The 60,948-nt window shown below is 44.2% G+C and overlaps 1 long non-coding RNA gene and 1 other non-coding gene across 2 annotated transcripts; one reads left to right on the top strand and one right to left on the bottom strand.

Annotated features, from left to right (window-relative positions):
• Positions 1–860: 860 nt before the first annotated feature.
• On the top strand, positions 861–47,738 carry LOC132020578 (uncharacterized). Its single transcript, XR_009405034.1, has 3 exons — positions 861–1,148; positions 26,154–26,278; positions 46,244–47,738. It is a non-coding gene; the product is annotated as an uncharacterized LOC132020578 (long non-coding RNA).
• TRNAK-CUU (transfer RNA lysine (anticodon CUU)) lies at positions 44,625–44,697 on the bottom strand. The gene has a single exon. It is a non-coding gene; the product is annotated as a tRNA-Lys (tRNA).
• Positions 47,739–60,948: the final 13,210 nt, after the last annotated feature.

Genomic DNA, 60,948 nt, shown 5'->3' with positions numbered 1-60,948 from the left:
TACACTGTTGTTTTATTTGGACTTCCTCCCCAATTGTCACTTACAGGAAGACTCAAAGTCCAAATCCTAAGGAATACCAAAAATGGAATAGAAAACAAAGACAGCGGTGTGGAAATAAAAACTGGTAATAATACAGTTTGTGTTTTTTAGCATACAAATCAGCATCAAAGATTTAGTGTGGTGTATAAACACACAACTCAGATACTACATCAGGATGTTGAGGGACTAAGCAAGCTATCCTAAGTTTCTTTTGGCAAAAAGCACAAGGACTAGTGGTTAAACATAGCTTCAGGTGGGATGATCAGAACCTCAGCCGCAGTTGTTTAGTAGAGAGCTAAACATTGGTGTCTGCTGAAATAGTACACAATAATGTTAAAGGTCTAGAAAAATATTCAGCTAAGGGTCAAATTCCAAAACGGAATCTTAGCAAGAATCTTTGTTCTTTTACACATTTCTTGGCTTCTAAGAATCAAAATTTTTTTCCAGGATAAATTCTTGACAGTTTAAAACACATATGATGTTTTCACTGGAAAAGTTTTCAGTTTGTACAATATAAAACATTTTAAATTTGTACAAAACAACTGCACTCAAGGCTATGGCTTTGGGAGGCAGCTTGTTAATCACCAAGTCCTACAAATTGCATTGAAATTCTGCTGGATGCTGAACTTTAGTGGACACTGGTAACTTTGCTCCTCCATTGAAAGTAACTGTGTTTTTTTTGAAAGGGGGAGGGGCGGTCTAGCTTAAAAATTATCAAGTGTTATAATAGGTTAGAGTTTCTGAAGCTTAAAACGCTTTCTTTAGAAAGAACATCTATTAATACAGTTTCTAAGTTATGAGGGCTAAGGTCTAAAGGACAAACCAAAGGAATGACAGGGGAAGGGGATTTAGGGCTAACAGGTGGTCCCCAGACATATTGGCTGGAAGAGAGTTCACAGCTAAAGTGTCATATGTGGGTGTTACTGTGCTTTCCTCATCCATATTTTCTGTAGGGAGTCATTCTGGAACATTCATAGTTTTAGCTATGGCCATTAGAAGTGACTTCAACAGGACCTTCAGAAGAATAGCCCATCTCTTTTACTGGTTCCCCAAATCACTGACCTGCTCAAAGAATCGGAAATCCAAGTTTGTGTGGAGCCAAGGTAGAGGTAAGTTATCTCAAGCTAATTCTTCATTTCAGATACTTTTTTTTTCCTCCCTCAAGTATAGAGAAAAAATAAAGCTCGTAAGGCATTATTTAAAATGACTGAGGAGGGGCGCCTGGGTGGCTCAGTGGGTTAAAGCCTCTGCCTTCGGCTCCAGTCATGATCCCAGAGTCCTGGGATCGAGCCCTGCATCAGGCTCCCTGCTCAGCGGGGAGCCTGCTTCCTTCTCCCTCTCTGCCTGCCTCTCTGCCTACTTGTGATCTCTGTCAAATGAATAAATAAAATCTTAAAAAAATAATAAAATAAAATGACTGAGGAAAAACTGAGAAAATGAAAGCAATTTGAAGGTGAGATATTAAAAGCCATGAGCATTTCTGTAATTCAAATTTTATGCTTCGTAGTCATTTAGGTTCAAAGTTTTCTAGAGAAAGATGGAGAATCTTTAGCTTTAAAAAAATAGCTTTTATTTTCAGTGAGCCTTAATTTGCTTATACAATAAAATACCTCAGAACACATGGAAAAGAACTAATGACAGTAAGTTTCTCCTCCTAGAAAACTAAAAAGGTCAATGGACCTTATATATCTTTGGTTGGGGTCAGTTTATGCAGCATATTTTAGTTGGGATTTTTGTTTTGTTTTGGGGGCGGTTCAGTCAGGTATTGATGTGGGATTTTTAAACACTTTAAATACACTACCACATAAAGCTGTGCATTTTCTACCTACTCCTGCCTGATGGGAGTGTAGAAGAGTCAGAGGAGGGGCGAATGGATGGAGTAAATGCAAGGCAGGTGTCTGGAGCGCCTCCTGCAGGAGGAGGTTGGGTATAGCACCTCGAGCAAGGTGAGCAAATTCTCTTTATAATCCCGCTTGAAGCGGGATTAAAATTATAGTCGTGTGTTTTTGACACCCATACAGGTATGCGTTTTATGTAAGTGCTTAATGTTTTACCCTTGTCTGGTAGATTATCAAACATCATCTGATGATATGATAGATGATCCAAAACCAGATCCTCTCCTGCCCCCCTGCAAAGTAAGCTCTAGGGCCAGTGTGAGGCTTGAACTCACATCCCCTAAATCAAGAGTCACATGCTCTACCAACTGAGCCAGCCAGGTGCCCCCAGATCCTCTTTTATTTATGGGACTCCTGGGTGGCTCAATTGGTTGGACAACTGCCTTTGGCTCAGGTCATAATCCCAGAGTCTTAGAATGGAGTCCCGCATCAGGCTCCCAGCTCCATGGGGAGTCTTCTCCTCCCTCATGCTCTCTCTCACTGTCTCTCTCTCAAATAAATAAAATCTTTTTAAAAAAACATTCTAAAACAGAAATGACTGTGATCTATAAACACTAAGGAAGATATCTGATAAAGAAATCTACAAAATGTGAGGCCTAGTATAATTCAAGCATCTATTCCTTTAATATTTTATTTTATGCTTTTTTCACTGTCAAAATATGGGGAATCTAGGTTTCAAAGTTCCTCTGTTCATATATATCATCTTTCAGATATGGAATAGCATAATTCGGATGTCAGAAGCCCCAAGAGAATGTAGAAAAACCATCTTCTCTAATCCCTTTCATTTTATTTTTTAAATTTTCTTTATTGTAAGTGATCTCTACACCAAACATGAGACTCAAACTCAAAACCCTGAGATCAAAAATCACATGCTCTTCTTTTTTTTTTTTTTTAAGATTTTATTTATTTATTTATTTTTTTAAAGATTTTATTTATTTATTTGACAGACAGAGATCACAAGTAGGCAGAGAGGCAGGCAGAGAGAGAGAAAGAGAGGGAAGCAGGCTTCCTGCGGAGCAGGGAGCCCGATGCGGGGCTCGATCCCAGGACCCTGAGATCATGACCCGAGCCGAAGGCAGCAGCCCAAACCACTGAGCCACCCAGGCGCCCCATCACATGCTCTTCTGACCAAGCCAACCACACACCCCTCCAGTGGTTTCATTTTAAAGATGAGTAAATTGCCTCCAAACGGTTAAATAATGTAGCCTTCCAAAACAATTACATGGAAGGAAACAGAAGTTTATCCTACACTGTGATTGTTGATCCAGTGCCTTTGTTACGGCACCACAGTGCTAAGTGTGGTGCGTGCACATTGGAGAATGTGAACATATAAACCCTCACAGAATATTTCACACAGAGCCTTCATCAGTGGGGAATCTATCCTTAGAAAGTGTGGTGATTTATTCTTCCAAAGCAGAGCTTGCTAGCATTATTAGTTTGGAGATTAATAGCCTGTTTCCAGAAATCTTTTTACTCACAGTATGATAAAATAAAATCTTTTAATAAGATACTACCCCAATTCTAAGGAGATTATTTAAATATTTGCCTCACAGGGGCTCCTGGCTGGCTCAGTCGGTTGAGGGTCTACTCTTGATTTTGGGCTCAGGTCATGATCTCAGTGTTCTCGGATAGAGCCCCATATCAGGCTCTGCACTCAGTGGGAAGTCTCCTTGAGGATTCTCTCCCTCTCTCTCAGCCCCTCCCCCTGCTCATTGCTTGCAGGCTGGCTCTCTCTTTCTCTTTTTTTTTTTTCAAAGATTCCATTTATTTATTTGACAGAGAGAGAGATCACAAGTAGGCAGAGAGGCAGGCAGAGAGAGAGGAAGGGAAGCAGGCTCCCTGCTAAGCAGAGAGCCTGACGCACGGCCCAATTCCAGGACCCCAGGACCATAACCTGAGCCGAAGGCAGAGGCCCCAACCCACTGAGCCGCCCAGGCGCCCCTCTCTTTCTCTTTAAAATAAATAAATGTGTGCTTTACAGAATCCTATCCCCTCAAAAACAAAAACTCTCATCTTGTCTCCAATGTTTAACACAATATTTTGTATAGTAGGCAGTTAACAGCTACTTTTCTCACTGAACTGACTTACAAAGACAGCCATATGGGAACTGAATTGGATGAAATAAGAATGGATTGACTTTTAGAAATCAGCTGATCCCTTGCTCCAGCCTTTCATGTAGATCAAAGCATTGTGGCCACCTACAGAAGAAAGCTCAACATCAGGTCACCTCTTCAGGATTAAACTCCCTCTGTCACTCATCAATATCTTATGGTGTAAAGGTGCCTCAGAAATTTGTCATGGGTTCCTTACATACCTCTATCCCAACCAACCCCACATGAAAACTTAAATGGTCTCAAGGCAGGACCTGTGGTTGATATTTTAATGCTAAGTAAGTACGGGTAACTTTAGCTCTTCTCTATTTCTTCTCTATTTCCCCACCTTAGAAAGTAGTAAGTTGTACCAAAGCATAAGCTAGGAAGACATATACAAAGACAGTCACAAATATGAATTCAGTACAAATTTTAAGCACCTCATTAATCTCTGGTCTTGAAGGGAAAGAATGGGGAGATGTGTATGAGAAAGTCCACATTCAGTGGCCTGGAGCCCTTTCTGATCAAGTCGAGAAGCCTAAGCAATGTGTGAAAACCACAGAGCTCAGAAGCCTGGGCATCTGAAGGGGAGAGCACAGAACTGTGGTGACAGACTTTGCTTCTGCGGCTGAGAGTTCCATGGCTCTGAGCAAGCCGCTGGGATTTCTCATCTGTAAAGTGGAAGGATTGGACTTGATCTGAAAGATTCCTTCCAGCTTTGTAAATGCCAAGACCCTGAGATACAGGAATATAGATAAAGCAGCTGCAGAGTTGCTGAAGAGAGCAGAAAAAGGAGAAGTTTTCTGGAAGTCAAACAGCATGTCCCCATGTCACTCATCCACAGAAACAGGGCTGCATCAGGAATCGTCCATATATCTGAGAACTTACGTGAAATCCTAAGGAGCTTACATATCAAATGCATACAAGCTCTTTTTTGAAACAAACATGAGATCTAGACTCTCCATACGTAAAGATGAGCCTCAGCCTTTAGGCTCCTACATGTTGAAATTGGCCTTGTTTTGAGATGAGTCTCAGGGAAGGAAGGGTACCAGGGGGCTCTTTCATACCAAAGATCTCCTCTGGTCCTCCCTCTCACCTTTTTGCCCCAGGTTGTAGCAGGCAGCTCAGTGAAATTTGGTGGCTGAATGAAAATCTCTTGCTTCCTATGGGGAGGCAGATGTGAGCACATCTGGAATACCCAGAAAACCACCAGCCTCCCATGGCAAAGAAGACAAAGGGGAGAGCTGCTCACCAGACAGCACCCCATTTGTGCCCAGTGTTCCCTAACGTCCTCATGGGCAGCCCTAGAGGAGGAGCCCTAATGAGGACACCGCTCCCGGCTCGCAGGTGAAGAATAGAGAGTAGGCTGTGATCTCCAGGTAGCATTTACCTTCTGCCATCAGTGAGGGAACAGGCGGGCTGACGGACAAGATGACATCACAAAATCTATAAGGCCTATCCTGTACTCGGTGATCTACGAGAATCAAACTCTCTCTGATTCTAAGCGAGGGGAGCAAGCTCAGGACCCGTCTGACACTACTATCACTGTCAAAGGCTGCTCGTCTTCCCTCTGCCTGCCACACCCCCTGCTCACGCGTGCACACACTCTCTCTCTCGCTCTCTCTGTCTCTCTGACAAATAAAATCTAAAAGAAAGAAAAATATACTGGACAAGGAGACAGAAGACAGGAAAGGGTGTTTCACTGATGGTACCAAAGTCTGATTAGAATTCTCAGACTCAAGAGATAAATAATAAACCCAGCTCTGAAGGGCCTGAGATCATCAGAGTCCAGATGGAGTACAAAATTGATGCCGTCAGAGACAGAGAGGCCTTGAGCAGGTTAAGGCTCCGGGGTCTTAGATATGCATGTTATTACTGAGGCAGGGGGCCCAGGAGACGCAGCCAGGGTCTTGGGCAAATTTCAAAGACCTCCAAATTGTCCTTGTTCATTCACCCTCAGCCTCGTGTAGACAGACCTGTAGACCATACAATAAGGGATTCCTCACACCAGAGCGATCGTGGGATGTCTCCCCAAAGAAATGGTAGGTCGTACAGGACTGGAGCAGGAGAAGGTTGGTGATTAGGGCAAATGGAGATGAAGCAACATTCTGATAGGCACAAAGCAGGGCTATGTGTAGAGGGATCAGTGCTGGGTCTGGAATGTGAAGTGGTCCCAGGCTCCTATGTCCCTGGAAACCACAAAGTGAAGGTGACTGTGGAATATCATGGCAGGAACATCCTTATCTCAAGTTGTGCACCTGGACTGGAAGTTAAAGTTCCCTTGTTGTGTCAAAGTGACTTAGACCTTCTAGGCAGAATTGTGATGTTTCGTTCTTACCGGTCTTATTTCTTATCAGCAAAATTTCCCACGCTGCCTAGCTTGAGGGATTTTTCTGGGGGCATTATGACACGTTATTAATGGCAGTGTGGGAGAAACATTAGCAATTATCTGTTTATCTTCCCAGACTGATGAATCATAGGAGAGAGTTTAACTTTCCCAGTCCAAGCGACTTTGTACTATCTCGTTAGAAATTCTTCCTCTATTTTTCAGTAGTCTCCCAATACAATTTTACATATAATGGAACATTTCAGATAACCTGTCACTTCCACTTTCCACACTTCCCCCAACCCCAGAGCCACTCCCGTTCCCATTTGGATATGTTGCTCAACTCTGGTTGACCCTTTATCACGGGAATTCCCTTGCCGTAGTTCAGGAGTCCTATTTATTGTTTATTTTGTTCACTCCTTCCCTATAGTGGACAACATCTAGTAGCTTTCTGTAACAAGGGCTCATGAAAGGCATTTCATGTTTCATCTTCAGAAATTCCCCAAGGAAGGGCTTTGAAATTGGTCTTTTTAAGATTATTTACTTGGGGGTGCCCGGGTGGCTCATTGAGTTAAGCGTCTCCCTTCAGATCATGTCATGATCCCAAGGTTTTGGGATCGAGTCCCACATCAAGCTCCCTGCTTAGCGAGGGGTCTGCTTGTCCCTCTGCCTGCTGCCCCTGTTCTCTCTCTTTCTCTCTCTCACAAATAGATAAAATCTTTAAAAATAATAGTAGTATTATTTATTTGGGGCGCCTGTGTGGCGCAGTCAGATTTTGGCCGGGATTGTGGTCTCAGGGTGGTGGTCTCAGGGTCGTGAGATCAGGCCCAAGCCTGGCCTTGAACTCAGTGCAGTCTGCTTGGGACTCTCTCTCCCACTCCCGCTACCCTTCACCCCTCCCTTTCACCCCTTCCCCTCCTGGTGCACACAAGTGTTCTCTCTCTCTCTCTCTCTCTCTCTCTCAAATAAATAAATATTTAAGATTATTTATTTAACTAGACACTCACTGGGCCCTTTCAAACTGGAAACACATGTCTTTCAGTTCTGGGAAGATTTCTTGCATTATTTCTTTGAGAATTCCCTACCCTCTGAGTTTTCTATTCTCTTTAAGGTTATCAGCCTCTTAGATTGATCCTCTAGCAGTTTCTCTCCTGGACCACCTCTTTGACTTTTCGTCCTGCATTATCCTAGCAGCTGGTTGTGGGCTCCATGGGGATAGAAACATGTTTTACTCGTTACCCCCAGTCCCTTTCCCAGGACCAAACAAGTTCTGGGAAATTACCTATAAACCTAAGAAACTTTAGAGGGACCAAAATTGCTTATTTTCAGTTTTGGAAGCCTTAGTTATGTAATTACTTAAGAAAAACAGAAATATCAGGAAATAAAGAGACTGAAAAGTAATGAACAATTTATTGTAGCCTCTTCTGACTCATAGCACCTGGGTTGGACTGCTGTTTGCTTTTCATTTATTTTTATTTATTTATTCTTTTCTATTTGAAAGAGATAGAAAACAAGCAGGGGGAGTAGCAGAAGGAGAGGGAGAAGCAGGCTCCCTACTGAGCAGGGACCCCAATGCAGGACTCGATCTGAGGACCCTGAGATCGACACCTGAGCCGAAGACAGACACTTAACCAACTGAGCCACCCAGGCATCCCTGCTGTTTGTTTTTGTGCATGCTGTGAAGAAAGACCTGGTGAAACATTATTTGAGAGGTAGTGGGATGTTAAGCTGGTTAAGAGAGCAGATTTTTTTGTAAGTATGTTACTGAATTATTTTTAACAAAGACCATTGCTGATTATAAAATTAAGTGTTCATCAATTTCATTAAAAGGAACTGAGGGGCATCTGGCTGGCTCAGTCAGTGGAGCATGTGATTCTTTTTTTTTTTTTTTTTTAAGATTTTATTATTTGACAGAGAGAGAAATCACAAGTATGCAGAGAGGCAGGCGGAGAGAGAGGAGGAAGAAGGCTCCCTGCTGAGCAAGAAACCAGATGCGGGGCTCGATCCCAGCACCCTGGGATCATGACCTGAGCTGAAGGCAGAGGCTTAACCCACTGAGCCACCCAGGTGCCCCTGGAGCATGTGATTCTTAATCTTGGGGGTTATAAAATCAAGCTCCACACTGGGTGTAGAGATTACTTAAAAAAAAATTTTTTTTTAGGGGCGCCTGGGTGGCTCAGTGGGTTAAGCCGCTGCCTTCGGCTCAGGTCATGATCTCAGGGTCCTGGGATCGAGTCCCGCATCGGGCTCTCTGCCCGGCAGGGAGCCTGCTTCCCTCTCTCTCTCTCTCTCTCTGCCTGCCTCTCCATCTACTTGTGATTTCTCTCTGTCAAATAAATAAATAAAATCTTTAAAAAAAAAAAATTTTTTTTTAAAGAGTGTATCCATTCATTTGACAGAGAGAGACACAGCAACAGAGGGAACACAAGCAGGGGGAGTGAGAGAGGGAGAGGCAGGCTCCCCTCCGAGCAAGGAGCCCGATGCGGGATTTGATTTCAGGATCCTGGGATCATGACCAGAGCCAAAGGCAGATGCCCAACAACTGAGCCTCCCAGGCATGCCGTCAAAAATAAAATCTTTAGGGGACACCTGGGTGGCTCTGTTGGTTAGGTGGCTGCCTTTGGCTCAGGTCATGGTCCCAGGGTCCTGGGATCGAGCCCCGCATCCGGCCCCTTGCTTGGCGGGAGCCAGCTTCTCTCTCACCCTCTGCCTGCTTGTGCTCTCTCTCTCTGTCGAATAAATAAATAAAATCTTTAAAAAAGAAAATAAATAAAATAAAATATTAAAAAAAAAAAAAAGAAAGAAAGAAAGGAACTCTCAGGATCGTGAGATCGGGCCCAGTGTCAGATTCCCTGCTCAGCACAAAGTCTGCTTGAGTTTCTCTCTCCTCTCCCTCAACCCCACAGCCTCCTCCCCGCACTTTCTCTCTCTCCAAAACAATCAATAAATCTTTTTTAAAAAAAAGGAACTGAAGTCTTACCTATTTTGTAAAGTTGGTCACCAGAAAATTAGTTCTTTTTTCTTTTCTTTCTCTTTTTTCCAGGAAATTAGTTTTAATTTTGTTTGTAGAATGTAGACAAATGTATGTAAAAGTAAGAAACCAAATTTATTAAACAATCTGAAATTCAGACTTATTAATTCAAACTGACTTTGTATAATGCACACAAAAAAAGTGTGAATATACATACGAACACACACACACACACACATCCACACATATATAATTATAGGTAGAAAGCTTATATCAGACTTCTAAATATTGCTACTCCTGGGGAGTGAGATTGGAAGTTGAAACAGGGAAAAATGAGGAACTTTTCTTTTTACTCCATATAGGTTTTTTTTTAAATAAGGAGGGAGTTTTTTTAAAGATTAATTGATTTATTTGAGAGAGAGTGCACATGCATATGATGGTGGGGGTGGAGAGAGAGATAAGCAGAGTCCTCCCTGAATGGGGAGGGCTACTCGGGGCTCCATCCCACAGCTCCGAAATCATGACCTGAGCCAACATCAAGAGTTGGATGCTTAACCAACTGAGTCACCCAGGCAACCCTAAAAAAGATTAATTATCCAAAGCTAATGAGAACAAAAAACTAATTAGGAAGTCAAAATCTTTTGCAGGATGGATTTCAATTCAGCACATTCTATGGTTGGCAGCACACTCACTAGTCATTGATGTAGTCCACCATGAAAGATTCTGTGGTCAGTGAGTTTAGAAGCACTACATACCATGATCTCCTTGGGGACACCCAACATAAATTAGCATGTTCAAGTTCTGCAGTAAACTACTTAACTTTATTGAACCACTTTTTCATTTCATTTTGGCTTCAGTGTATTTACTTTGTCTTTCTCTCTCCCCTCCCTCCCTGCCTCCCTTCCTTTTTTCTTATGTTTTATTTTTTTTTAATATTTTATTTATTTATTTATTTGACAGAGAGAGAGAGATCACAAGTAGGCAGAGAGGCAGAGAGAGAGAGGAGGAAGCAGGCTCCCTGCTGAGCAGAGAGCCCGATGCGGGACTCGATCCCAGGACCCTGAGATCATGACCTGAGCCGAAGGCAGCAGCTTAACCCACGGAGCCACCCAGGCACCCTCTTCAGTTTTATTTTTATTTAAGTAATCTCTACACCCAACTTGAACTCTTGACTCTGGGATGAAGAGTTGCATGCTCTTCTGACTGAACCAGCCAGGTACCCCTAATGTCTTTTTCTTTCTTTCTTTTTTTTTTTTTTTTTTTTAAGATTTTATTTACCTGACTGAGAGAGAGAGATCACAAGCAAGCAGAAAGGCAGGCAGAGAGAAGAGGGGGAAGCAGGCTCCCCGCTGAGCAGAGAGCCCGATGCGGGGCTCGATCCCAGGACCCTGGGATCATGACCTGAGCTTAAGGCAGAGGCTTAACCCACTGAGCCACCCAGGCACCCTCCCATTGTCTTTTTCTTAATAGAATAGACACCAGTAGACACCAAGAACATAGTCAGACTAAAAGGAGATGTGGTGCAGGGTGTGGGTCCTGAAAGATAACAGAAATGGCATAGTGTGACCCAGACACTTCTATCGCCAAACATCATCTAGAGGGAACACATGTTGGAAAATGCTTGCAGATTCTGACTTTTCTTCTGTAACTAGAAGCTTGAAACTCCTACAAGTCACAAGATTGATTCTAAGTGGGTACATGATTTGAAGACCTCTCTCCTGTGTTCTTCACATTATCTTTAAAAATATGTTAGTTCTGGGGCACCTGGGTGGCTCAGTGGGTTAAAGCCTCTGCCTTTGGCTCAGGTCATGATCTCAGGGTCCTGGGATCGAGGCCCGCATCGGGCTCTCTGCTCAGCAGGGAGCCTGCTTCCTCCTCTCTCTCTGCCTACTTGTGATCTCTGTCTGTCAAATAAATAAATAAAATCTTTAAAAAAAATATATGTTAGTTCTTAGGCCAGTAGTAATCCGACCAGCATTCACCCGGCAAGAGGGGAGGAAGATTGACTGGAAAGGACCAGGAGAGTTGACGGAAATGTGTTAGAACTTCACTGGGGTAGTGGTTACACAGGTGTGTACCTCAGAACGTGGCCAACTGAACACCTGTGCATTTCCTTGTATGTAAACTCCAGCACAAGAATGTTAACTCAGAAGAGATTTTAGATCAGAGCAGCATTGTGATGAAGAGCGCCGGTGTTAGAACCAAACCGGCTGGGTTCATAATCCCACCCCACCATCTTCCACATGTGACCTTGGTCAAGTTCCTCAGTCTGTCTCTAAAATGGGTAGCGTCATAGTACCTCCCTTGGAGGATTATTTGTGAGGACTGAGTGAGTTAATAGAAATAATATATTTATATCAGAAACTGGCAGAAAAGTACTCAATAGATGTTAGTTTCTACTTCTTGTTATAAGTATATATGGTGCATTTAGAAAAGCTGCTAATTTTTGATCCCTTAAAGAAAAAAAGAAAGTGTGTTGTAGGTTTCCAGACTGGAAGCCTAGATACATGTGTTAAATATGAATGTGGTGTTTCAGTTCTCTGGTGTTCTGTTACTATTCCTGCCAGCTAAAAGAATATTGAGGTCATTACTGAAAAGGGGACACTGGAAAAAAAAAAAAAAGAGAGAGAGAGAGAGAGAAACGAAATAACTGATTGCAATAGGGGTGTTATATAGTTTCTGGAGAGTTTACATTAAAGTCTTAAAATAGATGGATTTCAAACGTCTGTGAGCCCAGCAACAAACGCCAAAATAGACAAGTGGGACTACATCAAAGTAAAAGTTTCTGCACAGCAAACTATTGGTAGAGTAAAAAGGCAGTCTATGGAATGGGAGAAAACGTTTGCACACCATATACTCCATAAGTAGAAAATTTCCAAAATATATAAGGAACTCCTACAACACAATAGCAAAAAAAACCTAATAACCTAGTTTGGGGATGGCCAAAGGATTTGAATAAACATTTCTCCAAAGAAGACATACAGATGGCCAACAGGTACATGTAAAGGAACTTGATATCATTCATCCTCAGGGAAAAGCAAATCAAAACCACAATGAGAGGGGCGCCTGGGTGGCTCAGTGGGTTAAAGCCTCTGCCTACTTGTGATCTCTATCTGTCAAATAAATAAATAAAATATTAAAAAAAAAAACACAATGAGATACCACCTCCCATATGTTAGGATAGGCATTATCAAAGAGATTAAAAAAAAAAAAAAAGTGTTGGGGCGCCTGAGTGGCTCAGTGGGTTGTTAAGCCTTCGGCTCTGGTCATGATCTCAGGGTCCTGGGATCGAGTCCCACATCGGGCTCTCTGCTCAGCGGGGAGCCTGCTTCCCCCACTTCTCTGGCTGCCTCTCTGCCTACCTGTGATCTATCAAATAAATAAAATCTTTAATTAAAAAAAAAAAACAAGTGTCGGTGAGGGTGTGGAGAAATTGGAATCCTTATACTCGATTGGGGACACAACAAGACCACATAGAAAACAGTAGGAATGGGTGCCTGGGTGGCTCAGGCAACTGAGCCTCCATCTGACTCTTGGTTTGAGTTCAGGTCATGATCTCAGGGTCGAGTGCCACATCAGGCTCCACAGTCAGTGGGGAGTCTGCTGGAGATTCTCTCCTTCTGTGCTTCCTCCCCACCCCTGCACTCACACACACTCTCTCTCTTTCTGTCTCAAATAAATAAATCCTTACCCCCCCCAAAAAAATAGGAAAATAGTATGGAGGTTTCTCAGAAAGTTAAAATAGAACTAACATATGTTGTAGCATCCCAAGTCTCAGTATTTATCCCCTCCAAAAGTGAAATCAGGATCTCAAAGAGATTTTGACACTCCCCCAGTCATTACAGAACTATTCACAACAGCCAAGATATGGAAACAACTCAAATGTCCACTGACAGATGAATGGGTAAAACACACATGTGGTATATACATAGGATGGAATATTATCTAGCCTTTAAAAAGAAGGAATGGCAATATGTAACAATGTGGATGAATCTTAAGTATATTGTACTAAGTGAAATAAACCAGTCACAGAAGGATAACTAATTCATGATTCCATTTCTGTGAGGTATCTAAAATAGTCAAACTCATAGAAGCAAAGAACAGAATGATGGTTGCCAGGAGCTTGGAAGAGAGAAAAGGAGGAATTGCTAGTCGATGAGCATAAAATTTCAGTTATGCAAGATGAATAAATTCTAGACATCTGCTGTACATTGTCCCTATAGAAAATAATCCTGTACACTTAAAATCTATTAAGAGGATAGATCTCATGTTAAATGTTTTTACTTACCACAATAAGCAAAAAATTTTTAGGTTTACTTATTAAGTAATTGACCCCAACATGGGGCTTGAACTCACAAGCCCAATATCAAGAGTCACATGCTTTCCTGACTGAGCCAGCCAAGCACACCTAAACAAAAATTTTTAATGTATTATTTAAGGTTTTATTTATTTATCTGAGAGAAAGAGAGAACACACAGGCAATGGGAGGAACAGACAGAGAGGGAGAGGGATAAGCAGCCTCGACAGGGATCATGGAGCCTGACACAGGGCTCAGTGCCAGGACTCGGAGATCATGACTGGAGCTGAAACCCAAAGTCAGATGCTCAACTGACTGATTCACCTGGGAACCCTCCAAAAAAGTTTTTAAGATTTATTTACTGGGATGCCTGGGTGGCAGTTAAGAATCTGCCTTCAGCTCAGGTCATGATCCCAGGGTCCTGGGATTGAGAGCCCTGGGTCAGGCTCCCTGCTCAGTGGGGAGCCTGCTTCTCCCTCTTCCTCTGCCTCTCCCCCCACTGGTGCTCTCCCTTGCTCCCTCTGGAGGGGCAGAGGGAGAGAGAAAGAAAGTAAATCTTCAAGCACAGTCCATGCTGAGCCGGGAGCCCAACTAGGGGCCCTGAGATCATGACCTGAGTCGAAACCAAGAGCTGGTGCCCAACTGACTATACCACCCAGGCACCCTATAAAAATGTTTTTAATGTTTTAAGAGCCCAAAGGAGCTAGAGTCAGCCATTCTTTAGAATAAGTGGAGGTGCTGTAAACTGACTAAATTTAGGGCTCCCAGTTGTAGCTTGCTGATGAAAGAAGTCCATCCACAAATAGGGAGCAGGTGAGTGGCCTGAGCCACATTTATGGCATTCAGCTAGAAATGGCTTTCAGGGTCATCGGTGGAAGTGTGTGGATCTCCCCAGTTATGGCTCGAAATGGTGCAGAGACTTAGCCTCCCACCTCACCCAAGAACTGGACCCAGTAGCACATCCTTGTTGTCTCCAATGTTCGGGACCAGCCCCCACCTTCCATTCTCCGCCGTCATGCTCAACCACACCCTGTGCCGGCTGTGCCACTCAGACAGGCAGGAGATGACAGACAGGGAGTTGAGGAATGCTCTTTGAGAGAGAAATCCGTCCCCCACTGCTTGGACAGAGTCAGGAAACCAACATCCCTCCTGTGCGGCTAAGAGTGGGATCCTGATCAGATGATAACATTTCTGGCTTTTTCCCACCTCCCCACTGGCCCACAACTGCCCTTGATCTGTCCTCAGTGTCAGAGGGCTGTACTGAGAAGACAAAGACTCTGAAACTACGTACATCTTCCTAGGCCAAAATTAAAGTCAGAGAAGTCTTAATTTTGAAAGTCCTCACCTGGTAAAGTCATGCAGGCAAATTACATGTGGGTCCTAGAACATGCACAAAGGAAGAAAGGATCATGTCCATGGGCATTGGGATGGTAGGTAATAGTTTTCTTCCCTCCATGTGCCTTATATGGTTCTGTTTTCCAAAGTTTCATCATGGTCATTGCCATTTTTGGCATGATGACTCTGTGCCCTTGGCCTCTGCTGCAACACTGCTGGTCTCCTCACTCCCCTCCCCATTTTATTTTGACCAAAGAAGGAATCAGAGAAGCTCAAAGCCTCAAAAGTCTCACCCAGATCCCACAGCTGAAAAGAGTTAGAGGCCAGGGCAAGGATTGGTAGTCTCAGCCTCGCCTGACTTGGGAGCACTCCCCCCACTTCCGTGAGTCCCTTGCCCCAAATATTGGAAACACAGCCCTTCTCCTTGCTGGCTTGATTCATCTCCAGGAGAGAAGAGGAGTCTGTGAAATTATACAAAGTTCAACTTGGGAAGCTTCAAAATTTTAATTTCACACTTGGAAGTTCTTTGGAAACAGCAAGCTTTTTTGGAACACCAGGAGGCATGAAAGCAAATGCCTTTGGCCATGTACCGTGTTTCTGGTGACACGATTTTCCAGACGCCTCTGGGAGGTGCAGTCAAAGTAGAACACCTTTGAAAATACCAAAACCCTAAGTGACAGGATGGAGCTTTCCCAGGCCCCAAACTATTCTTTCTTTCTCTGTTTCTTTTCTTTTCTTTTCATTTTTTGAGAGCATATAAAATGAAAACAGAAATTGTAACAGAACTTCTGTTCTCCAGATGTCAAGTCTATTATTTTCATCTCAGCCCCTGCAGGGGGGAGCGCAGGGAGAAACTGGCAGTGACCCGTCTTCAGCTTCTTTTAGTCCCCGTGTAGGCCCGCGGTACGATGTGCTCAGTGCTGTAGGTGAAATACGCAGTTAGCATTCTTTTTTAATAGATAAATCTATTTATTTTACCTATTTATCTTTTTAACTTTTATTTATCTATTTGAGAGAGAGAGGGAGGAAGAGGGAGCAGGAGTGGGGGTAGGGGCAGAGGAGAGGGAGAAGCAGGCTCCCCACTGAGCAGGGAGTGTGAAGCTGGACCCTATCCCAGGACCCTGAGATCATGACGCTTAACCGACTGAGCCACCCAGGTACCCCTGCAGTTAACATTTTTTCTTCCCTTGCCCTACCTCATCTTCCTCCCACTGAGCCCAGCTTGCACACATACAGCATTTAATTAAGTCTCTTGACAAAAGCACTTTTAGGATTGGCCACCCTCCGATGGTTGGTTGAACTGCCCTCTTAGACTTTGTGCCGAGAGAACTTCGATCTCGCTGTCGAGAAGGCAGTGCAAACTGGGCCCCAGGAGTGCCAACCCAAGGCATTCTGCAAGTCTCCCCCATCCCACCCTCAGAGTTATATACTCTTGGCTGGGATCTCAAGAGCCATCCACCTACTCCGTTTCAGCTGAAGAGGCCAAGGATACAGAAGTTTCTCTGTCCTGGCAGGGGTGTAAGATGTAACAAAGTGTGCCACCTGAAAAATCTGGTTCCCTGGTAAAGGGGGTGGAGATATATCCCCCCCATTCCCTCCCTCCCACTACTCCAGCTGCTGATCTCCTCTGGGAATCCAGAAATAGATTGTTGCTTCTAGACCCTAGAAGGGTAGACTCTACAATCCCCAAATCCAGGGTAATGAGATTGGGGAGGGGAGTGCAGTGCTAATTGATTTCTGGGCAAAGGAGGATGCCCACATTTTTAAAACTGCCACTCTGTTCTTTTTCTGAAATTCCATTTTCTTTGTATTTGCTCTAAAGAAAGGGCTTCCTTTACAGGCATTGCCTCACGGATAAAGAGGTTCCCTAAGGTTCCGAAGACCTCCCTCCTTGCCCCACAAACCCACCAGCCTGTGGCAGGAGCTTTCTGTGAGGACCAGCTCCCCAAATTTACGAATGATCAGAGTCACTTGTAGACTTGACTTGTAGACTAAGACCAAAGCCTCTGAACTCTGGGATGGCTTCAGGAAGGAGAAGCCAAACCAGCTGCAACAGGGACAAGGGTTCTGTCCCGCACCACACCCCAGTTCCTGAAGGGGACCTGTCCAGGGAGGACTGGAGGGCTGGTGGTGGGGAAGGAGCTCCCAAGTCCCACCAGATGTTGACAGAGACACGACGCTGTCCTTTGCTAGCTGGTCTTCTTGCTCTAAATCATCCTTCTTTCCTTCCTTCAGGCGCCAAGCTTCCCCCAGAGTGATGTTCCTAAAATACAGAGCTACACTCCATTCTCTGGTTCCCTATTCCCTACAGCTTGGGTTCCAACTGTTGTTCTACTTCCAGGCCATTCTTTCAGCACGTCTGACTAGCAAAGCTATGCCTGGAGCATGAGAAACTCTTTCCCTCATTGCCTCTTTGGGAAAAAAAACCCACACAGAGTCTTTCCCTTCGTTTTCAGCCTTTGTAAGCCCCTTACCCTTAGCCCACTTGGGCTACTAATGAGCCTGGCTGCGGCAGGGGTTGTTGGGGAGGGCGGGCAGAAGCGGGGAGAAGGGGCTGGCAGCTGGCGGCAGGGAGCTCGGGTGAGATCCTGCTACTCCTTCATATGCTGGCTCCACACTGAAGTTTTTCAAAGTCACCTTTCCTCCGGTTCTCCGCGTTGGAGTTTCTTTTACTACTGGTAACCAGAGACAACAGATCTGCTGTCAGAACAGCCTTCAGAATAAAGATCAGCTGGTCCCTCGTGACTGCTGTGATGGCGTGATAGGAGCAGCTGAAGGAGACATGAGGTCCAGGCATTACTTTTGTCCCTCAGGCTGAGAAAAGCCTCAAGTGTGAGGAGAGAGCCAAGTGAGCTCACATCCCAACGGTGACTAATTCTTGTAATTATTCCTCGGGCTGCTGCGTCTCCCAACCTGAGACTGTAGGTTCACCTGCTCCAGAACTACCTGGGCTGAGCGGTAAAGCCCAGCATTCCCACACCCCACCAATCTGATGTCCAGGACTTCTGAAGGAAGGGCTGAGAACCTGCAGTTTTAACACGCTTCCCAGATACTGCTCTTGCTAGCCTTGGCGGAGACCGGTCGAGCCCCTGATTCCCGTCTTTGTGTCTCGGTGAGTTCTCTGCAGTCCATCCAGACTGCCAGTGGAGCACAAGGACTAGGAACATGGCTTGAGACCCTGGCTCTGCCACATACTGGCAAGTGACAGTAAGAAAGCTGTGCAAGTAGGCAGAGAGGCAGGCAGAGAGAGAGGGAAGCGGGCTCCCCGCTGAGCAGAGAGCCCAATGTGGGGCTTGATCCCAAGACCCTGGGATCATGACCTGAGCAAAAGGCAGAGGCTTTAACCCACTGAGCCACCCAGGTGCCCAGGATTACTTTTTAAAAACAAGGAGGGGAAGCTGGCTGACTCATTCAGGGGAACATGTGACTCTTTTTCTTAGGGTTGTGAGTTTGAGCCCCACGCTGGATGTAGAGATTACTTAAAAAATAAAAGAATTAAAAAATTAATGCAGGGGTGCCTGGCTGGTTTGGTCTGTAGACCATGCAACTCTCTCTGTTTTGGGCGGGGCGGGGTTTGGTTTGTTTTTTGTTTTTTTGTTTTTTGAGCTCTTAATCTCAGGGTCAAGAGTTCAAGCCCCACGTTGCTCCTGGAGGCTACTTAAAAAAGAAAAAATAAGGGACACCTGGGACACCTAGGTGGCTGTCAGTTAAGGGTCTGCCTTTGGCTCAGGTCATTCCTGGATGATGAAGTCCCACATCAGGCCCCTTGCTCTAAGGGAGGCCTGCTGCTCCCCCTGCTTGTGTTCTCTCTCTCTCTCTCAAATAAATAAATGAAATCTTTTTTTAAAAAAGAAAGAGAAAAAAATGAGTGCATATTAAGTGCAAGTTTCCTGGCACATAGTAAATGTTCAATAAATGGCAGCTCTCGTTTTCCAGTCCAGTGCTTCCCAAACATCAGGCATTCACAGGCCATTGTCACAATTTTTGTGATTTATGCCTGTGTAATCCTCTACTAGACTTTGCAAAATATTTGTTACTAAATAACTTGCCCTTCTTCTTTAGCACCATCCTAAAAAGCGATACCTGGGAAATAATTGATTTGATGCACTATTATATTCTTTACACATTAAAATTAATACATAATTAAATCTAACTCATTTGTTTTAGGGACTGCCACGGTATGTCTACCACCAGTGGGAAACTTTGGTCTAATCCAACTTCAGGAAACCGAGACTCAGAGAGGCTAAGTGGATTTTCCAGGGTCACACAGGGAATTGTTGGAAAAGCCAGAAGTAGAGGAATTCAGGTCTCCCAACTAGGGCAGTACCCTTTACCCCACATCAAAACTGCTGGTTTTACAGTGTTCTTAAAAGACACACTGAGGGGTGCCAGACTGGCTCAGACAGTAGAGCGTGCAACTTTTGATCTCAGGGTTGTGAGATCAAGCGCCATGTCAGGTGTAGGGCTTACTGAAATTTAAAAAAAAAAAAAAAAAAAAACCCTGAAACGTGCTGAAAAGGGAACATTCTTTTGTTAGTCTGATGTTAACAAATTGGAAATAACTTTTATAGATTAAATTGGCTACAAAGATAACCTCCATTCGGCATGAAGCAGAAGAGGAAGTTGAAAGCACATGTTCACCTCATTTCACCCGTCTGCTCTTGAGCGGGCGCTGAGCTCACAGGACAAGGAAGACTGAGGTGCTGAGCCCTGGAGGTGCCGTGGGACACCGTGTGCAACCGTGACTCCTGGTGACTCGTAATGGTGCAGACGGGAGTCTGCCTGCAGCAAAAGCAGCTCAGGGCACAAGCTCCAGTGTCAGGATGGGGCTGGGTTCTAAGGCCGGTCACCACTCACAAGTTTGACTTCGCCTTTCTGAACCTCAGTCCCCTCATCTGCACCACTCTCGCAAGGTTGCTGGGAACTTAAGTCCTCTCCAGAGAACGTGCCTAGAGCAGCAGGGAAGGCTTTTTTTTTTTTTTTTTTTTTTTATCGAGGGAGAGAGAGAGAGGGATAGAGGGAGAGGGAGAGAGAAAATTTTAAACAGGGTCCACACCCAGCACCGGCTTGATCTCTGTTCTTGTATCAGATATGTGATTTGTGGAGAGCCTGGGTGGCTCAGTAGGTTAAGCCTCTGCCTTTGGCTCAGGTCATGAAATCAGGATCCTGGGATCGAGCCTCACATCAGGCTTTCGGCTCAGCGGAGAGCCTGCTTCTCCCTTCTCTCTCTCTACCTGCCTCTCTGCCTACTTGTGATCTGTCAAATAAATAAATAAAATCTTTTTTTTTTTTTAAAGATTTTATTTATTTATTTGACAGAGAGAAATCACAAGTAGGCAGAGAGGCAGGCAGAGAGAGAGAGAGAGAGGAGGAAGCAGGCTCCCTGCAGAGCAGAGAGCCCGATGCGGGACTCGATCCCAGGACCCTGAGATCATGACCTGAGCCGAAGGCAGCGGCTTAACCACTGAGCCACCCAGGCACCCAATAAATAAAATCTTAAAAAAAAAAAAAAAAGATATGTGATTTGCAAATCTTCCAGCCTGTGATTTGTCTTTTCATTCTCTGTTACAGTCTTTTGGAGAAGTTCTAAATTTTTTTTTAAAGATTTTATTTATTTATTTGACAGAGATCACAAGTAGGCAGAGAGGTAGGCAGAGAGACAGAGGAAGCAGGCTCCCCGAAGAGCAGAGAGCCCGATGCAGGGCTCCATCTCAGGACCCTGGGATCATGACCTGAGCCAAAGGCAGAGGCTTTAACCCAGTGAGCCACCCAGGCGCCCCTGGAGAAGTTCTAAATTTTGATGAGTCCTGACTCATCCATTTTTTCTTTTATTAATTATACTTTTGACATATTCTCTAAGAAATTTTTACCTAACCCAAAGTGACAAAGATTTCCTCTAAGAACTTTTATAGCTTTAGGTTTTGCTTTTTTTTTTTTTTTTAAAGATGTAGTTATTTGTTTGAGAGAGAGAGTGAAGTAGGAAGGAGCAGAGGGAAAAGGAGAGAGAAACTCAAGCCAACTTCAGGTTGAACATGGAGCCTGACATGGGACTCGATCTCATGACCCTGAGATCACAACCAAAGGTGAGCCAAAACCAAGAGTCAGATGTTGAACCAACCATGCTACCCAAGCGCCCTGCTTCAGCTTTGCATTTAAATCTATGGTCCAGGGATGCCTGGGTGGCTCAGTTGGTTGGGCGGCTGCCTTCGGCTCAGGTCATGATCCCAGCGTCCTGGGATCGAGTCCCACATCGGGCTCCTTGCTTGGCAGGGAGCCTGCTTCTCCCTCTGCCTCTGCCTGCCATTCTGTTTGCCTGTGCTCGCTCTCTCTCCCCCTCTCTGATAAATAAATAAAATCTTTAAAAAAATAAATAAATAAATCTATGGTCCATTTTTTTGAAAGATTTTGTTTACTTATTTGACAGAGAGAGAGAGCACAAGTTGGCAGAGAAGCAGGCAGAGAGAGAGAGGGGGAAGCAGCCTCCCTGCTGAGCAGAGAGCCCAATGTTGCAGGGCTTGATCCCAGGACCCTGAGATCATGACCTAAGCAGAAGGCAGAGGCTTAACCCACTGAGCCACCCAGGCACCCCGATCCATTTTTTTTTTTCTTTTAGATTTTTTATTTGAGAGCAAGTGAAAGAGAGAGCATGAGCAGCAGAGAGGAGTAGGGAGAAGCAGACTTCCAGCTGAACAGGCTGGAAGATTTGCAAATCACTTAACTGACTAAGCCACTCAGGTGCCCTCGATGATCCATTTTTTTAAAAATTCATTTATTTGACCGAGAGGAGGAATCAGGCTCCCTGCTGAGCAGAGCCTGATGCGGGGCTCCATCATAGGACCCTGGGATCATGACCTGAGCCAAAGGCAGAGGCTTAACCACTGAGCCACCCAGGCACTCCTATGATCCATTTTTGAATTAATTCTTATATATGGCAAGGGGTACGAATTGCAGTTTATTTTAAAATATGCAAAAGCAAAAAAAATGTTTAAATAAAATAAAACATGTAAAAGCATATGAATATCCAATCCTAGCACCATTTGTTAAAAAGAGCATCCTTTCTTCACTGAATTGCCTTGGTACCTTTGTCGAAAATTCATTGACCAAGTACGTGTGGGTTATGTCTGGACTCTCTCGTCTACCTGAATGTTGTTTTTTAAATTTGTTTTATTGTGGTAAAAATATATATATAACTGAAAATTTGTGATTTTAACCACACTTAAATATACAGTTCAGTGACATTAATTATATTCACACTGTATTACCACGATTTTTTCCACAATGAACGTTCTTTTAGTCTTTTTTCTTAAAAAAAAAAAAAAAGCCTGAGAATTTGATATAGCATTCCATCACACCCTTAGTTTTGTTTTAATATGAAAAAATAATGTCAATGCTCCTGAAAGATGACCATGTTTAGCCTCCAGCCTTATGTGGATTCCATGACAGCCCTCTGTCCCTAAATTGTTCAAACCCCCATTTCAGAACCTCAGAGGAAACGAGAATTCACAGAGATCTTAGAGATGACCTTGAAGCCCCTTCATTTTACAGACTTGAAAGCCGAGAACATGGGTCCCATGCTGGTGAGTGACAGAGCCAACTGAAACACAAGAAATGCTATTCTGGTGCCATGGGGGTTTGCACCAAATCTTGGAGCCTCCCTTCCATGAGACCCAATTTTGGTGAGATCCCTTCTCTTCTCAAGACACCAGGGAGGTGACGCCGCACAACGCTCCTCACATGGCCATCTTGAGAGTTCACCCAAGGGAAAAAAAATCACCCTAAAGTCAACAAAAGGCAAGGGGCTGTCAGGAACAGAATAGCTGTGGGATTCCTGACCACCAGCAAGCTGCCACTGAGGACAGAATGCTCAGAAAGAGTTCTTGAGAGGCACCTGGGTGGCTCAGTCATTAAGCATCTGCCTTTGGCTCAGGTCATGACCCGGAGGTCCTGGGATCGAGCTCCACATCGGCCTCTCTGTCAGCAGGAAAGCTGCTTCTCTGTCTCCCACTCCCCTTGCTTGTGTTCCCTCTCTCACTGTGTCTCTCTCTGTCCAATAAATACATAAAATAAAATCTTAAAAAGAAAAAAGAAAAGAAGGGAAAAGAAAAGAGTTCTCACAAGAGGCGAGGAGGACACTAGGCAGCTCTTCCTCCTCTCAGGGGGGATTACGAGTCTTAGATAAAATAGAAAAGAGTCCTGTTTATGGACCCGACTGAAAATGCAGATGAGCACCCTGCTTCCTCTCATCCATGAGGCCATTATTACAGTGGAACCTCCCCCAAAACACTGAGAATTGTGATCTATCATATGAAGTGGGGTTTCTTGGAAGTAGCTAGAAAACACTACTCCAGGTCATGATCCCTGCCCCAAATGCAAATTTTCTTCTTTTAAGTTGATTTATTCATTTTTTTAGTAATCTCTGTACCCAACTCAGGGCTCGAACTCACGGTCCCAAGCCAAGAGTCACATGTTTTTCTGGCTGAGCCAGCCAGGCACCCCCAAATGCAAACTCTCCTAACCAGAAAAGTAGGAGATTTCTTCCAACAACACGGTATCAGCAGCTAACCCTGTGGAGCGTTTACTCTGATGACGCCATCACCAGAAACACTTCTGGCACTTGTCAGAATTCAGTGAGAGGGGGACCATGGTTTTCTTCACTTTATCAAAGAAATGAAGGCACAAAGAGGTTCAAGAACTTGCTCAAGATCTCCCAGCTCCCCTCCACTGGGTCCAGAGGCCTTAACAACCACATTACTGGCATCTCCAATCAGGGCTGAGGTCGGGAGACCCTCCCTTGACCTCTCTCACGTGATTCACAGCTATGGTTGTGAGAGTCTGACAGCCCCCAGTGAGTGAGCTGTCGGGCATGCTGGTGGACAGTTGGAAAATACATGAAGCCAGGGAGTGGAGGGAGGCCCGGCCTCCTGGTGGGCTCTGAGTCACACAGGTCACCCCGGGCTGGCCTGCTCGGCCTGTCACCGTCAGCTGTCTGTCTTGTCTGTCTCTCATGCTGCACAGCCAGCCTGGGGCTCACAGATGGGAACTGCCATTTACAAGCTCACTGGCAAAATCAACTTGCAGGTGAAGAAAACCCACAGACCGGGTAGGTTACCTTTGCTTCTGAGTCCGATGGCATCTGGGCTGTTGGGAGGACGAGGAGCCTCCACGTGGGTTCAATGGTCTCTGCCTTTGATGTGCTAGAAAGACCCAGGCGGCCTTCAGGGCTGGGGTAAATGCTTCAGGGGGCTCTGCTGTTTCAGTTCCTCATCATCTGAGTTCATTTATCAGCCTCTTCACAAACCAGCTTTATTTCTTGGAGGCAAATGTGCTTTTGAATTTCACACAAGTCCGATGAAGGATGGAGACACCAGAGCCATGTGCGTCTTTCTATTACAGGACAGCTCAGTAAGTTAAACTTTCCAGAACAGATGGAACAGTAACGCCAGCATTATTGTGACCAGTTATAAATATCAAAGACATGTGTTTTGCAGTTCAGATTCTTCCTGAAAGGGCTCAAGGACTTTTAAGCTTTAGTCCACAGCTCCCAAATCTTTCTTGAGGAGCAATGGAAAAATGCGTTCAGGCTTGCAGCGCTGGAGGGAGAATGGTTGGTGGGGGTTGGTGCTCAGGTGGAGGGGCGCGCCTGGGAATGCGTGGGAAAGCCTCGGGTTCATAAAGTGGGCAGATGCTGGTTTTGGGTCCCCAGCATTATATTAGTGCATTTGCCACACTGTATCATGAGGGTTGCTTCCTGTACCCTTTCCTCCCGCCGAGGGCAGAGGCTGAGCCTTCCGGTAACGGTCTAATGAGCCCTGGGATGACGTAGGCACTAGTATTTTTGGTATGTATTTAAGAATGTATACCTGCATGAGGAATAAGTCTCTGCAAATTAGTTGAGTTTGACTCTAGAGGTTCTGGTTTCTAGGTCACTTCTGGATGCTATTTTGTAAGCCAGGGCCCTGTTACCCTCCTATGGGTTTGATCGGGGGATCAGCACACAAAACATTTTGATGATACAGACTGCTTTATCCTTGGCTAGAATTGAAAACTACGAGTGGATCCCCACTCTTCATTTTCCTGCAGGGTTTTTCTTACCCGGATAATACTACTTTAATGGGTGAAGTTATTTCATAATAAGGTCCCTTAAAGACTTCATAATATAAAGGATTCATTACTAGACTAGTATTGTGAGAATTCTAATTGCCGGTGAACAGAGTTGTAGAATTTCTTATCTATGTGTTGTAAAATGGCTGAAAGAGCTCTTTTTAAAGACATTTACATTGGAAAACCGTTTGGCAGTTCCTCAAAAAATTAAACAGAGTTACCATATGACCCAGCAATTTCATTCTTAGGAATGGAAACCACCCATTGTCTATTAACCGATAAGTAGATAAAATGTGGTCCTTGCAGGCAATGAAACATTATTTTTAAAAAAGAAAGAAAGAAATATTACTCAACAATAAAAAAGAATGAAATTCTGGGGCGCCTGGGTGGCTCAGTGGTTAAGCCTCTGCTTTCGGCTCAGGTCATAATCTCAGGGTCCTGGGATTGAGCCCCCACCTCGGGCTCTCTGCTCAGCAGGGAGCCTGCTCCCCTCCCCCTCCCCGCCTCTCTGCCTACTTGCGATCTCTGCCTGTCAAATAAATAAATAAAATCTTTAAAAAAAAGAATGAAATTCTGACACATACCACCACCTGCTGGGTGAAAAAAGCCAGATACAAAAGGCCACAGATTGTATGATTCCATTCATGGGAAACATCCAAAAAAGGCAAGTACACAGAAATTAGATTTGTGGTTGCCAGGGGCTAGAGGAAGAAGGAAATAGTCTGTGACTGCTCACAGGCAACAGGTAAGGGTTTTGTTCTTGGGGTAAATGAGTGTTCTGGAATTAGATCACGGTTGCACAACTCTACTCTTTAACATGGTGAATTTTACATTATGTGAACTTTATCTCAGTCGAAGAACTGAAAAAAGAAAAACAGAGTAGCCTAATCCGCTGTCTTTGTGAAATATATTCCATTTAGATTTCAGTGAAGGCCTGTTAGTCCAGGTTTAAAGGGCTCTGCATACTGTTGTGAACAAACAGGCCTCTCACAAACACATGTTCATTGCTCCGGGTCAGACGCTGGCTTTTGGTTTTGGAGGCTTCATTTCCCTCTGCCACATGCATCTAAGCAGGAACCTCATGTGCTCTGTCTTTCAGAGGGTAAATATATATGTCATTCTTACTGCCGAGACTTGGTTCATCTGGATTATCCCCCAAATGGGAAATTACCAAACCGCGTGCCAGCTTGTGAAGTGAGACGCTCAAGCGGAAAGCACACTCAGGTAGGCGCTGTTGGCTGATGTTCTGGGTTCAGGAGTACCATCTCGCACACGCCAGATGATGGTCTTTTTACCCCCGTAGCATCCCTGAGTGTCTCCACAGGCTCCACAGGCTCCACATAGCCCGTGTCCAGTATCTGCCGTTTCTCCTGGCCTCAGGGCCTGCCCAATCAGAAGCTGGACTATGGGTTGTGATTTTAGAAATAACCTGATAGAATGGCTTGATGGTTCATCCCACAGATCTGGGGTGAGAGCTGGGGCTCGTCGCAGCTCTGAGTGGGGTCTTGTTGCGAACACGTGGGTCAGTTGTGTCTGCATCTGATGAGGAACCTTGCAGGAGTGCCCTGCTGGGGAACCCACCCGCGCGGTCATGGGACCGTCAAAGCAAGACTCACTAGATAGGAGGTAGAGATCCACTCCTGTAGATCCCCAGCCAGGTCCCTACCAGTGCCTCCACCCTGCTGTCCTCCCCTGCCTTGCTGAGATTTTCCAAAGGAAGGGGGTGCGACTGGCCCTGTTGCCGGCTCCTCCAGAAGCGCCAGAAGCTCGACTATTTCTAGCATCTTCTTTCCTGACCCATCAAGATTGTTTGTTCTGCTTGTTCATTTGTTTTTTTGTCAGAGGATTGAGTTGACACTTGCCTTGGATGATCTCTGATTCTCTCCTCAGTTTCTGGGAGCTCACTGCTGTATCTGAATAGGATTCCTGAAAGTGGGCAAGGATTTGCTTTCTTTCATATGTGAATAACACTACTATTCAATTTGCACCACCTCCCCACCCCCCCCCCCACGCCCGGGCTGATTCCTCATTGCTCCCTGACCAGTGCTGAGTACAAAAGACCGGATCCCTGGTTTTTTCTGCAACAAAGTTAACTCTTGTTCAGTTAACTCTGCTGTTGTGCAGAGTTTGTTCAGTGTGTGTGGCTCACATCTGCGGAGTTCCCATTGGACTTAATGACACTTGGCACGGGCACAGGACGCAAATGGGGATTCTGTAAAGGGCACGGAGACTAGCTTTTCTGGCAAACTGACAGCTTCATTTTAAGTAATGACTGATGTGCATTTTACAACTGGAGCCTATTAGAGTTCCTGCGAAGTTGTGTCAGCCTTAGAACTAACTTCAGAACATGCCTTCATCTCAAAGAAGAAAAGCTTGGATTAGGGATGCAGTTTGTAATTTAATAGGATGTCTTTAGAGCGAGCAGAAAAGATAATAGACGTATTATGAGAAGCTCTAGGGAGAACAAATATATTCTTGTTGGGCTTGTTGGGCTTGGAGGAAAAAAAACTGTAGAGTTCAAGTGCGAGGTTTAAACAAATGCTTTAAGAAGTTTCTCAGAAGCTACCTGAGCTACAAGTGCTTGAATCATTTACATTCTTTTCTTGTATAGATCATTTTTTCTTGTATAGATTTTTTTTAAAGTTAATACTGAGTTCTCTAAAAGTTTTAGAAAATGATAATTTGATACTTATTTTAGTTCTGTAATTTCAAATTGTAGAATGTAAGATTTAGAAGTTGACATTTTGGGGAGTCCCAGATTTGGTTTGCAAGATGGAATCACACAGAACATTATGAAAACAGTCTTCCCAGCTGGCTGAGGATAAAATTCCTCCGTATTAGAGTAAGAATAACCTCCAACTGGGAATGCCACTCTAGTAGATCATTCTCTGTATGTACCTTCCCAGGATAGTGACATGGACCTGTCCTGCGGTGATGAGAAGCATATTAGAGCTTGAATATTTCTTCTCATAAGGCACACCCAAAATGTGGTGTTATAAAACATCGTTTTAACATTCTACCTAATCAATCTACTCCTGTGAACTGGGATTTAATACTCTGATTTTCTCTTACTGGCTGATGTGTAATTGTTCCAAAGTCATTAACAGGATTCTGAGTGTTGGCAATCTCTCTAGCCTCAGGAAATTAACCTTTTGAAAGTGTGTATCAGCTGATTGTGTTACAAGATCTCTCAGTCTAATTATAATCCCCAATGCTGTTGGCCTTGGCCACTGATAGTAAAAGAAACTGCAGAATGGCTTTAATTAGTAGAAGACCCTTGAAAAGAACAATTCAAGCAGAATCTCCTGGAAACAATAGAATTTGGCCAAAGAACCAAGAAATGAATTCCTCCCTCTTGTTTTCCTGCTGCTTTCTGTTATGGTGAGGACTTTGAAAGATGGTTGGAAAGCACTTTTCAACTATAAACCACGTATATATTTTTTTAGAGATTTTATTTATTTGAGAGGAAATGAGAGACCACGGGCAGAGTGAAAAAGCAGAAGAGAATCAAGCTCTCTGCTGAGCAAAGAGCCTGATGCTGGACTCGATCCCAGGACCCTGAGATCATAACCTTAGCCGAAGGCAGATGTTTAACCAATAGAGCCACCCAGGCACCCTCAACTATAAGCCATATTTTAAAACATATTTAGTTATTTATCTTTAGGTTTTGATGTAACCTGTTTGGTTTCTATATTCAATACTATGAAGATTTGATTGATTTGCAAATCAAAAAAAATTTTTTTAAGATTTTATTTATTTATTTGACAGAGCACAAGTAGTCAGAAAGGCAGGCAGGGGGTGGGGTGGGGTGGAGTGGAGAATTAGGCTTTCTGCTGAGCAGATAGCCCAATGGGGACTCAATCCCAGGACCCTGGGATCATGACCTGAGCTGAAGGCAGAGAGGCTTTAACCCACTGAGCCACCCAGGTGCCCCAAAATCAAATTGTTTTTATATTCCATATAGTTTAGCGATTATGAAAATAATACATGATAATGATAGAAATTTTGGAAAACGTAAGAAAGTGAAAAGAAAGAAAGCGGGGTGCCGCCTGGCTTAGTCAGTAGTGTGCAACTCTTGATCTCAGGGTTGTGAATTCAATCCCCATGTTGGGTGTGGAGCTGATGTACCCAAAAATGATCACTCAGTATTTCAGTACCTTTCTTTCCTGTTTTTAAAGTGTCTATTGCCTATATGTATTTCTCATAAAATTGGAAGCATTTGATCAATAGATATCATATAGCTTTACTCTTCATTATACTGTGACCATTTTTCCACCCTGTGTTCTCTGAAAACATGATCTCAAAGATAAAATATTTCATCTTATTAATGTTTTACACTTGATTTAGTAACTGTTTCTTTTAATGTTGTCTTACTATTATAAAAAAAAGAAAAAAGCTGCCATAACATATTTGTATGCAAATCTTTTTGCATGTTTCCATTTATTTCCTTAATACAGATTTTCTAAAAAGAATTATTTGGTCAATGGCTTCATGGCTCTTGATACAAACGGCCAAATTCTTTAACAGAAAGTTTGTGTCAGTTTACACCCTTACCAACCATTCCTGAGACGACTTATCTCCGTATAAATTCACCTGCATTCTCCTGCATAATGTATTCCATTAAAAAAAATTTTTTTTTAGGCACGCCTGGGTGGCTCAGTCAGTTAAGCGTCTGACTTTTGATTTCAGCTCAGGGCGTGATCTCAGGGTTGTGAGATGGAGCCTCATGATCAAGCCAGAGTCAGACTCCCTGCTCAGTGGGGAATCTGCTTCCCCCTCTGTCTCTTCTCTCCCTCCCCCAACCCCAAAATCCTGCTCATTCTCTCTCACACAAATAAGTAAATAAAATGTCAAAAAAAATTGTTTAAAGGCTTATTCTCTTAAGATTTGGAGGATGAGGTTGGGTCTATTCTAATTTTTCAAAAATTGTGATTATTAGTAAAGCTAAGACCCAGAAAAATTGATGATTTTGTGATTCAGTCTGGTCTTTCTCAGAAAGGAGAAAGACCTTTTATGCAAAGGATATGAGGTTCACAATTGCTTGTCTTCCTGATTTTCTGAGGGCAGATCTCTTCCAAAGTAGGGCAGGAGATGGCAGGTCTGCATGAGCTAGTAGAAAAGCAAAGTACAGGGACGCCTGGGTGGCTCAGTGGGTTAAGCGTCTGCCTTTGGCTCAGGTCATGATCCCAGGGTCCTGGGATCAAGTTCCACATCCTTGCTCAGCGATGGGTCTGCTTCTGCCTCTGCCTGCTGTTCTCCTTGCTTGTGCTTGCTCTCTCGTTCTCTCTCTCTGACACATAAATACATAAAATCTTTAAAGGGGGGGGGGGGGGGAGAAAAGGAAGGAAAAGAAAAGAAAAGGAAGGTACAGAAGCCGACCACCACTTGTGTTTCTGGTTGAGGCAAGGCGGGAACTGTAAGGATGAAGGGTGTTGAAAGAGATGTAGGTGATTAGAAAAACAGCCCCAGGGGCGCCTGGGTGGCTCAGTGGGTTAAGCCTCTACCTTCGGCTCAGGTCATGATCCCAGGGGTCTGGGATCGAGTCCCGCATAGGGCTCTCTGCTCAGGAGGGAGCCTGCTTCTCCTGATCTCTCTCTCTGTCTGTCTCTCTGCCTATTTGTGATCTCTCTCTGTCAAATAAGTAAATAAAATCTTTAAAAAAAAAAAAAAAAAAGAAAAGAAAAGAAAAAGAAAAACAGCCCCAGATATTATAATCCCTGAGGAGCTTGACAAAATGTGAGAAGTTGTCTGTTCCTCTTTCACCTCTAGATCCCACAGGCCACAAAGTCATTCTTTTTTTTTTTTTCCTCTTTTTTTTTTTTTTAAAGATTTTATTTATTTGTCAGAGAGAGAGGGGGGGAGAGAGCGAGTACAGGCAGACAGAATGGCAGGCAGAGGCAGAGGGAGAAGCAGGCTCCCTGCGGAGCGAGGAGCCCGATGCGGGACTCGATCCCAGGACGCCGGGATCATGACCTGAGCCGAAGGCAGCTGCTTAACCCACTGAGCCACCCAGGCGTCCCCACAAAGTCATTCTTAAGTCGTTGTCTGTTTGGTTTCCTGGGTTTAGCATTTTACATTCTCAGCGTTTCTACTTGCTCCCCATACAGCAGCAAGGACAAGCTTCAACCCTGTGAACTTGCCATTTCATGGGTCAGAAATGGCCGACTACCCCCAGCTGGTTTCACAGGGCTCAAATAGGGAATCCTTCTTCATGATCCTCAGTTAATGGTACCATTTTGTGACGGGGGCACCTGTCGCATGGCCTCCGCCCTGCCCTTCCCGGGCAGGTGCAGACCGGTGGTTAACAGTCGGGCAGAGGCTTCTTCTCTTCCGGCCCGGCTGGAGAGCGAGGTCGGCGGAGTCGGCGCTGTTGGTGGCACCTCCGCCACCAGAGGGTGCTGTAGCACCGGTTACCGGACGTTTGCCCGCTTCCAGGGGAAAACAGTAAATGTGTAGTCATTGCTAGTGCTTAACTGCGCCTTTATGGGCAAAACGAGGGTGTAAACATAGCATATCATTATTATTTGTATTTTTAACATGAACCAAACTTCCGTGTGCTTGCCACCTGTTATTTCTTTCGTGCTTGCCGCAATTCTATCAGCAAAATACTATTTTAATTTTTACAGACGAGGAGATTGAAGCAGAGGACAAACCGTTTTACAAATGAGAAAAAATAAAACAGATTTTATCCACAGGCTCAATCCTCTTAAGGCATTCTTTCCTTCCCTTCCTCTTTTTTTCTGTTCCTACTGACAAGGCAAAGGAGATAAATCCTTGTTTAAAAAAAAAAAAAAAGCTTGGGGTGCCTGGGTGGCTCAGTGGGTTAAGCTTCCTCTGCCTTCAGCTTGGGTCATGATCTCAGGGTCCTGGGCTTGAGCCGCACATTTGGGCTCCCTCCTCAGTGGGGAGCCTGCTCCCCCCCCCCCACTCTCTGCCTGCCTCTCTGCCTACTTGTGATCTCTCTCTCTCTCTGTCAAATAAATAAATAGGGCGCCTGGCTGGCTCAGTGGGTTAAGCTGCTGCCTTCGGCTCAGGTCATGATCTCAGGGGTCCTGGGATCGAGTCCTGCATCGGGCTCTCTGCGCAGCAGGGAGCCTGCTTCCTCTCTCTCTCTGTCTGCCTCTATGCCTACTTGTGATCTCTCTCTGTCGAATAAATAAATAAAATCTTAATAAATAAATAAATTAAAACTTAAAAAAGAAAGAAAGAAAGAAAGAAAGGGAAAATAGCTGGAGCTCATTCCCTAGACAGACTCTCCAGCCCTGTCTGCCTGCTGCTAAAGCAATAGGGCAACTGGCCGTCCCCATGCCTGGTCCCACGCATTTCTCAGGCTCCTGCTTCTGTGACTCCTTTCCCCTTCAACCTTGCCAGAAATGATTGATCTTGGTTTCACCCTTATTCAAATTCTGAGGGGCAGACGGCAGACTAGAGACAATGCTAGGACCTTCCATAGCCCTGAAAGATGGCGGCTCTCCTTCCTCCTACAGCACTTTACAGTATGTGCTCAGACTACCCACACGCTATGACCGAGGGCCAGATCCAAGCTGAACCCCTCCACTAGCTGGGTGGCCTTGGTTAAGTCATTTAACCTCATCCATCACATTTATTCAACAAATCTAGTACTATCTCATTCTTAATATTTTTGTGGAGATTTGTTCAGCACATAGGAAAGTCCTTAGTCCAGGGGCTGGGAGAAAACTATTCAATTAAGGTTCGCTAATACTACCATTTTCCTTACTTCTCCCAACAACCTATAAAGTAAGCCTTTAGCAGAGAACCTGGCGTAGAGCAGATGTGTTGAGTGTTGGTGGTTAACAGAAGAGAAGTCTGAGTTTCCAAGAGACCAGCCAAAGCTCAACAGGTAGCATTTTAACTACAACCTATTTTCAAAATTGTTTTCAGTTTTTTGGTAGGCAAGACTGAGAGACATTATTTTCAGATAGATTACAAAAGGCACGCAGCACTGTGAGCCCCACCTTACAGAAAAGCCAGAGGTCTTCCAACAGCCTTCAGAAAAGGCCTGGTGTTTGTTACCTGAGGTTCCAATAACACAATCCCACCCTGACCCCAGATTTAGGGGATCCTTAAAGTTAATCTCATTTAAATATTGTAATGTGACTCTGAACAATTAGCATTTTTGTTAGGCTTTGATTATTTTTTTAAAATATGGGAAAATAAAATATATGTATTTATACTATACTTACAGATATAAATATATATACCATATTATTTTTTTTTTTTTTAAAGATTTTATTTATTTATTTGACACAGAGAGAGATCACAAATAGGCAGAGAGACAGACAGAGAGAGAGATGAGGAGAAGCAGGCTCCCTGCTGAGCAGAGAGCCCCATGTGGGACTCGATCCCAGGCCCCTGGGATCATGACCCGAGCCAAAGGTAGAGGCCCAACCCACTGAGCCACCCAGGCGCCCCTATACCATATTATTAGTATAATGTATTCATATAACTAGATCTATTTATACTTATGTAATTTATATACTTATATTTATATGCAATATAAATATATAGGAGAATATAATTTTGTGGACTGGGGGTCATGGTTGGAAGGGGGAGAGAGGAAAAAATAAAGTGTGGTGAGAAGGTCAAGAACTAAGGCAAGAAATTGGAACCCTGGGCTTCATTGTCCTTTTTTCCAAGATGAGCAATTGGATTCTACTTCTAAAGTCCTGTGATTTAGGGGCACCTGAGTAGCTCAGTCGTTAAACGTATCCCTTGCCTCCGATCATGATCCCAGGGTCCTGGAACTAAGCCCTGCGTTAGACTTTGCACTAAGTGGGAAGTTTCCCAGAGATTCATATTCTCTCTCTCTCTCTCTCTCTCTCTCCTCCTCCTCCTCCTCCCCCTCCCCCTCCCTCCCTCCCTCCTCTCCCTACCCAACCTCAATAGCTCTCTAAAAGAAATAAATCTTAAGAAAGAAAAAAAAAAGGAAAAAAAAAGTCCTGTGATTTGAATATTTTCTTTCTACCACTATCCTGCTGATCTTTCTACATGCTCTCTTAGATATTACACAGTGTTGGGTGCCTGGGTGGCTCAGTGGGTTAAGCCTCTGCCTTCCGCTCAGATCATGATCTCAGGGTCCTGGGATCAGGACACCTTGGGCAGGCTCCCTGCTCAGTGGGGAGTCTGCTTCTCCCTCTCCCTCTGCCCTTACCCCTCCCCGCTTGTGCTCACTCATGCACGTGCTCTCTCTCCCCCAAAATAAAACCTTTAAAAATATATATATATTACATGGTGCTTTATGTTCTCAGTACCAGCTTTAGAGATCTGCAAGTTGTTAGCTTTTTCTTCCCAGGGACTTTATTAATATACACTTAAAAGGCTGGCTCAATAATGACATTAGGTTCAGTCACTAAAGAGAAGAGGTCAAGTGATTTTGTGGAATAAAACTGAGCAATAAATAGGAAGGAAACAGCTGTGTGTCTAAGGGCTTCTGGGGTGCGGGACTGCTGCACAGTGAGAGGGGGCCCCTGAGGGGGGGTCACGTGGCCCCTGGCACTCAACAGCGTTTGTGGAAATTGTGCTGCTCCTGAAGTATGGCTAAGAAATTTGGAATTTTTACTAAGAATTATAGTAAAGTATATGCTTCGGGACCCTGTGTCCTTCATGAGTAGAAATATGCTATTTGGGGTTAAGAAACATTTGATGCTTGAGGTGCCCAGCTTGAGGTGCTCAGTAGAGCATGCGACTCTTGGTCTCAGGGTCTCAATTAGTGCAAGCCCCAAGTTGGGTGTAGAGCTTACTGGGAAAAAAAAAAGAAAAGAGAGAGAGAAACATCTGATGCTCAATCAAGTCCACAGAAGCACCACATCTCAGAGAGAGGACCTTGGGTGTCAGTCAGCCTGACCTCCTTCTCAGTCAGGCTTGCAACCTGAAGCAGATGACCATCCAGTCTCCACTTCAACATTTCCCCTAAAGGGTAGCTTATTAATTTAAGGAGTCTCCAGTGTAGTTAGGGCTATAGACTTCTTGATGCTGGGCACAACTTTGTCTCCCTACAGTTGTAGCCCAATGGCCCAACGCTTGATCCAAGGAACAAAACAGAACTTCTACTTTTTCAAACTCCTGACCATCTCCTTCTTCTCTGGGTCATTGCTCCTCTTAAAATATAAGGAAAACAGGGGCGGGGTGCCTGGGTGGCTCAGTCGTTAAGCATCTGCCTTAGGCTCAAGTCATGATCCCAGCTCCTGGGATGCAGCCTGGCATTGGGCTCCCTGATCGGCTGGGAGTCTGCTTCTCCCTCTCCCACTCTTCCTGCTTGTGTTCCCTCTCTTGCTGTCTCTCTCTCTGTGTCAAATAAAGAGATGGATAATAAATAAATAAATAAATAAATAAATAAACTTTTAAAAAGGAAAACAGGCAGGAGCACACGGCTGGCTCTGTTGGCAGAGCATGAGACTCTTGATCTCAGGGTTGCAAGTTTGAGCCCCATGTTGGGTGTAGAGATTACTTAAAAATACCATCTTTAAAAAAATATCGATAGATAGAGGTAGATATGCAGAGTCACTGCTGTCAGAATGCTGAGGAATCTGCTAGAAAGCCTTTCTGAAGTGCAGAATTTGAGTAAAGATAAAAACAGAATGAAGAGTTTCCAGGAGGTGTCATGACCAAGTGAGCTTAAGAGCTGTCAACAAACTGGCAGTTCCTGTAGGACCACCTTAAGGAGATCCTGGTCTGGCTTCAGGCTCAGTTCAGCTGATCAGATTCAATAAGTATTTATTCCATCTCCATTCTGTGTAGGACACTGGTGATTTTGGCACAGCCCTGTCCTCAAGGAGTTCATGACCTAGCAAGTAATCTTATCTAAAATAGCGGCTAGGTCACTCTCTATCCCGGCACCCTGCTTCTTGTCTTCAGGCACTTCTTTCTAGAAATATTTATTGATTGCCAACCATGTGATCAGAATAGACAAAAATCCCTGCCTTTGGGGAGCTTATATTTTGGGGGGGAGAAACACAGACTATCAACAGGAAATAAACAGTTCAATAGGTACTGATAAGTGCTTTGAAGAAAAGAAGTAGAAAAAGGATAAGAGAATCTGGAGTGCCCAGGGGTGGTGGTTTTCAGTGTGGGCTAGATGGGTTTCATTGCAGAGGTGACATCTGAGAAAGACGGGAATGTGAGGGTGAGCCCTGTGGCTGACTGGGACGAGCACTGCAGACAGAGGGAACAGCTGGAGGACGGCTGGGGCGGGAGTGCGGCTGGCCTTTCGGAAGCCAGTGTGGCTGGAGGAGAGGGAGTGGAGAGGAGAAAAATAAGGGGAAAAGAGTAGGGGGAATGGTGGGGTGATTTTGGCTTTTATTCTAAGAGTAAATCCGCTAAACAGATTTTGGCTTTTATTCTGAGTGAAATGGAGAACCACCACATGGTTTTGGATAAAGAGTGACATGTTCAAAATTTCCTTTTAAAAGGATCACTGGTGGGGCACCTGGCTGGCTCAGTCAGTGGAGCATGCAACCCTTGATCTTGGGGGCATGAGTTCAAGCCCCTCATGGGGGGGGGTTAATTTGCTTAAAAAAAGGTACAAAAAAGATTGTACCTTTGTTATACCATCAAAAGTCTCCATCATAGGGACACCTGGCTGGCTCAGTCGGGAGCATGTGACTCTTGATGGCATGGCTGTTAATTTGGACCCTAGTTGGGTGTGGATATTACTTAAAAACATATTTTTTTCATCTTTTTTTTTTAATCTCCATCGTAGGGGCACCTGGGTGGCTCCATCAGTTGCGTGTCTGACTTTGGCTCAGGTCGTGAACTCAGGGTCTTGGGATCGAGCCCTGCATCGGGCTCCCCACTTGGAGAGGAGCCTGCTTATACCTCTCCCTCCCCCTCCACTCCTCCCCCTGCTCCTGCTTGCTCTGTCTCTCTCAAATAAATACATAAAATCTTTTAAAAAAAAAAGTCTCCGTCATAAAGTAGATGAGTGAGACTTCATGATACACTTCTTTGTTTATTTAGATCTTCAAAAGAAAAGAAAAGAAAAGAAAAGAAATTAAAATGGGATTAGACAAGCAAGACATGTACTATGGGGAGTGCCTGGCTGGCTCAGCTGGTGGAGAATTGATCTCAGGGTTGTAAGTTTGAGACCCATGTTGGGTAGAGAGATAACTTAAAAATCGGGATGCCTGGGTGTCTCAGTTGGTTAAGTGGCTGCCTTTGGCTTGGGTCATGATCCCAGTGTCCTGGGATTGAGTCCCACATCAGGCTTCTTGCTCGGCAGGGAGCCTGCTTCTCCCTCTGCCTCTGCCAACCACTCTGCCTGTGCTCACTCTCTCTCTCTAACAAAAAATAAAATAAAATCCTTAGGGGCACCTAGGTGGCTCAGTTAGTTAAGCATCTAGCTGTTGATTTTGGCTCAGATGATGATCTCAGAGTCGTGAGATTGGGCCCTGAGTCAGGCTCCACACTGGGCAGGGAGCCTGCTTAAGATTCTCTCTCTCTCTCTCCCTCCCCCTTTGCCCTCCCCCCAGTCCCACCCCACCACTAGCTCTTGAGCATGCTCTCCTTCTCTCTCTTAAAAATTAATTAAAGCTCTTTTTATGGGGCGCCTGGGTGGCTCAGTGGGTTGAGCCGCTGCCTTCGGCTCAGGTCATGCTCCCAGAGTCCTGGGATCGAGTCCCGCATCGGGCTCTCTGCTCAGCAGGGAGCCTGCTTCCCACCCTCTCTCTCTCTGCCTGCCTCTCTGCCTACTTGTGATTTCTCTCTCTGTCAAATAAATAAATAAAATCTTTAAAAAAAAAAATTAATTAAAGTTCTTTTTAAAAATTTTCTTAAAGATTTTATTTATTTATTTGAAAGAGAAATCATGGACGAGAGTACAAGCAGGGGGAGCAACAGAGGGAGAGAGAGGAGTGGGTTCCTCACTGAGCAGGGGCTCCATCCCAGGACCCTGGGATCATGACCTGAGCCAAAGGCAGATGCTTAACTGATTGGGTCACCCAGGCACCCCTAAATTTAACCTTTTAAAAAAATTATTGTGGGACCATCTATGAAGGGGAGCAAGCCAGGGGAAGTGGAAAGAGACTTCCAGTAGCAATGCAGACACCTGAAGAGGAAGGAGTAGGGGAAGGAAGAGCCTGAGACTACAATAGAGTTCTGAGAAATCTGAGTTGAGAATCCTTGAGTCAATTAAAAAATGGACTAAAATCGGGGCACCTGGGTGGCTCAGTGGGTTAAAGCCTCTGCCTTCAGCTCAGGTCGTGATCTCAGGGTCCTGGGATCGAGTTCCGCATCCGGCTCGCTGCTCAGCAGGGAGCCTGCTTCCTCCTCTCTCTGCCTGCCTCTCTGCCTGCTTGTGATCTCTGTCTGTCGGATAAATAAAATATTTTTTTAAAAAATGGACTAAAATCAAATTTTGCCATTTACAACAACATGGATGACCCCAGAGGGCATTACACTAAGTGAAATAAGCTAGACACAGAACGACAGACACCACAGACGCCCACTTACATGAGGAATAAAAATAGTCCAACTCATGGAAGCAGAGAGTAAAATGGTGGTCGGGCGGCTGGGGATATGGGGAAGTATTAGCCAAAGGGTATCAAGTTTCAGTTCGGCAAAATGAATAAATAGGTACCGGGCACCTGGCTGGCTCAGGAGTAGAGCATGGGACTCTTGATCTTGGGGTTGTGAGTCCAAGCCCCACCTTGGACATATAGCTTACTTTAAAAATAAAAAAAATTAAAAAGTGAGAAAATAAAAAACAATGAAGATCTTCTAGAGATCTGCAGTATGGCACAGTGTCTGTAGTGAAAACTTTTGTATTTTATATTTTATACTTTAAAATTTGCTAAGAGAGGGTGCCTGGGTGGCTCAGCTGTTTAAGCCTCTGCCTCCAGCTCAGGTCATGATCCCAGGGTCCTGGAATGAAGTCCTGCATGGGGCTCCTTGCTCAGCGGGGAATCTGTTTCTCCCTCTGCCTCTCCTTTTGTTTCTCCCCCTGCTCATGCTCTCCCTCTCTCTCAAATAAGTAAATAAAATCTTTAAAATTTGCTAAGAAGGTAGATTTTATGTTAAGTGTTCCTATCACAAAATAATGACGATGATAAAAAGGGCAGGAGGAAACTTCTGGAGGTGGTGGATACATTTATGACCTAAATTGTGATGAGGGGTATATGGGTATATCTGCAAACTCATCAGGCTGTATGCATTAAACAGGTACAGTTTTGTTATATATATATATATATATATATATATATATATATATATGCCAGTCATACCTCAATAAAATGGTTTTTTAACAAATCAAAAGGTTGGAAACAGGGCGCCTGGGTGGCTCAGTGGGTTAAGCGGCTGCCTTCAGCTCAGGTCATGATCTCAGGGTCCTAGGATGGAGTCCCCCATCTGGCTCTCTGCTCAGCAGGGAGCCTGCCTCCCTCTCTCTCTCTCTGCCTGCCTCTCCGTCTACTTGTGATTTCTCTCTGTCAAATAAATAAATAAAATCTTAAAACAAAAAACAAAACATAAAAAACACCATCTCTCTACACAATTCCATTAAAAAAAAAAAAAAAAGGTTGGAAACAAACAACAAAGTTGTTCGTTAAAGGAGCCAAATCTGGCAAGAAGGGGCTTGTATTAGTCCCCTCCTTGCTCAGTGGTTGGCCGGGAGTAGCCTGTAGGAAGAGTGGTTTCCAGTCCAGTGTGGGGTGGGTCGGGGATGCCCGCAGCCCTGTCCCTCAGTCATGCATGCGCCCCCAGCAGGACATCTGACTGGCGTGTTTTCCTGGCCATCACAGCCTCCCGCCAGGTCCCCTGAAGGCTGCTTATATCATTATTGTTTATATGTCTTGTGAGTCATGGACTAACAAGGCTGGAATGAACTTCAGAGATGTCGTCATTGAATCCCCTCATTTTAAAGATGAAGAAAGAGAGACTCAGAAATTTTAAATAAACTTTCCCAAGGTAACACATTTCATATTCCTGGCCGCAGGATTAGGTGCCAGGGGTCCTGACCCGCTGTGCAGGGACAAGCAAAGCTGTGCCTTCCCTTACTCGGAGCTCCGTGGAGGCAGAGAGTCGCAGGTAGTACAACCGAACGGCTCACTGATTCTAGAGTCAGAATGATTATGCAGATATGACCCCTGTATGACGCACTTGTGTAACACTGAGAACACCATATAATGAAAAATACCCCACGGAACCTCCCCGTCCTGCTTTGGGGAGTGGTCTGCACGTTGGCAGCATTTATCTTGTTTATAGAATCCCCTCGGGAGGCGCCTCGGTGGCTCAGGGGGTTAAGCCTCTGCCATTGGCTCAGGTCATGGTCTCAGGATGGTGGGCTGGAGGCCCGCATCGGGTTCTCTGCTCAGCAGGAGCCTGCTTCACCCTCTCTCTGCCTGCCTCTCTGCCTACTTGTGATCTGTCTGTCAAATAAATAAATAAAATCTTAAAAAAAAAAAATCTCCTCAGACATCTCAGAGAGAAGGACCATTCCAGGCAATTTTGGGGATAGTTCAACTTGGCGTCATCTCCTCCTCTCCCCTCCTCCTCCTCCTCTTTTTCCCATAATGCCTTTCCCACCTTTGCCCCCATCTTTCCCTTCTAAATAAATGACATCTCTCTTTAGTTGAACAACTGTCCAAACTAAAAACATGGGAACCTTCCTCCATTCTTCTTGCCCTTTCTCCCCACATCTAATGAGCAGATTCAGTTGGCTCTATCTCCAAAACACGAACAATGTCTATCCATTTTTCTTCATGTCCACTGCTGCCACTTGGGTCCCAGCCACCATTGGCTCTCACTTGTACCACTAGGGCGACCTCCTACCATTTTTCCTGCTTCTCTTACATGCAGCAGCAGCCAGAGAATATTTGTAAAATGTCAATCAGATTACATCACACACTCGTTTAAGCAAAATATGCATTTTGCTTAGTGCCCTTTAAGCAAAATATGCATTTGGGGTATGTGAGTGGCTCAGTCAGTAAAACGTCTGACTTTGGCTTAGGTCATGATCTTGGGGTCCTGGGTTTGAGCCCTGTGTCAAGCTCCCTATTCAGCCTGTGTCTGCTTCTCCTTCTCCCACTGCCCCTCCCCCAACTCATGCTCACTCTCTCCCTCAAATAAATAAGTAAAATCCAAAAAAAAAAAAAAAGTAAAATCTGCATTCTTTACCATGCCTTGCAAAGCCCTTTATGACCTAGGCCCTGCCTACCTTGCTGATCTTGGCTTCTACCACTGCCTTATTCAATCACTGTATAACAGCTCTGCTGACTCTTGTTCTCTCCCTTAAATATGCCAACCTCTGTCCTGAGCTCCTTTGTTTTTCACACTGCTTGGAATTTTCTCCCCAGGACTTCTCTCAACTGGTTCCTGGATTCAGGTTTCACCTTCTCAATGAGGCCTTCCCTGGCCATCCAAACAAAAGTGGTCCGCATCCCACCATTATTCTCTATTACCCTGTTTTATCTTTTTCATGCCACTTACCATCCGCTGACTCTAATTTATCTCTTATCTCCCCCATCTAGAATGTCAGTTTCTCTCTCTCTTTTTTAAAGATTTTATTTTTGAGTAATCTCTACACCCGATGTGAGGCTTGAACTAACAACCCCAAGATCAAGAGTCATATGCTCTAGCCAGTGAGGCAGCCAGGTGCCCCCAGAATGTCAGTTTCATTGGAGAAGGGGCTGTGTCTGTTTAGTTCCTGGCTGCATCTCTAATGCCTGTCTGTCCCAACCTGGTGCAGGCTGGGGTCTCAAAAATCCGTATTGAATGAATGAATGGTGGCTTCCATGTACACAGTCTGTGCACATCCAATGTTGCTGTAGATTTTGGTCATTGACTTAGATGATCTTGGCTTTCAATATTCAACATCCCAATGCTGGAGTTATTGTCTCAAACACTGTCAGTTGTCACTGTTGACTTCAACTCTCAACTGATAGACAATGTTTGCTATTTGACAATGGGGTATGTGTAATTTCAAAAGAGAATGTTTTATAAACAAAATGTGAGGAGCCCCTGCCCTCTGATGACTACTATCCTAATTTTATTGGACTGGGGACTCATAATTTTTTGTTAACTTCTATATTCAGTAAATACCTTCCTCCCTTATCACATTTATACAAGCTGACATCTCTAACAAAGAAGCAGTCATGTTCTTTGAAAAACAATTAGTGTTAAGTCTCAACACTTTTACATAAATTTTTAACAACCTTAAAACTAAATTCAGTATCCATAGGTAATAAAATAAGGTAAACTACAATGATCATGTGAGCAAGAAACAAAATGCTGGTCCATGAGCAGACAAAAATTTCTTCAATTTGGCGGGTGGGTCAGGAGGGTGCTGGGGTGCGGGGGATGACATCGTTTTGTACTGATCACCAGTCCCCAAAGGACTCAAGAGTCTTACTGATGGAACTCTATCCAGAATAAAAGGGGAGGGAAACTTTTCTAAGAATGCTCACCATCTTAGACATTTCTGCTTTCTTCTCCCAAGGAATGTGAACTATCTTGTTTTACATTTTTTTATTCTATCATTTAATCCATTTGCATGGCACTGTTGCAAAGCATTTGAAAAACACATTCCAAAGCAGAATTCACTGGCAGTAAAGCCATTGACTTCAAAATCCAGTGTCCAGCAGGGCCGTGCACCTAATGGGCAACTCAACAAGTGTACTAACCAGATCCAGAAGTCCAGAAAAAATCTTGAAATAAGATGGATCCCTAGGTCCCAATGGCTCAGTCATTGTTTTGAGAACTCTAAAACAATATGAGTTGAAATTTCCACATGTACCCACTCAAGAATTTTCCTAGGCAGAGAGGAATAGACCACATGCTAATACTGTCAAAAGCCCATAGTGAGACTTAGATGTAAAGATGGTGGGCAGGTTTCCTGCAGTCAAAGAGAACATTCACTTTTCTAATCATTCTGTACACATTGTATCTGTAAAATGGAGGTTATGGTGCGTGTCTGTCCTTGGATCTCCCCTGAGGGGTAGGGATTACAGACTCTTGAAAGTTGGAGGTGGTGTTTGTGTTGTTGCCAGGTGGGGACCAAAGGCAAAAAGCAGTTGTTCCCATGATTAGGTCCAGATTAAGAACAGCTTTATGGGCTAGGGCTGACATCTTGAATCCTATCCTTCTGCGGAGCAGCAGATGCCGCAATTCACTGAGGGCAGGGATAATTGATTCTCTTGCTACTGGGCCGAGGAGGAGAGAAGCAGCTGGGGTTTGCAACTGTTGTGGCCGATCGATTTCAAAGGAGGCCTGGTTTGAAGAAGCCCGTTGCAGGAGCTGGGCCAAGAGACAGAGGCGTGGGTGACCACGGTGATTCCCAGGGGGAGGAACCTGGGTGACACTCTATCTGAACCCCGGGGAGTGAGAGTCACACCCTGGTTCTTGATCCTGAAGTTATCAGTCACAGCTGCGGGAGCAAGCCTCTGGCTTGAACAAGTACAAAGTACAAAGAAATGGAAGGAATTCCGCCCCATGTGTAGACACACACACACACACACACACACACACACACGCTCTGACCTAGAAACCTAGAACTTCCTTTCTGCAGACAGAGGGTGACTGGCAATATGCATAGATCTGCAGTCTCCACTTCTTCTGGGCATACATTTCCCAGCCTCCCTTGCAGTAAGGGTGGCCACGTGACGGGGTTTCTGCCAATGAAACGTGAGCGGAAGTGGGCCTCTCCCAGGTGTGGCCCGCAGACCTCCCATCCGCCCCGGTGGCCCTCTTTTCTCATCCACTGTCTGGATGGAGACTGCTTTGGGCAGCTGAGGTGGGAGGAGCCGGGCCCTGATTGACTACAGTCCTCAGAGTAGGATTTGGGGATTCCTACAATTAACGTACCCTGAATAACACACTTCTGGGACTGCAACTAAACCCCTCCCTGAAAGAGTCTCGCAGAGCCTCACTCATGGAGCTGCTGGCTGGTCAGAGGTGGTTCCACACGCAGGAGCTGCCCCTCAGGGCGCTTGCGCTGCAGGGCCTCCCGGCCTCCCCTTTTGCGTGCGCCTGCCTCCCTGGGCTGCAGCGGGGCAGGGGTCGGGGGCGGCGGAGGTGCAGGGAGCGGCCTCTCGCACCAGGCAGGGTGATGGTGCTGCGGCTTCCCTCTCTCTGGGGGCATGGAGAGAGTTCTTTGGATAAATTCCCATGCCTTTCCCTTCATATCCTGGGGTGTGTCTCTGTGGGTGTTTGCTTATTTGTTGTTTTTTTAGACGTGTGTGTTAAAATACATAAAACATAAAATTTGCCATTTTTACCCTTTGCTTGTTTTTCTTCCTTGTATTACATTGCGGGGCCCTAAGCCTTGGTAAGGATCACATCCCCGTTCAGCTTAGGTCAAAAACAAATTTCTTCTCTCTCTCTCTCTCTTTTTTTAAAGATTTTACTGATTTATTTAAAAGAGAGAGAGAGGGAGAGAGAGCGTGCATACAACTGGGGGGAGGAGCAGAGGGAGAGGGACAAGAAGACTTGGGGCCAAATGTGGAGCCCCACAACCCCGAGATCATGACCTGAGATGAAATTAAGAGTCCCAAAGGTCAACCAACTGAGCCACCCAGATGCCCTTTTTCCTTTTCTTTTTTCTTGCTAAATGTAAGCTCTTTGCCTAACATGGAGCTTGAACCCATGACCCTGAGATCAAGAGTCACATGCTCTACCAACTGAGCCAGCCAGGCCCCCCAGAGACATTTTTGACAGCTACTCTTCCTCACACCTCCCAACATGGCACATGGTGGCCATCTTTCTTTCCCCCTTCCCTGTTTCCAGAACAGCTTCCAGACTCCACCAGTGCAGGAGCTAAGGCAGGCACTTCCTCATCTGTGTGGGGTTCCCACTCTATAGAAAATTCCCAAAGGTGTCTTGTTTTCATTCACCACCTAACACAAGCCTTAAGGTGTAATGAGCCTTTACCAAGTTATCTAGCAGGAAGTAGCCAATCAATTAGGGAGTCTCAAAGAGGAACAGAAGGCCAGTTGGTGAGGTTTACGTTTTGCTTCCAGAGGAGGTTTTTGTTTTTTTTTTTTTTTTAAGATTTTATTTATTTATTTGACAGAGAGAAATCACAAGTAGATGGAGAGGCAGGCAGAGAGAAAGGAAGGGAAGCAGGCTCCCTGCCGAGCAGAGAGCCCGATGCGGGACTCAATCCCAGGACCCCGAGACCATGACCCAAGCCGAAGGCAGCAGCCCAACCCACTGAGCCACCCAGGCACCCCAGAGGAGGTTTTGGTTAGGAATGTTTTATACCCACTCCAAAGTTCGGTGACCCAGTAATAGCAATGTAGATGTGGATGGCAGCTTCTCTCTTGGTTCTCCCTAACAACCACAATTATGCCTCACTTTTATTTTTTTAAGATTTTCATTTTTTAGCGTAATCTCTATACCCAATGTGGGGCTTGAACTCATAACCCAGAGACCACGAGTTGCATGCTCCATGACTGAGCCAGCCAGGCATCCCTACTCACCACTCTGAATACCCCCTTAAAGTAAAACCATCATCTTTCATCATTACTATTGAAGCCTCCAGAGTTCCACTGGGGCATAGTTTTTAGCACAAATTAGAAAATTCTCTGACATCTGCAGCCTTGCCACAGCTTGCTTGGTGAAGAAAGCTAGATTTCAGCCTCCCTCTGGACCCTGGTCAGGTGCTTTGTGCAGTGCACAACTTGCACACCTGCAGTGCTGGCCCCTTCCATTTGACTGCTAAGATTTCCTCCCAGCGTTGCCCTGAGTTATAACCAGTACCCCCCTCCTCCACATCATCAGTGTTATCCTGGGGGCTGAAAGGCATAGGCTTGGGGATCTTAAGGTGGCTGGAGGTGGAGGTGACTTGAATTAGACTGTGTCAAATAGATTTCTGTGCACTGATCTGAGAACACAACTATCTCAACAACATTGTTCCTATGGGGGAAATATATTCCTAGGGCTTTTCAAAAAACCAACTCAAAAAAAGACATAGAACCTGACTTAAATGCATTGGACTTCCTTTTCATCCTTAAGTTTCTGAATGTCTGTGGCTCACTCTAACTTTGGCCGTGGCTGGCTCAGATTTGATCTTGGCTCTCTCAGACTTTGCCCTACAAGTTGCACAAACTTTGGAAAATAGATTTCTGGACATAATGTTTTCTTTGAAACTTGATCTCCTCACAGAGGATGTATCTTTGTAAATGACTGACTTAATTAAAAAGTAGGCAGGCATTGATTATATGCATTTTCCTCTTGTAGGGCTTATTTTGGTGTCTTCCCAGAAACTGATGTTTTGTGGCTGATGGGTGAGGAGGACAGATGTTTCAGCTTGGCCTTTTCTCCTTGATATTCCTCATCTGGGCACCATCCTAGTATCAAGGGACAAACAAGCTGAACTCAACACCATCACTTGACCTCATTTCTGATTTATGAATTCTCCTGCGACCATGCAATTGGAGAAGAAGGCAGGCTCTGAAGTGTGTTTTGAATTTTAATATCTTTTCATACTGGCCTCTTTTTCTGTCAGCCACCATGTGTGTGTGTGTGTCTGCCTTAACTTGCTGACTAGAAAATTGAAACATACTTCTAGCCGGCAGCCAGGAACAAAGGGAAAAATTGTCTAAAGGGCTATTTAGCTGCCTGCATTGCCCTCCACCCCCCCACCCCCGCCAACACCCCCTCACTTATATGAACAACCCTCACAAGAATCTAAGCTGCTTTTGTATTAATGTCAGTCATGGCCTTTCTCACGGGGTTCTGTGAGCACTGAAACAGTAAGGATTCTGCCATCTTGGGTGTGTGTGGGGGGGTACTGTTCCGAGGGAGGAGGAGCTTGAGAGTGTCTCCCATCATCTGGCAAGCCAGATTCCAGGTGAAAAGAAGTATCTAGAAACTGGCTCAAGGTTATGTCCTTTTCACTCTGTCTGCTTCCTGGCTCCTTGGCAGACAGTCAGGATGGCTTCAAGGAATTGGCAGTGACTTCATCTGAAAGCATTTTCCTGAAACATGTAAATATTTATACCTTAGAGGACGCTCTGACTCCAGAAAGGCTGACCCCAGTGGTGCTCTGTGGAGGTAAAGCAGAACCCACAGAACATGCTCTGGGGCAACAAAGTCTCACCTACCTGTCAAGAGAATTTTGAATTCCAGTGACAGGAACGATCCATCACAGGAAAGTTCTGTAGGAGTGGAGAAGTGGGGTGGGTAGGAACCAGGCAGTGCCTGAGAGTCAGGTTTTGAGAAGTGAACTTGCTTGTAGAGGAGGCACCCTGGAAATATCCTTACAGATGGCAATGGGTCTCTTGAGTTTGTCCTGCTCTGTGCTTTCTAATGGCCCGTTGGGGATGCTGGGCCCTGAGAGCCCTGGACAGAGAAAAGAGGCGGTCAGGTGTTCAACACAAAGGCTTCAAAGGACTGCGGACCAACCTGGCATCAGGAGAGGAGATCAGCCCCCTCAATCCTGGACTGGCCCCTGGGAAGCCTCGCTATTACCTGGCAATGGAGTGGAGGCAGCAAGTTCTTTCTGGAGATCCACAGGCCAGGCTGAGGCTTCTGCATGAAAAAGCTTCCTGATCATTCAACACTTTCTTAAGACACCTGTGCTTTTTGGCTGCCACGAGGGGGGAAAAAAGCCAAGCTCTTGGCAGCCGCCTCTGATCTGGTATTAACAGCATCACACCAGTCACTTCCAGAGATTTATGACGCTTTTTTTGTGTGGTTCCCATGCAGACATTAAAATGTAAGATGAATTTTGTCCAAATGGTCTATGTTCTCTTTTCCGAGGGTTCCCAAGTGCTTTGGCCATGCCCAGCGGTAAATGGCTGCAAACCATATTGGTGAGCACAGTGGGGCCAAGCAGAGTCGTTTCTGAGATTCTGCTGGTGCTAGAATTGCTCACTTTATTCTTTCAGATAGCTGGAGGGCAACAGTCCTTTGACCACACTTAGAATTCATAGATTATGACATTTATAAACTTCCTATTAGGAGCACCTGGGTGGTTCAGTGGGTTAAAGCCTCTGCCTTTGGCTCAGGTCATGGTCCCAGGGTCCTGGGATCGAGCCCTGAATCGGGCTCTCTCCTCAGCGGGGAGCCTGCTTTCCCCTCTCTCTGCCTGCCTCTCTGCCTATTTGTGACCTCTATCTGTCAAATAAATAAATAAAATCTTTTTTAAAAAGGGGGGGGCACCTGGGTGACTCAGTGAGTTAAAGCCTCTGCCTTCGGCTCGGATCATGGTCCCAGGGTCCTGGGATTGAGCCCCACATCGGGCTCTCTGCTCAGCAGGGAGCCTGCTTCCTCCTCTCTCTGTCTGCCTCTCTGCCTACTTGTGGTCTTTATCTGTCAAATAAATAAAATCTTTAAAAAAAAAAAAAAACCTTCCTGTTACCCCAGATTGGGCCCAGTTCTCACTCTAACATTTCTCATGCCTCCCTGAACCTTTCTTTCATGGATTGTATTACAGTTTTTAATTGTAGATTTATGTGCAATTCTTTATTTTACCTCTTCCTCCCATTAGACTGTAAACTTTATGAGAGGACAGGCCGCATGTGTTTTGCTTATAACTGACTTTCAACATCAAGCACAGAGAATGACATACAGTTGGGATCCTGTAAATATTTATCCAACAAATGCACAAGTGAATGAATGAATGAATGAATGAATGAAGCTTGAAGATCAGAAAGAATAAGTCTAGTGCCATCACTTAGTAGATAAAAACACAAAATTTAAATGATTTATCTAAGTCTATGAAGCTTGGTTTTTGTTTTTGTTTTTTATGTATATGAAGACCCATGAAATTTGTCAATTAATTTGAAAGTATTAGTTACCTATATATTCTGTTGTATTAGGGGATCCAAAGGTGAATAAAATTCAATTCCTATTTTTTAAAAAAACAGCAGTTAGGAGCACCTGGCTGGGCTCAGTTGGTAAAACATGTGACTGTTGATCTCGGGTTGTGGCTTGGAGCCCCAGATTGGGTGTGGGGAGGACTTAAAAATAAAATCTTTAAAAAAAAAAAAAACAGTAGTTAAACTGTTAGGATAACAGTAATGACTATTCCCTAAATGCTTACCAAGACATTACTTCATTTAATACTTACAACAATCCTATGAAATAGATATTATTGCCCCCATTTAACAGATATGGAAAGATGAGCTCAGAAATAATACTGGTAGAGTGTATTAAGCTTTTACTAGTTGCCAAAATTGTTCTACACGTTTTACCTCTATTAATAAGCCCATTTAACCCTCAAGTCTTGACTAGGGAAGGATCCACTTCCAGACTCACTCATGTGACTGTGGTCAGGACTCAGGTCCTCACTGACAGGTGGCCAGAGACAATTCCTGGCTAAATGGGCATCTTTATAGTGGTAGTCACAGCACGGCAGCTTGCTTTCCCTAGAGCAAGGGCTGAGAGAGACAGAGAGGCAGAAAAAGAGGCAGAGAGACAGAGATCAAAGGGAAAGTCTTGGTAATGTAATTTCAGAAATTACTTCCCATCACTTAATTATTGCTATTTTCTGTTCATTTTCTATTGTAGTCACTAGGTCCAGCCCATATCCAGTAAGAGGGTATTAAACAAGGGCTTGAATACAAGGAGGTGGAGATGACCGGTCATCCCAGAGGCTGCTTACCACAACAAGGTTAATTTAATAACCTAAAGTCGATCAGTATAATCTGTCATATAAATGGTACAAAGAAGAAAAATATGATCACTTCAATAGATAAAGTATTTAATAAAATGTGATATTCATTGATGATTAAAAAATGAAAACGGGGTGCCTGGGTGGATCAGTCAATTAAACATCTGTCTTTCAGGTCAGGTCATGATCCCAGGACCCTGGTATTGAGCCCCGAGTTGGGCTCCCTGCTCAGCAAGGGGCCTGCTTCTCCCTCTCCCTTGGCCTGCTGCTCCCCCTGCTTGTGCTCTCCCTCTCTCTGTCAAATAAATAAACAAAATCTTTAAAAATGAAACTAAACAAAAAAACTTAACGAACTAGAAATGGAAGGTATTGTTCTTTTTCTCCTTCTCCTGCCCCTCCCTCCCCTTCTCCTCCTCCTTCTCTCTTTCTCCTTCTTCTTTTTCTTTTGCTTTTCATGGAGCCCAATGCGAGCCAAACTCAGGACTCTGAGATCAAGACCCACGCTGAAGCCAAGAGTCTGACCCTTACCGGACTGGGCCGGCCCGGTGCTCCTGGGATTGCTCATATTCTGATAAAGACCTGTAATAGATTGCATTAATAGTCTCGCTTTCTCACTCCTTCTGTACCACACGCTTTGCCACGTGACTTTACAGGATCCTCCCATCCTGGGCAAAGTTACTGTTGATTCAACTGAGTCATATTTGGCAACAGTATTTGAGATATTAGCAAATGTGCTTCTAGCAAAGTTCTGAGGTGGCATTGCCTACTACAGTTTGCCCTTTTGTTCTACCATTTACTATGAGAAGGATCAACTCAAACTAGCCCACTGGCTCCAGCACTTATTAAAAAATAAAAATTTGGGGGGCGCCTGGGTGGCTCAGTGGGTTAAAGCCTCTGCCTTCAGTTCGGGTCATGATCTCAGGGTCCTGGGATCGAGCCTCACATTGGGCTCTCTGCTCAGCAGGGAGCCTGCTCCCCCCACCCTCTCTCTGCCTACTTGTGATCTCTGTCTGTCCATTAAATAAATAAAATCTTAAAAAAAAAATCTAAAAAAAAATTTTTTTTAAAAAGGTAACATTTGCAATGGTATGAAAAATAATCAAATACCTAGGAGTAAAACAAAAGATTTTTAACATCTCTGAATGGAAAACTATTGAGAGAAACGAATGAGCTATATATTATATATATATATATATTTTTTTTTTAAGATTTTATTTATTTATTTGACAGACAGAGTTCACAAGTAGGCAGAGAAGCAGGCAGAGAGAGAGGAGGAAGCAGGCTTCCCACTGAGCAGACAGCCCAATGTGGGGCTCGATCCCAGGACCCTGGGATCATGACCTGAGCTGAAGGCAGAGGCTTTAACCCATGGAGCCACCCAGGTGCACCTAATGAAGCTATATTTTAAAACAAACACAAAAAAGAGGGTTAGATCATGTTCATGGATTAGAAGACCCTATATTTTATTTTATTTTTGTTTGTTTTTTTAAGATTTTATTTATTTATTTGATAGAGAGCATAAGCAGAGTGAGTAGCAGGCAGAAGGAGAGGGAGAAGCAGGCCTCCCACTGAGCAGGGAGCCCAATGTGGGGCTTGATCCCAGGACCCCAGGATCAGGACCCCAGCTGAAGGCAGACACTTAACCAACTGAGCCACCCAGGCGCCCCAAGACTCTATATATTAAATATGTCAGTTATTCCCAAATTGATCTCCCTAGTGCAAGTCCAATAAAATTCCCAAAAAGTCTTTTGTGAAAATTTACATATTGATTTCAAAATATGTTTGGAAGTGCAAAACGGCCAAGAACAACTAAGTCAACCTTGAAAAAATAATATGGGGAGATTTAATTTTCTCAAAAAAGTAAAACCAGTATAATTGTTATATAATTATATTAAATCAATATAAGTAATTATAAACCAGGGTACCTGGCTGGCTCAGTCAGTGGAGCTTGAAACTTTTTTTTTTTTTTTTAAGATTTTATTTATTTATTTGACAGAGAGAGATCACAAGTAGGCAGAGAGGCAGGCAGAGAGAAAGGAGGAAGCAGGCTCCCCGCTGAGCAGAGAGCCCGATGCAGGACTCGATCCCAGGACCCTGAGATCATGACCTGAGCCAAAGGCAGTGGCTTAACCCACTGAGCCACCCAGGCGCCCCAGAGCTTGAAACTCTTATTTGAGCTCCATTCTTGGTTTTAAAGATTTTATTTATTTATTTGACAGAGAGAAATTACAAGTACACTGAGAGGCAGGCAGAGAGAGAGAAGGAAGCAGGCTCCCTGCTGAGCAAAGAGCCCGATGCGGGACTTGATCCCAGGACCCTGAGATCATGACCTGAGCCGAAGGCAGCGGCTTAACCCACTGAGCCACCCAGGCGCCCAGAGCTTGAAACTCTTGATTAGAGCTCCATGCTGGGTATAGAGATTACTTTTTTCTTTTTAAAATTATTTATTTGACAGAGAGAGAGAGCGAGAGAGCTAGAGAGGGAACACAAGCACCGGGAGTGGGAGAGAGAGGAAGAAGCAGTCTGAAAGATCCCCCAATAATGGGTCCATGATCAAAGGAGCGAGACTGATACAAAGTGAAGGTCAAGCAAAGCTTTATTTCGAGCCAAGCATCCAGAATCAAACCAACCAACCAGGGATGTCTCTTACAAAGAGCCGACTCCTCTCTGCCTTACAGACTAGCTTTTATAGAACAAAGGCCGCGGGTGGTTGGGCCTGGCCACATACAGGTGGCCAATGAGATTGCAACACACAGAGAAAGCTGCATAGTCATGCTAGGTCACACACGAGTGACCAATTGAATTAAAATTTACCCTAGTAGATATTTGAACTAGCCTATCTCCTTGGTCAGAATTGGCTCCCAAAAGGCCGGACCGACAATCCTTGGTAGCTAGGGAAACAGTATGCACGCCCCACTGATTGGATGTCTCTACGTGGCCTGACCCACCCTGGTAGTCCGGCTTTGTTACCTGGGACTGGTTTGGGACTGGTTTCCCAGACTTGCTTTTAAGTAAGTCCCCTGGGTGCGGGGCAGGTTCAGTTTAAGTTTTGCGGCATAAACAACGAAATCACTGTTTAACCAGATGGAATCCTCTGGCTAAATAGGCCCTTACACAGCCCAGTGGAGAACCCAAGCAAGGCTTGATCCCAGGACGCTGGGATCATGACTTGAGCCGAAGGGAGACACTTAAGGACTGAGCTACCCAGGTGCCCCAGTATAGCAGTTATTTAGAAATAAAATTTTAAGAGGGGTGTGTGGGTGCCTCAGTTTGTTAAGTATCTGACTTTTTTTTTTTAAGATTTTATTTATTTATTTATTTATTTGTTTCAGAGAGAGAGAGAGCATGCAGCGGCGAGAGAATCCAAAGCAGACTCCACGGGGAGTATGAAGCCTAATTCAGGACTTGCTCTCACAACCCAGAAATCATGACCTGAACTGAAGTCAAGAGTGGGATGCTTGAACAACGGAGCCACCCACCCACGCATTCCAAGCTTCCAACTCTTGATTTTGACTCAGGTCATGATCTCAAGGTTGTGAGACTGAGCTCTGCCCTAGGCGTGAAGCTTGCTTAAAATTCTGTCTCTCCCTCTCACTCTGCCCCTCCCAACTTGGCCCTGTCCCACTCAGCTGCATACTCCAGCTATCTCTCTGTCAAATTAATTAATTAATTAAAAATAAAATCTCAAAAGTGAAAAGGCAAAAAGGAGAAAAAAAGAAAAGGCAAGTCCCTGAGTGGGAAAAATATATGTAACTAACAAAGATCTGTCCAGAACATATTATGAAGCCCTATAAATTCACAAGGAAAAAAAAAAACTAGAAAAATGGCGAAAAGAGATAAATAGATATATATGCATCAAAAAAAGAGTAACCAATAAATACATTAAAATGTGCTGAATACAGGCACCGGCGTGGCTCAAGCGATTAAGCTTCTGCCTTTGGCTCAGGTTGTGATCCCAGGGTCCTGGGACCCAGCCCTATATCTGGCTCCCTGCTCAGCAGGGAGTCTGCTGCTCCTCCCTCCATGCCCCCAACTTGTGTGCTCACTCTCACTCTCTCCAATAAATAAAATCTTAAAAAATAATAATAATAATAAAGTGTGCTGAATAGCATGAGTGAAGAAATGCAGATCAAGAAATTGCTAATTAAAACTATAAAGAAGGGAGCACCTGGGTGGCTCAGTTAAGCATCTGCCTTCAGCTCAGGTCATGATCCCAGGGTCTTTGGATCAAGCCCCACATCAGGCGCCCTGATCAGCAGGAGTCTGCTTCTCCCTCTGTCTCTCCTCCTGCCCCTCTCTTCTGGTTCCTGTGCTTGCATTCTCTCTCTCTCTCTCAAATAAATAAAATCTTAAGATAAATAGGGGCACCTGGCTGGCTCAGTGGGTGGAATATCTGACTCTTGATCTTGGTCTCTTGAGTTCAAGCCCTCACGATGAGCAGAGAGTTTACTTTAAAAATAAATAAATAAAGAGATAAAAGTACACACTCCCAAGAATGACTAAAATTACACAGACTGAAAATATCAAATGATGATAAGACTATGGAACAACAAGAACTCCCCTAAGTTGCTGGTGGGAGTGTAAATTACCACAACTACTGTGAAAACTGTTTAGTAGTATCTATTAAAGGTGAACATATATATGTACTATAACCCGTTATCTCCACTCCTACGTATATCCTAAATGAATAAGCATGTGTTCATTAAAATTCACATACAAGATGTTGGTAACATTGTTTATAATAGCCCAAATTTGCAACAATCCTAATGTCCATCAGTAATCAAACACTGTCATAGTCATACAATGGAATATTATACAACCATATATTTTTATTTTATATTTTATATATTTTTAAATTGAATATAAATGGTGTATATATGTGATATATATAATATATCATATATAATATGAATTGAAAGTCGGGTAAAATGAATCCATGTTGTCAAAAGTCCATAAAGTGGTTCCCTTTGAAGAAGGGAAAAGGGCTGTGATTGTGAGGGAGCCTAAGAAGCTTGATGCTGCCAGTGTTGTATTTTTTAATCTAAGTGGTGGTTGCGTGAGTGTAATTATTTTGTGATGATTCATTGATCTCTATTCCTAATAATGATGTGCTTTTATGCATGTAAATTATACTGCAATCATAAGTCTTCACTGATGAGTTGTTGGGCTGAGCGCAGGCGAATGCCAAGTTCTGATTGGCTGAAGACCGGACACCTCAACCAATCACTGTGGCAAGGGTGACGAGACCTCTTGACTGACTGTACACAAGTATTTTTCAACCGGGGTATTGTTGGCATTTTGGGAAGATAGGTCTTCACGGTGTAAGACTGTCCCACAGCACCCTGGCTCCCCAAACACTAAATGCCACTAAACACTTCACCCACACACATACCATTTCCCAGTTTGGAGTGGTGGGAGCCCATTCTGCTTTGTTTGAAAACAATCCCTTTACACTTATCGGGAAAAACTTTTGGAGCTGAAGCACATCCCACCAAAGCCAAAAGGCTGGTACATAGTAAAGAAAGGTGCAGTGGCTTTGGGGAGAAAACCACAAAGGTCACTACATACTGATGAAAAATGGGGATTGAAAAAACATTAATCACCACCCCCTTCTGTCTGCTCCGTCATCTTTCATTTCTTTAAGGGGGGAAATTCAATCTTCTGGGGGAAGTAGTGTGTTCAGTTAGTGAAAATACTTACTTAATTGCTTTGATTGTGAGAAACAGGTAAATGAAAATAACTGGTGATCCGGACGACTTTTCTTTATTTACAAGTTAGTCTAATATCTTAAATGTACATAAGCTTGCTTCGGCTCAGAAAGGAGTTAATTGGATATATGCCATTGTGAATGTATACGTAGCCTCTGAAAACCAATTTAAAACACAAAAAATAGGGGCACCTGGTTGGCTAAGTCAGTCCAGTACAGCATGTGACTCTTGATCTTGGGGGTAGTGAATTTAAACCCCACACTGGGCATAAAGCCTACTTTAAAAAAAATTTTTCTTTTTAATTTTATTTAAAAAAAATATTTTTAGTGTCTGCCTTTTTTTTTTTTTAAGATTTTATTTATTTATTTGACAGACAGATCACAAGTAGACAGAGAGACAGGCAGAGAGAGAGGGAGGAATCAGGCTTCCTGCTGAGCAGAGAGCCCAATGCGGGACTCGATCCCAAGACCCTGGGATCATGACCTGAGCAGAAGGCAGAGGCTTAACCCACTGAGCCACCCAGGCGCCCCTTAAAAAAATATTTTTATTAAAATTTGTTTTTATTTTATGTTTTTTTTTTAATTAAAAAAAAAATCTTTCTGGGGCACCTGGATGGCTCAGTCAGTTCAGCATCCAGTTTTTGATTTGGGCCCAGGTTGTGATCTCAGGGTCCTGGGATTGAGCCCCATGTCGGGTTCTGCGCTCAGTGGGGAGTCTGCTTGGGGATTCTCTTTGTCCCTCTCCTGGGCCACCCCCCCCCCAACTTGCACATGTGCATACTCTCTCTGTCTCAAATGAATAAATATATCTTTTTAAAAATGACCTTTTTGATGAAATGTGGAAACAGGAAAAAGATCGCTGCTATTATGCAAAGTAAAGGAGGCGGGATGCACAGAGACATGCCCGGTATGCTGGCAAATATGCAAACCATGAGTGCCTCTGACCAAGGATGGAAAGATGTTTTGCAAAAACAAAGAGTCGTGATCATTTTCTCTTTTCTCAAAATGATCCCTAAAACTTGCATGACCTTCTATAAATGACGAACTAAAAAAGAAAGGAAAGCCTTCCTTTCCTTGGAAAATATCCCGTTTTCCCTAGGAAGTACCATAGTTTTGAAGATTTTACTTATTTATTTATCAGATAGAGAGAGAGAGAGAGCACAAGCAGGGGGAGAAGCATGTGACTTGATCCCAGGACCCTGGGACCATGATCCCAGCAGCGGGGCAGACACTTAACCCACTGAGCTATCCAGGCTTCTCAAAAGTACCATGGTTTAGGGACGCCTGGGTGGTTCAGTTGGTTAAGCAGCTGCCTTCGGCTCAGGTCATGATCCCAGCGTCCTGGGATCGAGTCCCACATCGGGCTCCTTGCTCAGCGGGGAGCCTGCTTCTCCCTCTGCCTCTGCCTGCCATTCTGTCTGCCTGTGCTCGCTCTCTCCCCCTCTCTCTTTGATAAATAAATAAAATCTTAAAAAAAAAAAAAAGTACCATGGTTTAAGCTGAACTCTGATGAAGTTTTTTATAAAAGACTAGCCCACCTCATCTGGGCTGTGCTGTTGGGAATTCTGGCTTCTAGATCTAACCCTGCTGACAGGCCAATGATAGACCTCACGCACGCCCTTAAAACTTTTCCCATGTCTGAAGCTTAGAGCCTTTCCACCTGCTGCTGCCATTTAACTCAGTGAGATGCATTTAATGCCCATGAAGCGCACTCTGGTATTTCATATTATAGTCTTTGAGAAATGTTTATAAAGGATGAAAAAATGGTAGGAGCACTGGTGGGTTGTTAGAAGTGAATTCCTTCAGCCAACTTTATTGCATGGCTTCCATAAGCAAGGGACAGTATTTGGACTTATGAAGTATACACAAAGATGTTTAAATTAGGGTTTCTGCCTTCAAGGAGCTTACAATCTTACAGTGATAAAAATATCTAATATTTGTGTGTAAGCCTGACAATTCACAGACCTGTACCCCTGGGGCTAATAATATATGTTAATTAAAAAGAAAAGAAAAGAAAATAGAATGAGGGGGAGTGAGTTGGGGGAAATTGGAGGGGGAGACGAACCATGAGGGACTGTGGACTCTGAGAAACAAACTGAGGGTTTTGGAGGGGAGTGGGTAGAAGGTTGGGTGAGCCTGGTGGTGGGTATTAAGGAGGGCATGTATTATATGGAGCTCTGGGTGTGGTGCATAAACAATGAATTCTGGAACATTGAAAAGAAATTTTTTAAAAATAAATAAAATTTTGGGGCGCCTGGGTGGCTCAGTGGGTTAAGCCTCTGCCTTCAGCTCAGGTCATGATCTCAGGGTCCTGGGATAGAGTCCCACATCGGGCTCTCTTTTCGGCAGGGAGCCTGCTTCTTCCTCTCTCTCTTTCAGCCTGCCTCTCTGCCTACTTGTGATCTCTGTCTGTCAAATAAATAAATAAAATTAAAAAAAAAATAAAATAATATAAATAAATAAATAAATAAAAATTTAAAGATATATCTAATATTTATTAACGGTTTACAATGTGACAGTGTTTTATGTACCTTCATTCTGTGCAAAGTAATTATGTATTATTTATCATTACTACGTATTAATTAATATGTAATGAACTTATTTAATCCCAACATTTTATGGAGGTGAGGATTATTAGTATCATTTTATTTTTAAGTAAGCTCTACAGCCAGTGTGGGGCCTGAACTCACGACCCTGAGATCAAGAGTCCCATACTCGGGGCACCTGGGTGGCTCAGTGGGTTAAAGCCCCTGCCTTCGGCTCAGGTCATGATGCCAGGATCCTGGGATGGAGCCCCGCATCGGGCTCTCTGCTCAACAGGGAGCCCGTTTCCTCCTCTCTGTCTGCCTGCCTTTCTGCCTAGTTGTGATCTCTGTCAAATAAATAAATAAATCTTTAAAAAAAAATTTAAAAAAAGAGTCCCGGGACGCCTGGGTGGCTCAGTTGGTTAAGCAGCTGCCTTCGGCTCAGGTCATGATCCCAGCGTCCTGGGATCGAGTCCCACATCGGGCTCCTTGCTCAGCGGGGAGCCTGCTTCTCCCTCTGCCTCTGCCTGCCATTCTGTCTGCCTGTGCTCACTCTCTCCCCCTCTCTCTCTGATAAATAAATAAAAAAATAAAATAAAATAAAATAAAAAATAAAATAAAAATAAAAAAAGAGTCCCATGCTCAACCAAGTGAGCCAGCAAGGAGCCCCTATTAGCATCATTTTAAGAAATAAGTTGGGCGCCTGGGTGGCTCAGTTGGTTAAGCAACTGCCTTCGGCTCAGGTCATGATCCTGGAGTCCTGGGATCAAGTCCCACATCAGGCTTCCTGCTCAGCAGGGAGTTTACTTCTCCCTCTGACCCTCACCCCTCTCATGCTCTCTCTCTCTCTCACTCACACATACTCTCTCTCTCAAGTAAATAAAACCTTAAAAAAAAAGAAAGAAAGAAGCAAATTATGGGGTGCCTGACTGACTCAGTTGGTAGAGTATGCAATCTTGATCTCAGGGTCATGAATTCAGGCTTCATGCTGGGTGTAGAGATTATATACATACATACACAAATAAATAAACAAACTTAAAAAGAAAAGTGCAAGTTCTTTATCACTCTCATATACTGCTGCCCATGCATTAGCATAACTGTCTTCCTTGACTAGCTTTCAACCCATCAATTAACCTGTACATAGGTTCTGATCTACAGAATGATACCTTTTTTAAAAAAGTTTATTCATTTTTTGTTCATAATCTCTACATCCAACGTGGGGCTTGAACTTACAACTCCAGGATCAAGAGTGGCAGGCTTTCCCCACTAAGTCAGGTGCCCCATGATGCCTTTTGATAGAAGACTAGTCAAATCTGTTAGCCAAATAGCCAGACTGGAAAGTCAGTACTTTTTTTTACCCAGACTCAGTTTCAGAGGCATTTTATTCATTTATTTGTATTATTATTATTCCTAGGATTTTTAAGATTTTATTTTTTTTATAAGTAACTTCTATTCCCAACACCAAGGCTTGAACCCACAGCCCCAGACCAAGAGTGGTGCATTCCACTGACTTAGCCAGCCAGACACCCCACACAATGCTGTGCTTTATCCTGAGAACTTACCTTCTGGCTGCAAGTTTATACCCTTTGTCCAACATCTCTGAAACTGTCAGTTAATCTAGAACGGTGGGATAAAGTCATCGCATTTAGTTTATAATTGTTTTAATATTTGTTATTTGGGGGAAAGGGAACTATGAACAAGGAGTCATTAATAAACAATCTTTTTAAAAATATTTTATTTATTTTATTTGACAGAGATCACAATCAAGAGAGAGAGAGGGAAGCAGGCTTCCCGCTGAGCAGAGAGCCTGATGCGGGGCTTGATCCCAGGACCCTGGGATCATGACCTGAGCAGAAGGCAGATGCTTAACCCACTGAGCCACCCAGGCAGCCCAATAAACAATCTTTTCTTTAATGCTATAACTTTGCATTGTAAAGATTTATTTATTTGTCTGAGAGAGACAAATTATTTGTCTGAGAGAGAGAAGAGAGTGTGCAAGGAAGTGGAGGGGCAGAGGGAGAAAGAGAATCCTCAAGAAGACCCCTCGTTGAGCACAGAGCCCCACATGGAGCTCAATCCCAGGACTCTGAGATCACCACCTGAGCCGAAACCAAGAGCCCACCGCTTAACCCACTGAGCTACCCTCTGTGTTGTCAATTATTAAAATACTTGTCTTCTTTCCAGACTGTAGAAGGGATTATAGGTTAAAGATCAGCTAAAAGGAGAATAGGATACAAAGCTAGGTCTTTTTTGTGTTCTGGTTCTCCTGATCTAGACCCCATTTATGTCTCCTAAAATCACAAACTCTCAAGTTTAGAAAGTTTAGAAAGAACCTTAACTCCCCACTCAGTGCGAAGTCAACGTGAGATTCTCTCTTTCTGCCCCTCCCCCCACGCTCTCTCAAATAAATAAATCTTTAAGAAGATTTATTTTTAAAAAAATGGGCTGATTTATTTAAAAAAAAAAAATGGGCTGGGTGGCTCAGCCCATTGGGCATCTGCCTTCTGCTCAGGTCATGATCTCAGGGTCCTGACTGAGCCCCACATTGGGCTCCCTGCTTAGCAGGAAGTCTGATTCTCTCTCTGCCCCTCCCTCCACTCATGTGCACACATGCTCTCTCTCTCTAATAAAATAAAATATGAAAAAGGAAGACAGGAAGGAAGGGAGAGAAGAAGGAAGGATGGATGGAACTTAAAGAACATTTGTAGTCTGATATTTTTCACACTATGGATCCCAACCTCTTAGAGGTTGTAATATCAATGGACTAGTTATGATAAGCATTTACAAAAAATTAAACAGAGTAGAGTAAAACTCAATGTATATGGTAAAAGTATCATTTATCAAAACTTTTGTTTAAAAAAAAGTAACTTTTGTTTTAATTATCATATTAGCGTCATAGGACTCCCACACAAAAAGTACCCAGACTGTTGGTTTAAAGCCACAGAGGAGTGTGGCTCAGTTGGTTAGGCATCTGCCTTTAGCTCAGGTCATGATCCCAGGACACTGAGATAGTCCCTGCTCAGCATGGACCCTGCTTCTCTCTCTCTGCCTCTGCTCCTCCCCACTGCTCACTCTCCCTCCTGTTTTCTCTCTC

Source organism: Mustela nigripes, chromosome 6 (assembly GCF_022355385.1).
Source record: "Mustela nigripes isolate SB6536 chromosome 6, MUSNIG.SB6536, whole genome shotgun sequence".
Lineage (NCBI taxonomy): Eukaryota > Metazoa > Chordata > Mammalia > Carnivora > Mustelidae > Mustela > Mustela nigripes.
This window is presented reverse-complemented; position numbering and strand designations above follow the sequence as displayed.